A 72089-nucleotide genomic window follows, 5' to 3' on the forward strand; every position below is an offset into this window, starting at 1 on the left:
AGTGGAAGGTGCAGGGACAAGGTGCATTTTCCAGAACTATAAAGTTGTCTAGTACTTAAATTTATTTATTTATTTATTTGTTATTATTATTTTTTTTATCTAGAATAGTTGATGAATAACCTGTTTTTGTTTCTAATTGTCAAATTTTCAGGTATATAAGTTTGTAAGATTAGCAGAACTTTACTATGCGGGTAGCCATGGAATGGACATCAAGGGACCATCCAAAAGCAGAAAATGCAACAAAGTCAGTTCTGGTGTGCCATGTAAAAAATCAATCTTTTTAATCTTTGATCTTTTGGCCGTTTCTAATATATATTTTTTCCTGTTAATTTTTGGTTAATTTAGGGAAATCGGGCAGTAATCTTCCAAGCTGCTACTGAATTTCTACCCATGATTCATGAGGTTTGTTTTCTTTTACTTCTAAGTAAAAGATGATCAAATATAGATAAGATATGTGTATAAAGAACTAACTGTGAATGTTCTTTCAGGCGCACAAAGCCTTATTAGAGAAAACAAATTCCATCCCAGGTGCTAAGGTGGAAAATAATAAGTTTTGTCTATCCGTACACTTCCGCTGTGTTGATGAAAAGGTGACTGAAATCCCTTGTCCAATATTTTTTTTCCCTTTTATTTCTCATTTGGATCACAAAGACTAATATTTGTTTTTTGTTTTTTTCTTTTGGTCAGAGATGGGCTGTATTAGCAGAGCAAGTTAGGTTGGTGCTCAGTGCGTATCCAAAACTTAAACTGACTCAAGGGAGGAAGGTACCCACGTTGTTCTATTTAATTCTCAATTTGTATTTTAAAAAAGAAATTTGTATGCAACAAATTCTTTGTATTTTTGTAATGGTCAAAGTTGACATGTTGGTTCAAACAGGTGCTAGAGATTCGTCCAATTATCAAATGGGACAAAGGCAAAGCCCTTGAATTCTTGCTAGAGTCACTTGGTAAGCATTGAAGTACTTTCACTAAGCAACAGTATAGAAACCCCATGGTCATGACCATGAAAGGAATAAAAGAAAATAGTATATATTGTCCAATTCTTAACTTCTTCATTGATGTTCCTCTTTAGGATATGCCAGCTCAAGTGATGTTTTTCCTGTCTATATTGGAGATGATCAAACAGATGAGGATGCATTCAAGGTATCTCGTTTTCTTTTTACATTTGCGTGCATTTAATTAACATTTTGTTGAAAAGCTACTTTATTTATTGAAAATTTGGAAAAAAAAAAATACAATTATACATAAAAAATGTGAGACTTTAAGGAAAAAAAAAAACTAAAAAGTTACCATTTCTTGTATGAGTATTTGCTAATCCATTTATTACATATTATGATAAATAGGTTTTGCGCAATAGAGGACAAGGGTTTGGGATCCTAGTTTCTAGAATTGCAAAGGACACAAGTGCCACTTATTCTTTGCAAGAACCATCTGAGGCAGGTTTATTTAATCCAAACATACACTTGTGTTTGAACTATGATAAGACAAAATGTTATAATTCGAATTTGTACTACATGATTTCTCAATATATATAGACATTATAGCAAAAAATGTTTATTATAATGAAAAAAAATCATTGCAATAACATCAGAGTCATTGCAATAGTTTATGCAAAGTGTTGCAATAAAATCTGAGATAATATGTTGGTGCAAAAAAAAATTTCATTGCAATAAACCTTTAATATTTTAATAGCAATCTTTATTTAATAATATATTTGATATTGCAATAAACAATTTACTGCTTCGAATATCTTGTAGCAATATGCAATTATTTCACAAATCTTATTACAATAAATTGCAAAGAATTGACAAAAATAATTTGAGTTAAATTATTGCAACAGTATCTTCATTGTAATAAAAAATTGTTTCATATTTTTTATTACAATAAATTGTAAAATAATTGGAATTAGGTCATTGTAATAATATATTCATTGTAGTTTCATGTTTGTTATTGCAATAGATTATAAAATAATTTATATTTAGTTATTACAATGTTATATTTGTTACAATAATCTATCTCCTTGAAATTTCTATTATAATATATCGCAAAATAATCAGTATCAAGTTATTACAACGGTTTCCTCAATTTAAGTTATTGAAATTTTTTTTGATTTCTTAAATTTAAGTTATTGCAAAAAATTTTCTAAATTCAATTTAATATTAAAGCCTCTATTGTAAGTGAAAATTATAAACTATTGCAACTAATTATTATTAATGTAATAATTTATTACTTTTAAGTTACTATTGCGACGATTTTTAATTTTTAAATGTGATATTATGTCTTATAGACTTATTTTGGTGTGGTGATATATATATATATATATATATATATATATATATATATATATATATATATATATATATATATATATATTTGTACTGCATATTAGATTAAAAATTCCGTTTCTTTGCAGGTTAGGGAATTTTTGCGGCTATTGGTGGAATGGAAAAGATTATCACGGCATGCAAGGACAATAGGGGCTGTAAACATACAGCAATAATTGATCCCATGTTTTTTGGGGTGATATTAATATTTGCTGTATGTTTACGTTGCTTATTTTTTTGGAATAGAATTGCAAATGTATTTTCTTCCTTAGAGCCTGTAATTGATCAAAAGAGCGAAACAATTCCTCATAATTTATGAGTTGTTTATATATTATTTCTCTTTCCATCTCTGATACAGTACTTATGTGTTGGTTAATATGTGGTGTCAATTATTTTTATAAATAACAATAATAATAAAAAGTAGTGGTGAGAGAATTTGAACAAAAATAATCTCTAATTAAAAAATTGGGTAATGCTAGCGATTGAACCACAAAGTTTTTAGCCATAATTTGATGGCTTATGGTGCAAGCATGTATTTGCATACTCAGCTGCCTGTGTTTGGGAATTATCATATAATAACTGAATATATATTGCAACTTAATAGGTTGATCTTAGAAATAGGATTGAGAATTTTCTACAAAGCAACTTTAAAAAAAAAAGGGTAATAATTGGTTTCTCATGCTAGAAGCTTGAATTCATGATTTTGAGGGCGTTATCAAAGAAGTTAAATTGGCTTTTCTCTTTTAGAAGTAATAACTAATATTAAATAGTGATCAAGCCTGAATAAACATATTAATAAACAACTAGAGCCCATGTAGACTCATTTTTTTTCTCAATGATAGCCACCAACATGACAACTTAACGGTTACAACAACAATAAACAAAGCCTTAATCTTAAATTTTGTGATTGACTATAGATCCATAATAAATTAGTTTGAGTCGGGGTAATGTATTCTTTTTTTTTTTTTTTTTTTTTTTTTACATTATACATTATCCATAATTGTACTCTTTATTACTTTCTTAATTATTATTTCTTTTTTATTATTATTTATATTAATATTATTTTTGGTCTTCTTTCTCATTTTTTTCATTCTCTAAACTTAGATCAACTCTCTCTTTCTTATTAGTACTTCTCTCTCTCCCCTTTCTCCCAAGTGCGGGTGGTAGGATTTTGTTAATAACATGTTATCGTATATGTTTTTAACTGCGCACACACTCGCTTGGAGGAAAGCCACCATGCCCCAAATTAACCATCGAGCTAGGCATTGAGAAAATTTACGATTTTCGGTGAGTTTTTATCAGTTAATAGAATTTGTCTATTCTTTTGGTGGAAAATAGAGTCACAATCCTGAACGGGACGTTTGCATATAAACAGTGCTGCAGTGGGGCTTCCAAAAAAACCTGCTGTCATTTGCTAATGTGCATTTCTAAGGACCACCTTTTTTTTTTCTCTTCTTTTTTTTTTTTTTTTTTGGTTTTACCTGGTGCATTCCCTAGTATTTAATTTTAAGGTTGTTGCATTGGAATATGGTACGGGAAGCAGTACTGTTCACAGGTCATCTTTGATTTCTATAGGTCTATTATTTGTTAATTAGCTTTATTGCTGCTAAATAAGAGATCATAGACTGTTAGCAGTCAAAAGGACAGAATGCTAATTCTTGGATTGAGTAATTTCACTTTCACCAGCTTTTATTGTCCACACTCTAAACATCTCAATAATGCAAAGCATCTCTTAATAGCTGTAAAGAGACCTGGCATAAGACACAATGGCGCCAAATTAGAGAGGAATGCATGAATCAATGCTTTATTTAACTTGTTTTTAAATGAATAGGTTTTCCTATCTTTGGGAAAAATTATCATTGGCGTGTATAATCTGACTGTGAATGCAAAACTCAAAGTCTCTATTGCTATCTATGTACCCATCAAGCCTAATTAATTTTGACAATAACGCATACAATACCCATTAATTGAAAAAGTTTTACTTCAAACCGGTTTTCAACTTCCTCTAACCCGCTATGTGGTGATTAGAGCGACTATATATCCACATATTTTTAGTTATATAACTTTTTAAGTGAGTTACATAACTTGTTTAAATAAAATATGTGAATAGTCTGATAAATCGTCATGTAATAAGTTGATAGAGTATAAAGTATAATACAAAAAGTAGCATAAAGGATTTGTATTTTTGTTTGGGAAGAGAAGTTTGTAATTACCTGATTGTCAACTGGTGAAAATTTGAAACACTGAAAGATCCTTAGCAATTTAAGTTAAATTCTATTTCATGTTTTCAGATAATCAAACACATTTTGGTTTTGACTGTAAGAGATATAATTGCATAATGCATGGTATCCTTTATTGATGATCACAAATAATGTAAATGTTGTGATCATGATCATGTCCTACCAAATTTAGGTTAAAATTTGTATTATGTTTGTGATGGCTTTCCATTTGTTTACTAAATTGATACAGTTTGGACTTTTCTTTTTTTAAGTATGAAGAAAATAAATCAATGAAACCCATAAACACACAAACCTTCCATTTTTCTGCACACTTCGTTGTCAGACTAGAGGAATTTGACACCTAACTAGCACTCAAAATGATATCTCTCTTTTTCCACCATGGAGACCGAGAGAAAGACCTTTATTATTGGTGACATCCTATTCAATCAAGGTCTACATTTTGAAAACTTCTTCTTCTAGTGTAAGTTTGTATCTCTAATTTATTAGACTAAGAATTTGATTTATGCCCAGTGTTCTATCTAGTACACTGATGAGACAAGGACAAGGACAGAATACGAGTGCACTAAAGCACTAAATGAAGGCTTTCTTAGACTAAACATCTTATCCACATTTCTATCATAACCTCACTCACTTTATAGCATAGGTTCCAACTCAAATAATTAGTTCATCAAAAAAAAAAAAAAAACTCAAATAATTATTGAAAGAACATCTTAAAACTGATTGATGTGAATTGAGTAATCATATTCTCTTCTCATGACATGTACCTAACTTTTTAACTCTTAGCCCCATACAACGCCCTTCTTAATGCTAAGGGGATCCTATGTAATTGTTACATACAATATTGTACATACTTCATTCTTAATGCTAAGGGAATCCATGTATGTGCTAATATATACCACTTATCTTTAAGAGGTGTTGCATGCAACGGTTGTATGAAATAATTCCTACCATCCAAGTATATATGCCTTAATAATTGTCATGCTTCTTCACCCTAGTCTCAGACAATAAAGGGGGCACAGGCCATGCAGGCTGCTAATGAGAGAGAGAGAGAGAGAGAGAGAGAGAGAGAGAGATTTGGTACCAATGTAGGGCACAATCAACATGAATATATGCTACACTTTATTAATCTTAAAATGATATATTTAAGAAAGCTAAAGCAAAGAGAGCCTATGCTTTTGAATCACAAGTAGGTGAATTGATTGGATGCTGGATGATCGAAATATCCCTTAAAAAAAATACAAAGAAAGATCCACAAGTTTTAAGATATAGACCTGAACTGAGTGAAAACAAGGCCATTGTTCACAAACAGAGATACAAAGCTATACCATTGGGCACCTAGATTTGAGAGAGCCCACTTGAAAAGATTTGAAAAAAATCAAGTTGCTTTTTTTAATGGAACCAATTTCGAGATTAATGGGTTGTTTTCAGAGGGTTAGGTGGTGAAAGGGAAACCCACTAGTAGGTGAAAGAGGAATATATCCATGGTTGTGTAGGAGTTGGAATCCACTTAAGGTGCTTGATTTGAAGAAGACAAGGGATTTTTAATGGGAACACCCAACATGCTTCCAAGCCCTGGAAAAACTCTGCCCTGACGTGTAAAGAAATGTTCCACTAGATTCAACCCATCATTGGTGTCTTAAACAGAAATAAACTAAGCCCTAGAAGCTCCAATTATTGGTGGAAAAATGGGGCACTTACCTTAAGGCAGACAAATAAGTTTCATTCTCATCAGACTTCACAGATTTTCACTTAAAATCATTTTTAACTTAGAACTATGAAAATAAACAAATTGATATCGTATAAAGTGGGGCTTTTCTTTCTTGGGAAATTCTTAAATCTCTTTAGCACCCAATGAACCATACCTAAGAATGAAAGATGGGAAAAAAAGGTAATGTTTAAGATCAACTAGGGTGTTGATTGGAGGTGGACCTTGTCAACAACAAACAAACAAATAAATAAAAAATTTACGAAAAATTAATTATTATGAGTAAAGAAATTAAAGTGAATAATAAATTCATTTGATTATCAGTTGTAGTGTAATGGTTAAAGTCTTAGTAAAATGATTGTACTTTTTATTTCTAATGAAAGTAAAATGATTATTTATACAAGTTTGATCCAAGTTGTAGAATTTATAAAGCTTATATTTTTGTGTTAGTTTGTTTAAGAGAAATATGTAGATGGATATATAATTATATGTGCTACTTGACACAAAACATGAAGTTGGCTTATTGATAAAAGGGTCATCTGCCATTATTATTATTATTATTATTATTATTATTATTATTATTATTTTGATGCACATCTGCCATTATTTAATCCTAATATAATTGGTCTTAAATCATTTATTTATATTTATAGTTTTTCGGTACTTGAAAATAATCTCCTGGCTTATAATTAATAGGGTTATGTATCAAGGAAGCTTTTGTAGTAATATTTTAATCAATGAGAAACTTTAATAATGGGCCTGATACACGTGTAGCTATATGACAGTGGTCCCTCCTTAGCGAAAATGATATTGTGTACCCGGCATATATGCCGGGTCACTCACATAGAGGTGGGCCCCACGCGCTGCTTAGAAACCCAATAATACTACACTTGTTGCTCTAAGAACCAGTCTCCCAGTTGGAGGGTCCAAGCCGTGCAAATAATGTGCAATGCGAGAAGGCACCTTTTTATTTTTATTTTTTTTAATCATGAGAGAAGGTAATTTGTCAGTTTGTCAATTTGGTATATGCATCTTTTTTTCTTTTTTTTCTTTTTTTTTTAAATCGTAGAGATGCCTCCACATAGTTGTAACTTGTAAGATGATTAGAGCACTATCATTAAGGCATTTTTTTAAAAGAAAAATTGCTATTTTTACACATTACAATATTACTTTATCTATTTTAATATATTTTTTTATAATATATATCTTGTATAACATATTTTATTTTTTCACCATTTTATTTAAACATTCTTTTTTAAAAAATTATTTTTAATTAAGAAAAATATTTTGTATGGAAGAAAGAAAGATATTTTGTATGGAAGAGAGAAAAAATTAAAAAAAAAAATCAAATAGCATATATGCGGGTACAGTTCTATTGGTAGAACATTATGCAACAAATGTCAAACACGTCTCATGAATATAAGATAATTCGTAATATAACATTATGTTATCTTATATATTTGAGTCATTTTAAGAACACAGTAAAAATCCATAATAATTGAGTAACATTTTAAAATTTGACCATCACTTTACACTAATTGATGTAAACTAAAAGTAATGATTAATTATAATATGTAACTTCAACTACTGTGAAATATGTTATGTATTTAGAATTGTTACTTTAAATAAAATTGAGATTATATGATTCATCAGTTGTACACGTTATGATACGGACAAATGTCTACATGTGTCCACACAGTTCGTGTCACCTCAAATAATAATGCTACTAAAACTTCTATAAGTGTTTGACAATTTTCCACTTAACATTATTGTACGTGCTTATTATTATAATTTGATTCTTACTTTTGCTTTTGGCCCGATGAAATTTGGCTTAACGACAGAGTTGCTCCTGAACGTTACCATCACCTATGGTCAAAATCATATGGAAAACAAAATATCCAGATGACCCGAAGCTAAAATCCAAAAAAAAAATCAAAACAGTCCCAGCAAAAAAAAAAAAAAAAAAATCAAAACAAAATATCCCGTTAAGCATTTTTTTTTACTGGTGGTTAGATATATTAGTTCAATAGTATATATCCAAATTCAATATTATCTTGTGTACAAATCAAGTCTCTTACTTCAGTTACTTGTACTACAAACCTATCAATATTAGTTAGTGTATAGTTAGTCTAGAGTTTAACCTACAATATATACCTATGTTGGGTTCATTGTAATATATAGTTTGTACTATACTATACTCATATAATAAAGATCTAACTCTAAAGAGTTTCCTCCGCAAACATATGTCATCAAACTAAACTATGTAACCTTCCTGTGCTGATGTTGCTCTATATTTTATGCTTTCGCTTACATATTTATTTTAGCATGTTTAACCCTGAAAGAATACTTTTTAAGAAAAACAAAAAACAAACGCAACCTAGCCTAGTTAAGCATTCTTTCCTGATAAAATGCTTCAAAAACCATCACGCTTAAGCTCACCAGATTCCTATTTCCCAGTGTGACAACCCTCTAACTAGCTTGCAAAAAAAATATGTATATATATTTATAAAAGATATATATATATACACACACACACATAATTAATTTAAAACTAATCTATCTATTCTAAAAGAAAATATTGAACATCCTAATTTAAAAATCCTAAGAATTTGGATTCAACAAAATTAACTTTGTCCCCTTAAACATAATCCTTAACCCCTTAAACAAAAAATAAAAAATAAAAAGCCAAATAATAACAATAAAAATTAGATCAAATAACAACAAAAATAGTTCAAACAACAACAAGAACAAGTGAACAAAATGTTCAACAAAAAGTCTGTAGGGGCTCAAGAATTGATCCCCCGAGGAGTTCTCCTCGGCCAAACAATACAACACTTAACACAATTTTAGGAAAATTAAAAACTAGGGATAAACACTCCACAACTAGAAACACAAGTAGTTGATTTCTTTGATTTCATTCTAACGATAATACAATTCAACTATTACAATAGAAAATTTCCCTTTCCTCGTGGTGCCACCCTCTATTCTTTCTTTCTCTTTTTTTCTCTTCTTATCTTTTCTTGCCTCACTTTTTCTGTGTCCATTCTTGTCTCCTCTCCCCCTTTTTATAGCTTCAATCTCTTCACAACTAGCCTGCACTAGTCAGAGTCTCAGGGATTTTTTTTCTTACTTTATTGGTTTTCTCCCCTTCCTTATCCTTGAATTATGCCTTCTGTGAGATATTTTTCCTATTCAGGCTACCTCATATGCATTTAATGCAGCAACGGATAGGTGAGGGCTCCCAAATTGAGGCAAAGATAAAAATCTTCACTCCTCTTGCGTGTTGAAGTTTCCCGCGGCTATTAGTGCCACCTGGTTGTCATGTGTGGAACACCTGTTCACCTGACTAGAAATATGGTTAACTCTCCATCTTCTTCACGGGAACCACTTTACCGTGGTATTATCCTTCACAAGCGGGGCATTTAGCTACACTCCCTTTTTCTTATAGCCCATTGTCTCTTGGGACTCCTTTCAATCATACACGCCTTTCCCAATTTGTCCCTGTGGCCTAGTTTATAATTGGGCCATAGGCGTGCTCGGCCCCTAATCCCCACAAAGTCCATTTGAAAACAAAAAACAAAAGATAAAAATCACTAATTATTCAAATTTGTAACTCATTTAACCCATTCCATAATCCATAATTTTATTTTATCTCGGCTCAGAGTCACAACAGGTATAATATATTGCGCACTCTCTCTCTCTCTCCTTTTTATTTATTATTATCTCAAACTCTTTCTCACTTTATTACTCTTATTTCAGCATGCATTCTTAGTTTTCACTTGATCTCGCATCAATTTTTTTTTGCCTTTTCAGTAGAAAGAAATTGTAAAATTTATTGTATTTACAATTTTTTTTTTTTGTGAAGTCAATATACTCAAATTCTTTTTTATTATATTTTGTATAAATTAAGCTTCTGAATAACTACCTTGGAAAAATAAAATTCTTAGAGTTGCAATGTATGTATGAGTATTCCAAGTTGGAATTTTCGAAGACTAAAAGTATATTAATCTCTTCTATACAATATCAAAGGTCAAACACTGCAACTTAAGAGAGTTAAACTCGGACCCCTCATTCTCAAGTGTTTCAAAAAATATCTAAACCATGCTTTCCACCGTCAAAACTCATCAACTTTGGGCTTGGCCGAACATTTGTTTTATTTGGGTTTCAACTTTAAAGTGTCACATCTTATGAAAATACCAAATTCGTTTGGACGTGACACTAATGGCTCATTAATGGTGCGATGAAGCATTAATGACACTAACCCTTAAAGTGTCACATCTCATTAATAGCTCATTAATGGTATAATAATAATTCTACAAATATAAGTGTTTGTAGTGTGAGAATAAGAGCTAGGTTGAAGTCTCCAAAAAAAGATTCATATATATGTATATAGGGTCATGCTAACGAATGCCCTTAGGACATTGGTTAACAATCCATTTTAGAAAAGTTTTGATATTACTTTTATGAGAAATGAAAAAAACTGTTAAAAAATTAATTGTTTTTCTTCCATTTCTTATAAAAACTTTTTTTAAATGGATTATTAAATAATACCCAAGGGCATTCGTTAGCATTTCTCATATATATACACACTTAGATTAAGTTAGAGTAAAAATTTTATCTAGTATAAAAAAAAATTTAAATAGCAATATAGTTTTTTATTTTAAAATAATAAGATTTTAACATAAACATGAAAAAAAATGGAAAATATTTTTTTAAAAAAAACTGAGATCTCTTTGATGCATAACATATAACTTAAGGAACAAAAAATCAACATAAGGAGAAAAATAATTCATAGGGGAGGATCACTTATATATACAAAATCAAATAACGGTTAAACCATTCTTTTGTTTTCATGCTTTGAAAAAAAAAACCATTAAATTGAAATTATGATAAAATTTTATGCCTTTGCTTTCCTAGTCCATGTGCAATACATAATTGACCGACAATATATATGGAATCCAAACCAAACGAATTTGGTATTTTTATGAGACGTGATACTTTAAAGTTGAAACCCAAATAAAACAAATGTTCGGCCAAGCCCAAAGTAGATGAGTTTTGACGGTGGAAAGCATGGTTTAGATATTTTATGAAACACTAGAGAATGAGGGGTCTGAGTTTAACTCTCTTAATTTGCAGTGTTTGACCTTTGATATTTTATAGAAGAGATTAATATACTTTTAGTCTTCGAAAATTCCAACTTGGAATACTCATACATGCATGGCGACTCTAATAATTTAAAGCATTAATGAGCCATTGAATTTAGTTTAAGTGTTCAATTATGTGCGAGAAAAGTGTTAAGACCCTCCATAACACCCACCTAACAACATTGCCTTATTGCTATCATTTTAAGTTTTTAACTACTCTAATGAGCAAAGCAAAAAAAAAAAAAAACTACTCTAATAAGGGTTCTAGCCACACAAAAAAAAAAAAAAAAAAATTCTAATGAGGGGAGACGAGGCTATTTACAGCAGTTTTAGAGCCTTGCTAATTTAGGTTTTATCCCTATTAATTAATTAATTGTTGGTAGTTACAATTACACTATATCTGTGACAAGCTGTTAGGTACATTATTCATAACTGTGCATTAAATGTAGCTAGGTGAGAATAATAATTATGTCTCTCCCATGTGTTCTCAATACTTATGCTTTATGTTTTAATGAAAAAAAAATGCTTTATGTTAGTGATTTAACTTGGACAATAAGCAAAGGTCATCAAGCATAAACTGTATGCATGGTTAGGTTTACTTTTCCGTTTTTATTTAGCTTGTTTGTTGTTGACTTGCATTTCTCATTATAGCAAACATCTGAAAATGCAAAAACGTTTTCTTAAAACATTTTTTTGCCAAAAACAAACTGAAGTAAAATATATACCAAAATGATGACATTACAAATTTTAATTCACTTATTTGAAAATACATATAGATAGGATTTTAAAAATTCTTTGTTGGAGTACTTACTATAAAAGCTTTAAAGGATATTGAACTAAACTCAGTATAAAATGATTTTTTTTGTTCTGCATGTGACTTATAACTGAGCTTGTTAGAGAAAGCAAATATTTCAGGTCTCTGTTGGGATTAGTGTGAAGTACAGCAGTGCTCAGAGCAAGGAATTAACTAATATTTCTCTATGGGGACTATTAAATTCCTTAGCAATGATAATATGTGCTGGCATTAGGCAGAAAAAAGAAGCCTTTATTTAAAAAGGAGAGTTACTAAGTTAGGTTATTACTGGATATACTAATGTGTTATCCTCATAGAGGTTTCTCATACATTCATATCGACTTATCAAGATTCAAGATAAGGTATATTAAGTGAAAAGCCGAAAAGGCCTGTTCCTTATCATGTGTTCTCTCATTCTTCTAGATAAAAATTGACTCACTTTAAAAAGCTTACCTCCTTTTGATGCATTTGTTATTTGATACAGAAGGTAATCAAATCTAATTAATAATGTGGGGAAGAGTTGAAGGCCAACCACTCTCTTACTAAATAATACTTTTGTGTCTGATTGGTCATTTGATGTTATATGTAGTATAAATAATACTAATATAGGTAAGAAGGATGCGGGAAAAAACGAAATAGATTATCAAAAAAATAAATAAAGGAAATAAACTTATAAAGGACGATAATTTTCCACCAAACATCAGAGAGATTGAAATTTTAATATACAAAAATGAATATCTCATTTCTTTTTCTTTTTTAGTAAAGTATAAATAAAGAGATTTGACTATCAAAATTAAACTTCACAAAAAATAGATGCCATTGAGGTATATATAGGGTTGACGAATATCTCTTTCTTTTTTTTTTAATTTCTTTTCAAAACATCCTTTTTATTTTTATTTTTATTTTTAAGAAAAAAAACCTTAAATAAGAGGATGGTGGAGTAAATTTATAAAAGCACGTTATCTCTCGTCCTCTTTCTCAATTTAGTAAGTTACCCAATAAATGGAAGAAGACAGTTCACTCCTCAACCCTTTTATTGTTTGGTAAGAAAGATTGAAAAAAAAAAAAAAAAAACCCAAAAATGAACATGTCATTTTTTTTAGTTAGGTATAAATAAAGAAATTCAATTCTCAACCCCACAAAAAGTATATGCCATTAATGGGTAAGGTTGATAAAGATCTCATTCCTTATTCCTTATTTCATAGTAAAAGAGAAAGATGAGAAGAAGGGAGAAAATTTTGTGTTTATTTTATTTTTTCCCAAAACACCCTTTTTGATATACAGTATATTAAAGGACAACCTTAAATAAGAGGAGAGATAGTAAATTTATAAGAGAATATTATTCTTCATCCTATTTCTCAATTTAACTACAGAAATATGAAAGAACTTCTATTATTCACTATTCTTCTTTACTAAGCATGGAGTCTCTTATGTATCTAAAAAGAGATGCAATTAGACAACATACAAAATACAAAAAAAAAAAAAAAAAGAGAGAGAGAAAAGAAAAGAATGAGAATTTCTAGCAGAACCATACTTGCCACTAAGTGCAATGAATTATATGAAAGAATTTCTAATAGGACAATAAGTGTCCTCTGTAATGGATGATTAACTATACTGAGATAAGAAAGAATCCACCCCTCCCATTCTATTACCCAAATGAAACATATGGGCCACGAGAACATCTCTAATCTCATAGGCAAAAACCCAACTACGGTGAGCAGAAGATTGGGAATTTGGGGTGGGCCTAAAGGATTTACAATCAAAAAAAGCCCACTTGGGTAAATTATGCGCTTAAGAAATTTGCTGATTTAGGAACATGAACGAAAGACCAAGCAACTAATCCATTCTAATATTATTGTACTGTGTTTTCTTTCAATTCGAAACTACTTTTAAGTTTTAACCCGTTTAAAGTTTAAACCTCTTCTAACCCATTTGAAACTAATCCAAAGTATTTAAATATTTCAAGACATTTCTTTAATTATGAAAAACTTCATACACAGAGAGAAAACTCTATGGATAAATCAAAAACTTAATTACAATGAGTGATATATTACATTATATACTCTGAGAGAGAGAGATTAATGCTTAAAATATCTGGGTTTGTATCCCAAAATATCTGATCTGTTATAACAGACTTATCCTAATCAATAATTAACACTAGTGCGCGTATGACTAACTAACTGACTTAATGAAATCTCAAAAAAAAAAAAAAAAAAAACTGACTTTATGAAACTTTATGAAACGGCATCGTTCCAGTGCGTGCTTTTTGAGAACAATCTTCACCCTATTTTGGGAAAAAAAATTTTAGGAGAAAAAAACACTTGGGCCCATCACCTATTTTCTCTCTCCCCCCTCCCCCCAACTAAACAACCACTTAAAATGTCATCTCTCCATTTTTCTCTCCTAATTTTTTCATCCTCCCCAAACTCTCTCCAATAAAACACATCCTTAGATAACATCATTTTGGGTCTTACTACCAGAAATGTGTCTTCGTTTTTATTAAATAATCTGCTACCCAGTCTTTCAAATTAAACTACAAAATTTATATATATATGAAGATCATGTTCCAATAACTAGCTATATCTATGTAGTAAATTTTTATAGTGACTAAATTTAAATAAATTATTTGAAATTGAAATAAAAATTAACAAATTTATCTTAAAAATAAAAAAATAAGAGCAAGTTTAGTACACTAAATGAAAAGTACAATAAGAATAATGATCTTTATAATTAGCAATAAAATATATTATAATATAATAACCATTCCAATTCATAGGTTTGGTTGTAAAATTAGTTGTTACAAATTGAAAGTTAATAAATGATGCTCCATATGGAAACTTTGTATTTTTTTTTTTTTTGAAAATATATTATTTAAAAAAAGAGTATCACACTAACTAAGAAATAGATGTTTCTATAAGAATTTGTTGACTATTTGACAAGTCAAGCTAAACATAAGAATTTGTTTGAAAACAAGTTTTTGAGCATGAGGCTTTATTTGAAATATTTATAATATTATATGTATGTACAAATTTGTAATAAAATACCTATATAAACTAAGAGCCTTATAACTTAATTGGTTGACATCTCATAGTATTTTCAACGAAAACATTTACAACCCCCAATTATTGAATTATCAATATAGTTGACTCTACTCATTTTAATCCCTACGTGCTACTCCGTAATGCACAAATTACAAACTATAGTGTAGACAAATCTGACATTGCTTTTGTTTCTCCAAAAAAAAAAAAAAAAGGAAAATGCAGAAATTGCATAGTATGTGCGAATTTGAAAAAAGGCACAAATATGGAATTCTCAACAAAAATCTATGAACGGTTAAATATTAAGCACAATCCACAAATCCTTAACATACTAAATCTACTTATTTCTTAAGAGATCATCAAGTGTATGGGCCTTTGGATATCTGACCTGTACAATTACATTGGTTAGTAGAATTTGCCACTTCCTTTGTTTATGTACCACCACTTCTTCACGGTTAGCCACAAAATTGATCTCTGGAAACTTGAAACTGAAGTGAAAAATGCACCTTTTCAAGAGCGAGCCAATCCGCTAGAGAGAAGCAGCCACCAGGTGAAAAAATATTTCAAATGCACATGCACAAAAATGTTTAAATTGGCGAGAGAAGAAAACTCTACAGCACCTGGATATTGTGAAATGAGGAATAGGGAAGCCAAAAAAAAACCAAAGAGAATGCCTCTCCACCATTGTTTTTATCACACTGCTGTTACATGATACAATTTCGGGATAGGGACAGAAAAATTATAACAAGGTCACCAATTATTTCTTTACATCACCAGCCTATATATGATCAGGGAAATAATTAAAAAAAAAATTAAATTAAATCAATTCAAAAGCAAACAAAAATGTATAGATGACCAAAAAATTAATTCTTGAAAAGATCAGAAATACTTCTATGATCGCTGCGGCCTACTCATTCCTACCTATGTCCCCTCTAGAGTTGGCGTTAGGTATGACATTTCTGTGACAGGATACGAGAATTCTTAGCCAATGTATCCACCGTGAAATCACAAGCAGCAACGAATTTCATGCTCCCATAATGTAATGCCCCAACTCTAATTCTTGCACGTACATCCATCTTTAGAGACAAAGAAACTTTGATTTTTGGTTTTTGGCTTTTCATGCTTTTCTGAATCTCCTTGGGCAATACAATGTTTGAGCCATGAAAATCTACACGAAATGATGTTGACTTTTTGCTGTCTTGCTTGAAAGAAGGGTATTTGCCTTTAGCAATTCCTCGTTGCTTAAATGAAAGGGAAGCAACACCACCTGCCTTGTAATCAATGCCCACTATTTCATTCGAATTTTTGGCTCTAATCGTAATGCCATAATCTGGACGTGTACTATTCTTGACAACAACAACACGTTCAACGTGAAAAGTAGGATCCTTAGGCGTGAGCAAGACATAGACAACGGCAGCAATTAGAGCAAGAACAAGGACAAGAAGAACAACAGAGACACAAATACACAAGCAACAACGAGGACGACGGGGCTTCTTCCCTTTATTGCTGCGAAAAGGATTTCCATGGCGTTCAGCAAGAACGGCATTCTCAGGAGGCGGAACACAAAAGATTTGGTCTTTAGGGACCTGAACAACATAGGACGTCCCAGAACGATAGGCAGGTAGAGCTAGTTGATTATTATTTTCTGGTTGATCAGATGATGAGTTTGAGTCATTATTTTTATTTTCTGGCTTATCAGATGATGATTTAGCGTCATGATCGTTGACAGAAGGGTCGGCCCGCTCCGCCATGTGAAGATGGGGAGCGGTGGTGAGGAAAGGGAGGGTGATTGTTTATGTTGCAAAAAAATGCAGTATTATTGGAGGGAAACCGAGTAAGACAGAGAGATTGGTGGTAAGTTTGGTTTAGAGATTCTCCAATATTAGAGGAGGGTTTACTTGGTCAAATCAATTTACCTAGCGGTTCTCCGAGATTGATTTTTACATGCCAAATTGCTTTGGTTTTGGTTGCTTTTATACCTTCGGACCTGATTGTTTTTTCACTCTGATGAATTTCATCATCTTCACTGCTAGTACTTCTTTACTAAGAATGGAACTTAGTTGGCCATTTATGTAACTTGTAATGTACTATTTGATTTTGATGGTCCAAATATTGGGCTTCGATATGATAATCCAATCAGAGCATGTATCTTGGGTCTTGGCATAGTGGCCTCTTCACATTCTTTATAGGACTTTGTTAACAAGAGCCGGCCTCTTCATCTTCACTGCTAGTACTTCTTTACTAAGAATGGAACTTAGTTGGCCATTTATGTAACTTGTAATGTACTATTTGATTTTGATGGTCCAAATATTGGGCTTCGATATGATAATCCAATCAGAGCATGTATCTTGGGTCTTGGCATAGTGGCCTCTTCACATTCTTTATAGGACTTTGTTAACAAGAGCCGGCCAGCAGTGGTTAATGAACCAGCTTCTTGGGCCCCACTTGCATAGGGAATTGATAAAACTCCACCTTGCAGATGCATTTATTTTAGCCGTGAAGCTTGGTTTTTCTAATAAATATATGACAAAAATGCCCCCTTTAATACACCTTTAATACATTTCTTCTTATTTCACTTTTTATTTTTCACCCAATTTCACTTTATCAATATTTTACTCATCATCTCCTTTCACTTTACCAATATTAAACTCACTTTCTTTCACTTAACCATTTTCAAACCCACTTCAAAAAAAAAATAGAGATGAAGAAAAGTTCAAATGTTCAATGAAGGATTAAGCAATTATTTTGCAAGGTATAATAATTTTATTTTATTAAATTCATATTTATTTTTTAAAATATATTTGAATTTGAGGTTAATCTTTATGTTTAACACATGTTGTATATTATAATACCAATAGATGAGAATTTAGTTGTAAGTGATATCCATCAAGTTGTTAAAAGAAATTGTTGTGTACTCTTGAAAGTTGTATCTGTAAAAAAAAAAAAAGTTCTAGACCAATATAATAGGTACAACGTAACATGAAATCCCAAGTATTATATAACTCAAGTAACATATAAGAATATGTGCTCTGAAATTTAAAACATACATAGACTTACCTCCTGGCATGACTCTATCCACAAATAATATAAAAGACTCCACGAACAATATTAATATGCAAAATTGTTTAGCATGAAATTCATTGTGTCTGTAAAGTAGGAAAATGCATGAGACAAATAATTTCTTGAAATGCTTACTCAAATTAGGTAAAGCAGAGCACTTGTAATTCATATGCAAAAAAACAAAGGGGTCAGAGCTTTGGTAAAAGATATAATTGGAAAACTAAGAAAAGGTGAAAACTTTTTTGTTCTTTCATATTAACATGGAAAAACAAAGGCCATAAATAAATGTTGCAGGTGATAAAATCTAAGAAAAAATGGGAAGAATTGTAAATGCGGTGTTGTGAAATTATGCTCTTCTTCTTTTTTTTTTCTTTTTTTTTTAATGCTGGAGCACAGAGCATTTAGTCATTATCTTATTTTATTTGTATCATGTTTTTCTCATTTATCCTAAAATATGATGTGGATTGTTTTAATCTTGTTTTAATACAGCACCAATGGATGATAATTTAGTTATAAGTGAGACTCATCAAGTTGTTAAAAGGAATTGTTTTAACTTAGATGAATTACTTCAAGAATGAACTATTATTTTATTTTTTTTGTATCATTTTTTTTCATTTATACTAAAATATGATATTGAATATTGATTGTTTTAATCTTGTTTTAATGTAGCACAAATGGATGACAATTTAGTTGCAAGTGAGACTCATCAACTTGTTCCAATGAATTACTTTGACTTAAATGAACTACCTCAAGAAGGTACTATTATTATTTTTTTTTTTTGTAATCCATATTTCATTTAATGTATAATATGAAATTGATTTCTTTTTTTTTAATTCTTGTTTTTGTTATATAAGATATAATTTCTACTCTAACTTAAATTAAGTGTATATGTGTGTAAAGCTTCCTTCTAGAGACTTGAACCCCGGCCCTTGCCCCCCACACCCCACAAGCACTTATAGTTGTAAAGTGACCATTGCATCAAGGGTGTGCGGTGGTTTTCTAATTCTTGTTTTAATATAGCACAAATTGATGATGATTTAATTGCAAGTGAGGTTCATGGAAGTGTTTCAAGGAATTGTGTTGAGTTAAATGAGTTTCCGAATGATGGAAAAAATAATAACACAGGTGGAGGGGAAATAATTGATTGGAATGAATGTCCAATAGATGAAATGGAGGTTATTGAAGAATATGAGGATATAAATTCAATAGAAAATGAATTTGAGCCTTTTGTTGGTCAATGTTTTCTTAGTGAAGAAGAAGCTTTCATTTTCTATAAAAATTATGCAAATCAAAATGGTTTTACAATTCAAAAAGGCCGTTTGGAGAAAAAAAAAATGGAGAAATAGGAAGATGTAATTTTTTTTGTCATCGGAAAGGTAGACAACCACTAAAAATGGTGGATCCATCTAAGGAGCAAGGAAATAGGAAGTCTTTAAAATGTGGATGCAAAGCTCGTCTAACTATTGTATTGTGAAAGTCAATAGACATTTTTCCAAAAGAATGGCATGTCACTATTTTTGTTGTAGATCACAATCATGAATTGTTGTCCCCTTCGAGTGTACGATTTCTTCCGGCCAATCGAGTTATCACTGAAGATGATAAAAATTGCACTCTCTTATACAAAGAAGCTGGACTTTCAGTTAGAGAAATAATATCTGTTATGGAACTTAAGAAAAATGTGAAACATGGACATCTTCCATTTTTTTCAACGGGATATTCGTAATCTTTATGTGAAAATGAGAAATATGCATGCTATAAATAATGATATGGATTTCTTACAATTTTGTAAAGTTGCTAAAGAAATGAATTCTAAGTTTCAATATGCATTCACAACCGATGAAGAGAAAATGTTAGAGCATATTTTTTGGTCACACCCTCATAATTTTGATTGGTATAAAAAATATAAAGATGTGGTTGTTTTTTATACTACTTACAAGGTAAATGCTTATGATATGCTTTTTAATATTTTTGTTGGTGTTAATAATCATGGAAAGAAGATTCTCTTTGGTTGTACACTTCTTTGAAATGAAACAACTAGTACTTTTCGATGGGTAATGAAGGTACTCTATTTATCTTACAACTGTTTTTCCATTTTATTTAATTAATTAGTGGAATAATATTAATACATATCATTTGAAATGTTTACATATTCTAATAAAAAAAATTGATTAGTAGAATTTTGCATGTTTAATGAAGAAACAACCCAAGGCTATTTTGAAAGATCAAGATCCATGAATTACAGAGGCAATATCTAAAGAATTACCACTCACAAAACATGCCTTTTGTATATGGCATATTACCGCTAAGTTTAGTGGTTGCTTTACATCTATTATTTGAAATCAATATTCAAATTGGTGCATAGAGTTCTTCAAGTTATACAAGTTAGACTCATGTGAACAATTTGAGGGTCAATGGACTCAAGTTATGGAAAAGTATGACATGCTTACTAACAAGCATGTAATTGGTTTACATCAAATCAAGCATTTTTGGGTACCATGTTACCCTCGTGGACATTTTTTTGGTGGAATGACAACAACCGGAAGATCGGAAAGTATAAATGCATTTATTAAACGGTTTGTTAATTTATTTTATTATTTATAATCTTAGGTTGATCTTGCCATTGAAGATATTGAGCAAACACAATCACATGATACAATGTTAGAGACATTTAGAGGTTCTTCTTTAAGAACATTGTCACCATTAGAAGACCAAGCACACAATATTTTGACACCTTATGCTTTCAAAAATTTTCAAAAGGAGTTTGAGAGAGCAACACAATATTCAGTTCATCAAGAAAACCGTATTGAATTTGTGCTACAATATTATAAAGATGAAACTAGTCAAAAGCACAGGATCTTATGGGATGGTGAGATGACTAATTGTAGTTGCAAACATTTTGAATTTTGGGGCATACTTTGTCGTCACATTCTTAGTGTATTCCTTCACAAAGATTGTTACCATATTCCACCATTGTATTTACCATCACGTTGGTGTTGTGAAGCCTCATTAAGAGAAAAAGAATTGCTAGTGTTGGATGATGAAAATTTAGTAGGCAAGGAAAATGTGGTTGATGCCAATGTTAATGGTGTGATTGATGGAGATTGTTTCATTAATTGTCCTCCACTATCAAAGACAAAAGGTCGTCCAAAGCAAAAACGAATGAAAGGCAGAAGAGAATTAGGAAAGAAAAAGAAGACTTGTGGGCTTTGCAAGCATGTTGGTCATAACATCTTCACGTGTTTGGAGAAAGAGACTTGTACTTCCTCAAATGGTGCAAAAAAAGAAGAAGGAAAACATGTACTTCAAGTGAAATGGGATTGAATCCAATATTTTGTTTAAAATGTTAGGTAGAAGCTCTTGAACTTGTATTTTTGAATTGGGATTGAATCCAACATTTTGTTATTTTTGACAATCTTATGCCATTGCTTCTTCCCACACTATGACAATATTATGTCATTGTTAATTGATGCTTCTCTTGTCTTCTTCTTCTTCTTCTTTTTTTTTTTTTCCTTTTTTGGGTGTTATATTTTCAATTTGAGAATATTATGGCATTGTACTTAAATGTTTTGGTTAGCTAAGTACTCTTATTGATTTTGACCAGTTGTGATCATGGTTAAGTGAAAGAAAGTGAGTTTGATATTGGTAAAGTAAAAGGAGATGATGAGTAAAATATGATAAAGTGAAATTAGGTGGGAAATAAAAAGTGAAATGAAGAGAAATGTGTTAAAGGGGGCATTTTTGTCATATATTTATTAGGGAAACCAAGCTTCATGCTAAAATAAATGCATCTGAAAAGTGAAGTTTTATCAATTTCCTATGCAAGTGGGGCACAAGAAGCTTGTTCATTAACCACCGCTGGCCGAGTTTTTATCACATTAACGGGTGCTGTACAACACCCATTAACAACACCCTTCTTTATAGTAGGTTTTTGTTAATATAATGAAATTATGTCCTAACCTTTAATTAGACTACTTTATCTGTATCTTAAAAAACTTATAAGCCAATAATGTGGTAGATAAAACTTTGAAATTCCAAGTTTATGTCATATTCTTCAAATTTATTGAACCCATCACTCAAGTGTCCTCAAGGGTTAATTATTAACTCACTTTTTTGGAGAGTTTCAATCTATAGCGTCTGCTCCTGATGATATCTTCTTATCATCATACCAAGAAATCAATTAGTTTTTGGTGTAAGCGGAGATTGAACCACAGATCTCTTATACAACCATCAAAGACTTCACTAGTTTTTTTTTTTGAGAAAAAAAAATCATCCAAGGGTTTTATATATGGTGCTGGTAAATCAACACGAACAAAATTTACTATATCTAGGGGGATAGACTCCAGCCAGATAGAAAGCAAATCTGAAAATTTTGCTCTCCTAGCTAAAGCATTTGCCACGACATTACCTAGCCTAGTTGTGTAAGAGAGCGACCAACTCTACAAAGAGTTTAAAGAAGATAACGTGTCTATTAAAAAGTGACCCATTGCTGAATTGAGCATATCGCCATTCTTTAAAGCATTGATGACGATCTCAAAGTCTCCTTCATGTATTGAGCAATCCAGACGGACCTCTTTGAGCAAATTAGAACCCACAATTATTAACTCACTTGAATGATGATATAATTGATTTAGTATTATAATCTCTTCTCTTTTTTTTTTGGTATTACGTATGAATAATTTCTTAATACACTAATCATGATCAATATCTTTTTAAGATGAATTATGATCAATATTTAAATCTACTAACAATCGTGATGCCGTATTAGAACACACCATTATTGTAGAAAAAAAAAAACATTTTATAGTATTATTACCAAATGCAAATTCATTTAACATAATTACTTATGAATAAGAGTTTCATCATAATACCAAATGATATTTTCAGAATAGATTATATTCTGCGTGAATCAACTATAAGAGATTGCATTTTAGCATAATGCATTTTGCCTTATCACATTCTACCACCAAAGTTACCAAACTCTAGACCAATAACATTTTTTGTTGAGTGATCCAAATTAACAAAACAAAGGACGACACTTATTAATCACATAAAAAGAAAATGGACACTTATTAAATTAAAGAAGATCACAATGATAATATGGGATTTTTTCTATTCTTATCACAACCATCCTTTTCTTAGATAATATTTTGACAATTAATTGTTTGGCTTGGGTTTTACAAATTTTTTGGTTTACTTCTTGATATACATCTTTTAAAGTCTCTCTTTCTTTTTTTAAATAAATACATCTACACATTTGCTCAGCTCATTTTGTTTGAGCAAAATAAATCTTTTTTTAAGAATAATAAATCAATGAAAAAAATATATTATATGAATGCACCTCTAAAATGTAAGTTGTAATTTTCCTCAAAAAATTGCAACTTGGTTGATTTATAAGAAACAAACACTTGGTCATTCTTTTCCTCTCAAAAAGAAGAAAGGAAGAGTTTTAAATTGAGTCAAACTTGCTATTGCCCACGAGATAATTTAAAAAGAAAAAAGAAGAATACTAAAATCAAATTTGGCAAAAAAGAGAATTTGACATACTTGCTATTGCTTACAATATAGTATTAGTTGTAGGGGGGTTAGATGTAATGCCTCACATGCATACCCCCATGTAAGAGGCATTACATCTATCCTCGTTACACATTGAATTTTCTTAAGTAAACATGATTATTCTTTAAGTAATTGTTCCTCTCAAAAAGAGGGAAAGAAGAATTTTAAATTAAATCATACTTGCTATTGCATACGAGAAGTTGTCGTAGGGCAGCTTGGTTAAAAAGAGGAATACTAAAATCAAACTTGGTTAAAAAGAGAAGCTGCCGTACTTTCTATTACTTACGATATAGTGTTAGGTGTAGTGGGATTAGATGTAACGCCTCACATGTGGCACCCACCCCTCCAGTAAGAGGCATTACAGTATTACATATTGAGTTTTCTTATTATGTAAACATAGTTATTGTTTAAGTAAGTTTTCCTCTTAAAGAAATAGGGAAAAAAGAATTTCAAATTGAATCGTACTTGCTATTGTCTACGAGATAATTTAAAAAAGAAAGAAAAAAGAAGAATATTAAAATTTGTCGAGGACATTTTTGTGATAAGGGCAAAAAATGCAAGATTAGCCCAAATCTCCTCTTGGGTTTTTAAGAAGTAGCCCAAATGTATAATGAAAAAAGGCTAATGGTGCTTTAACAGGAGAGAAATAAAAATGCTATAAGTAAAATACAAGAAAATGCAGAAAAAGTACACATGTTTGAAACTTCGACCCACAGTGAGTGACAAGAGAAAATTGAGAGAGGTTGTGAGGAAGAGAGAGAAGATTCCCCTGTACCCATATTTCCACCCCTTGACTTTAGAATTGTGAGAATGTCTCCAGATTGAGTGGGCTTTTACTCTAAAGTTTTAGATCTATGAAGAAAATGTAGTTGGTTCATTTTGAATCTGATTGGGGCCTTTTGTATTGAGTTTGGGGTGCTTTGAGTGACTGTTTTTTAGTCAATAGAAGAGGCTTTGAACCCCAAGGTATCAATCAAAGAGATTATGGTCAGATTTGATTTAATTGGGTAAAAGGGATGCCTTGCTTTTTGCATAAGGGAAATGAAGTGGCCTAAATTTATGGGCTGATGTTTCCTAGACATGACAGGTCCTTGTAAGTTGCATTTGGTTGATGCAGTAGACAGGGCCATCTACTCAGGGTCAGCTATATGTTTTAGGCAACAAATAGTAGAGTAGAAAAGTTGTGTACAAGACCTCCTCCATATGTCAGAGATGCTACCAGTGTCCCTTACCCACTTGGTAGCACGTATGGGCTGGGCTCATGCAAAAGGTCTGGAAGCAATCGACTCATACCTTCCAAATACTATTTCCTCAATTTCCCCTATATGTTGCATGGGCTTGGGCAATACTTAAAAGAATTATATATATATATATATATATAATATGAATTGGGCCTTTAATGAGGCCGGACTCAATTGAGTCAGGCTTATAGAGAATGTGTCGTGAAAATGAGTATCAACAAAATCAAACTCAGCTAAAAAGAGAAGCCATCGTATTTCCTATTATTTACGATAAGTACTAGGTGTAGTGGGGTTACTTAGATGTAACGCCTCACATGTGGCATTGACCCCCACGTAAGAGGCGTTACATCTATCCCCTTTACACATTGAATTTTCTCATTAAGTAAACATGGTTATTGTTTGAATAAGTTGTTCTCTCAAAAAGAAGGAAATAAGAGTTTCAAAATGAATAATACTTACTATTGCCTACGAGATAATTTTTTTTTTTTTTTTAAAGAAGAATACTAAAATTTGTGTTATTGTTCAAGACACACTTAGATCTCAATTCATATGATTTTTTTTTTAATTCTGTTTTTAATTTTTTTTTAATTTAGTTAAAATTTAATAAATTAATTATTTTTTTAATTTAGATGCTAACGTGGCATTTTTTAATGTCAAAATAAGTTTTTTATTGTTGTTTTAATAACTCCGTCTGCCATGTAAGACTTTGCCGTTAGGGCACTAATGAAAAGGGCTAAAACGAGACACATTTTCCAAGATAGAGAGTAAAAGCGGTGGAAAAAAAAAGTTAGGAACCAAAATAGAAATCGCATGAAAATGTAGGGACGAGAATGAGTTTTTTGCCAAAATTTAATTTGGCTAAAAGAGAACCACCGTACTTGCTATTGCTTACAATAGAGTATTAGATGTAGTGGGGTTAGATGTAACGCTTCACATGTGGCATCCACCCCCTGTTAAGAGGTGTTGTATCTATCCTTGTTACACATTGAATTTTTTTATTAAGTAAACATGGTTTTTCTCTCAAAAAGAGGGAAAGAAAAGTTTCAAATTGAATCATATTTGCTATTGCCTACAAGATATTTTAAAAGGAAAGAAAAAAAAGAAGAATGCTAAAATCAAACTTGGCTAAAAAGTGAACATGTTGTACTTGTTATTGCTCACAAGATAATATTAAGTGCAGTAGAGTTTGATGTAACGCCTCACATGTGGCACCCATCTCCCCAGTAAGAGGTGTTACATTGAATTTACTCTTCTTCTTTTTTTTTTTGAATTTACATTGAATTTGCTCATTAAGTAAACATGATTATTGTTTAAATAAGTTTTCCCTCTATAAAAAAAAATTAAAAAAAAAAAAAGAGAAAAAGAGTTTCAATTTGAATCATACTTGGTATTGTCTACAAGATAATTGAAAAATAACAAGAAGAAGAACACAAAATTAAACTTGGCCAAAAAGAGAAACCATCGTATTTTCTATTGCTTACAGTATAGAATCAGGTGCAGTGGTGTTAATATATGACACCCACCCTCATGTAAGAGGCATTATACCTATCCGGCTATCCCCCGGTATACATTGAATTTTCTCGCTAACTAAACATGGTCATTCTTTTAAGTAATTTTTGACCTCAAAACGAAAAGGGAAAAAGAAGAGTTTCACATTGAAATGCAACACAGGCAACAAAAACGACGGGGCTTCCTTCTATTGCTGCGAAAGGGTTTCCCATGGCGTTCAGCTAGAATGGCATTCTCAGGAGGTGGAACACGATAGATTTGGTCTTTAGGGACCTGAACAACATAGATCCCAGCAGATTGAGTATTTTCTGCAGGTAGGACTAGTAATTGAGAATTATGTTCTGGTTGATCAGATGATGAGTTAGGATCATTATCATCCACCGATGAAGGGGTGGCCCGCTCTGTCATGGGAGGATGAGATTTGTTTATGTTGCAAAAAATGCAATATTATTGGTGGAAAACCGAGGACGGCTGAGAAAGACAGAGAGATGGGTGGTAAAGTTTGGTTCAGAGATTCTCCTATATTAGAGGAGGGTTTAGTGGTTTACTTGGTCAAATGGTCAAATCAATTCACCTTTTTTTTTGAGAGGTTCTGCGAGATTGATTTTTTACTTTGGGTTTTTTCATTTATTTACTTTGGACCTGATTGCTTTTTATGAATTTCATCTTCACTGTTAAGAATGGAACATTGGTTTTGGTTTGCTATGTATGTAACTTCTTGTAATGTATTTGATTTGATGATCCAAATATTGGGCTTGGACCCAAAAATGGACTTTTTTTTTGGGTGTAGGCTTAATGGCCTGTTGACATTCTTTATAAGAAGGTTTTTGGTTCAGCTGTGGGCTTACATGCTACGAGGCCTTGAGGTCTAAGAGAATTCTTTTATAACCAAATTGGCCAGCAGGTCCAGCACTAAACTAAAGATTACCCAAAAGAAAAAAAAAGCCTCCACCTACCCAGTGCACGCCATTATTCAAAAATTTGCAAAATGTTATCGTATTGGGTAACAATACATAGAATTGTAGCTTTTAAAAATGAGTAAACGCCCATTATTTATTCCATCTCTCTCTCTCTCTCTCTCTGTAACACCCGCCTCACTTATATTGAATTTAATTGCTTCTAGAGTGAAATTGATAAATTATTTAATTTATTTGAAAGGTGATATTATTTTATATTGTGGTCACTACAAAGAAATTAAATAAAAGAAGATGTAACGTTAGAGTTATTTTGTGGATTATTCATATTTAACTTTTGGTCTCCTTATTAGTTAAGGAAAATGATAAGAGATTAAAACCTATTTGGATTAGGAGTAGTCTCCTTATTAGTTAAGGAAAAGGATAAGAGATTTCCTATTTGGATTAGGAGTTTAAGTGTTATTGGAATTCTTTAGAGTTTTAGCCTATCTAAACAACCTCAACATGAGTTTTAGTGGGAGTTAAAGTGTTGGAAGCTTATTTAAGTTTTTAGTGGGTTTTAAATTTCAGCCCAAGTGAAAACAGTTTTAACATGTAAAGCTGAAAGGTAAAATAGTGTTTAATTTGTGAAACATAGAGAGAGAGACTGCAAAATTACAAGAAACAAATTCTGCATCCGTGTGGTCAAGTATATCTCTCTCTCAAACCCTCATCGAAATAACCTACGTTGCTAGAGTAGTTTAATAGATTTGCTTTAATATCCCATAAGAACTATTGAATTAGGTGATAAGCTTTTGAGTAATAGTTGCTAGAGTTTACGCATGGTAGTGGGGCTGGACTTTTGAATCTTGTAATCTATATCATGGTCAAGTTTCTAAACTTTTATCAATACATGCTTTAGGTCACTAGGTCCTACGGGTAGGAATTACTTGGTAAACCTATTGTATTCTTTCTATGGCTTACGGGTAGGAAAATCCTTGGATATTATGTATATATGTTAGATTAAATTTCTAATAGTCAATACATGCTATAGGTGGCTATGTCCCATGGGTAGAGATTTCTATGGATGCTATATATACATTTGGATCTTATAGAGTATTTCATGGTGGCTTTGAAGTGTTATATGAAATCCTAAAGAAAATATGAATCTGACACTTAACTAGACAATGATTGTATTGATATTAACCTATTAGTACTTGATGTAAATCTTGGTGAACCGCTAGCATGCATATTCTCATTAGATGGTATCCTTACGAGTTCTAATACCTCTATTAGCCTCAAAGACATAATAGTAGTAAGAAGAAGTAATATATTATGGAGGATTGTAGAGATCTTTAAATTGAAGACTAGTAAATTATTAGGAAGTGTCCCTTACATCCTTATGGTATACGTCAAGATGGATTAATTATATAATTGTGTTACTCCTTTACTTTTAGGTGTGGAGGAAGAGCCCATTTGATTTTGGATTTAAACTACGAGTATTAGCAATTAGACGTAAGTGGACTTCAGAATATGATGTCTTTCAAGACGTGTATATTTATATATACTTTTGGTAAAAGAGAAATATATATAAAATTGCAAAAGTGAAATTTTCAAAAACTTATACCATTGTCAATGTTTTATACACATACTTGAATTTTATTATTTCTTGTATATTGTTTTGAAACTGTATAAGTTAAGAATGATTGAAAACTATATTTTTGAGAAAGTATTTTTTTTATATGGTATGTGATTCGTATTGACAATATTGTAATAAAGTAAGAATGTTTTTAAACGGTCAGCTAATCAATCTGCAACCTTTGCCAACACAGGGTTAAGTGTTGGTCTTCAGCCGATGTAGTGCTATTGTGGTGTGGTGCAGTGTTATCGTTTGCTCTTCGGAGCCAGTGTTATCGTTTGCTCTTTGGAGCCAGTGTTGCCTCTTTGAGGTTAGTGTTATTGTTCCCTATGGGAATCACCCGCCGAGTGTTTAGCAGCTTATTTCTTTGTCTGATTAATGTTTAATGTTTTCCATATCGAAAAACTGTTTTATTGTTATTGACCTTCATAAGTGGAAAATTTGTTTATTACTATAATATATTGTTTCTACCTATTTAGTGTATTTTGGCTAACTAAAGTAGTTATTATTTTATTTAATGATTACAACGTTATAGTTAAATGTTTATTCTTGACAATTTTATCAAATATATTGTATTACTGTTAAAACTATTTGTAAATGTATTATAAAGACTATATTTTGTCAATGATACTAATGTTTTGTTTTGAAAGACATCCTTATGTTATGTAGTCTCTTATTGAGCTTCTAGATTACCCCTCATTTCTCCACCCTTTCAGATTAGAGCAATGGAATATCTTTTAGTGGTAGATCATTGGAGCCATAGATTGAAGACTACTTTTGGAGCTATGTTAGTTGATGGACTATTTTAGCATATTTTCTTAGGATAGTTACTTTGACATTTGTGGAACTCTTTCAGATTGTATTTGGAGACTTTATTATTAAAGTTTTTTTTTAATGGATTTCATAGGAAAGATTTTGATGGTTAGAAGTTTATTTGTGGATATTTAATTACGCTCTATTCTATTATATCATTGTTGATTATTTATAAGACAAGTTATGCATCTAAATCCTTGGTATGGGTTTGGGGCGTTACACTCTCCTCTAATTAGTAATATTCACAGTCTCTCAAGGTGGATCGACTTAGAAAAACCATGGGTGGTCGTGGGGTACGGGTGAGCATGGGCGTGGGCACTGGGTGTGGGTTACCAAATTAGTGAAGAGAATTCATTGTCATCTTTAGAGTTGGGCGACCAATTTAAATATAAACTATCGGCAAGGTAGTATCTTATGGTGTTGTTATTACCATTGTTTGAGTAATTAACTGGAATAGCATGCTCTTTTACAAACTTAGTATTTATACAAGATTGTTTTATAGCACATAAATGTCATTATAAGATCTAGGTAACTCAAAACTTGTGTGTCATATCTGATGATCATATGATATCATTACTTACAAAATAATAATTGATTCATGAATATGACCAGATTACATATCTTTTCATAACACTAGACAGTTCTTTCATTTCCAATGCATACAATCAATATGGCTTAACATCCCTATAAATCTGTAGCGTGGGTGACCAATCGGTGAAGAGCGTTGATAATCATCTTTAAAGTTTGGCAACCACTTTGGATATAAATTATTGACAAGGTATAACTATTGATTAAGTAATTAACTGTAGAAGTGCGTACTTATATGAACTTAGTAAATATAAAAGATTGTTCTAGCACATTAATGTCACCATGAGACCAAGTAACCCAAAACTTGTATCTCATATCCAAAGATCGCATAATATCATTACTTACAAAATAATAGTTGGTTTACAAATATGACCAAGGTACATATTTTTTCATACCACTAGACACTTCTTTCATTTCTGATGCATATAATAAAGACTACCTAACATCCTTAAAAATAGCGTGGGTGGCCAATCGGTGAAGAGCGTTGATCACCATCTGTGAAGTTTGTCAACCAATTGGATATAAACTATTGGCTAGGTAGTATCTCATTGTGTACTTATTACCATTGATGGAGTGATTAACAGTAGAAGAGCCTCTTTCGTTTTTTTTTTTGGATGAAAGTATAAGAACCTCTTATATGAACTTAGTAAACATAAAAGATTGTTCTAGAACATTAATGCCATTATGAGACCAAGTAACCCAAAATTGGTGTTTCATATCCGAAGATCATATAATGTCATTGCTTACAAAATAATAGTTGGTTCACGATTATAACCGGAGTACATATCTTTTTATAGCACTGGACACTTCTTTCATTTCCGATGCATATAATCAATGTTGCCTAACAGCTTTGTAGATTGGTGAGGAGCATTGATCATCATCTTCGAAGTTTGGCGACCACTTCAAATATAAACCACCAGCAAGGTAGTATCCCATTGTATAATTATTACCATTAATTGAGTAATTAATTGTAGAAAGCATGCTCTTGTATGAACTTGGTAAATATAGAAGATCCTTCTAGTATATTAATACCATTATGAAACCTAGACAACTCATAATTGGTGAGCCATATCCAACGATCATTTGATGTCATTGCTTACAAAATAGCAGTTAGTTCACGAATATGACTAGTGGACATCTTTTCAAGTCACTAGATAACTCATTCATTTCCAATGCATTCAATCAATGCACCTAACATCCCTAAAAATCAGCACTTTAGCCAAACAAAAATAAAAACACCCCGGTTAACATTTTTTTAGACCATTCATAATGGTGCTTTCTCAAATCCTCATATATGCATCCATCATACAATTGGAATGCAGTGATCATCTTCTGAAAGGAAGATAAACCTTCCCATTACAAAGACACCTTTAAAAACCTCTTTCTAGACTGAATATAAGTTCTTGATGGAGATTTTACATATCAATCCTGATAAATGCTAATAAGAGTGCATGATGGCAATGCATATTTTCCTTAAATTATGTCAAAGGTTAATTTGGAAATATAATTTAAGGCCTACGTGAGAAAAAGACTATTGAGGACATGATGGCCATGTTTTATTGCAAGACAAGTGAGCATGGGGCTGGAAATATATTAATATAAAAATAAAATAAAATAAAAACGTTTCAACGTTAATGGTAACGGTTACAAGACAATTTGACCATGTGACCATTGACATAATTAACCCACTAGACATGGGTTTAATGACATTTCTCACCTTTGTTTGCACCAATGGCGATTTCCAGACCTACCTTCAAGTTTGCATTTGAAAAAGATATTACTGACACAATTATATCAATGATGGGAGTTTAGTGTTGTTTGTTGCCAAATATATTTACTTTACTCATTTTGTCTTCATAATAATATAAGTATTTTTTTTTTTTGGATGAACAATAATATAAGTATTATTTGGTGAAAGCGGGATATATCGGTACATGAAGGGATATTAATGTGGGCTATGCAAACATGAATGGTACAACGTAGCAGACATTTGTCGGAGAAGACCATGGAGCATGCACATTCAGTACATACTGAGATTTTTCTTGAGGAAACATTCACTACTGAGATGACAGAACATCTAAGCATTTGGAAAAATATATGGAAAATTTTGCAATAGAAGCCAAACTATAATTATATATCTTAACAAGTGAAAATTTTTGTGGCTAATATGGCAATTCATAACTTCACTAAGGAGCATACAGTTAAGGATATTCAATTCTAACTAATTTGAGATTTTGCAAAACCATCAACCATGAGAGTGAGTTTTCCTCTCAAAAAGAGGGGAAAAAAGCTTGTATGAACTTAGAAAATATATAAGATTGTTCTAGCACATTAATGTCATTATGAGACCAAGTAACCCAAAACTTGTATCTCACATCCAAAGATTATATGATTATTTACAAAATAATAGTTGGTTCACGAATATGACTAGAGTGCATATCTTTTCATGTCACTAGACACTTCTTTCATTTCCGATGCATATAATCAAGACTGCCTAACATCCCTAAAAATAGCATGGGTGGCCACTCGGTGAAGAGTGTAGATCATCATCTTTGAAGTTCGGCAACCACTTTGGATATAAACTGTTGGCTAGGTAGTATCCCATTGTTACTTATTACCATTGATGGAGTAATTAATTGTAGAAACAACCTCTTATATGAACTTAGTAAACAAAAAAAATAGTTCTAGAACATTAATACCATTATGAGACCAAGCAACCCAAAACGTGTCTCATATCCAAAGATCATATGATATCATTACTTACAAAATAATAGTTGGTTCATGAATATGACCAAAGTGCATATCTTTTCATACCACTAGAAACTTTTTCATTTCTGATGCATATAATCAAGACTACCTAACATCCCTAAAAATAGCGTGGATGGCCAATCGGTGAAGAGTGTAGATAATCATCTTTGAAGTTCGGCAACCACTTTGGATATAAACTATTAGCTAGGTAGTATCCCATTGTGTACTTATTACCATTGATGGAGTAATTAACTGTAGAAACAACCTCTTATATGAACTTAGTAAACATAAAAGAATGTTCTAGAACATTAATACCATTATGGGCCCAAGTAACCCAAAACTGGTGTTTCATATCCAAAGATCATATGATGTCATTGCTTAGAAAATAATATTTGGTTCACGATTATGACCAAAGTACATATCTTTTCATACCACTGGACATTTCTTTCATTTTCAATGCATATAATCAATACTACCTAACATCCTTAAAAATCATGGTGGGACCTACAATTTATGTGAGAGGGGAAAGTACACATTTATTGTACTCCCAAAATATTCAATAATTTTCCCTTTCTATTATATAAAAGATAATTTTTTTAAAAATAAATATAAAAGAAAAGTACTAAAATCAAACTTGGCTAAAAAGAGAAACCATCATACTTGCTATTGCTTACGATATAGTATTAGGTGTAGTGGGTTAGATGTAACGCCTCACATGTGGCACTCACCCCCATATAAGAGGCGTTACATCTATCCCTATTACACATTGAATTTTCTCATTAAGTAAACATGATTACTTTGAGTCTTCCTCTAAAAAAAATATGGATAAAAGAGTTCAAATTGAATCATACTTGCTATTGCCTATGAGATAATTTAAAAAGAAAAAAAAAAGAATATTAAAATCAAACTTGGCTAAAAGGAGAAATTGTCGTGCCTGCTATTACATACGAGATAGTATTAAGTGTTGTGGGGATAGATGTAATGCCTCACGTGTGCCATCCACCCCCATGTAAGAAACGTTACATCTATCCCTATTACACTTCAAATCTTCTCATTAAATTAACACGGTTATTCTTTAAGTAAGTTTTTTCTCAAAAAGAGTGAAAATAATATTTTAAAATTGAATCATAATTGCTATCAGTTACGAGATAATTTAAAAAGAAAAAAAAAATTAAAATCAAACTTCGCTAAAATGAGAAACCATCGGACTTGTTATTATTTACGAGACAGTATTAGGTGTAGTGGAGTTAGGTGTAACACTTCACGGGTTGCACTCACTCTCTTGTAAGAGGCATTACTTCTAATTCCCATTACACGTTAAATTTTCTCGTTGTTTTTTATTATTATTATTATTATTATTATTATTATTATTATTATTATTATTATTATTATTATTATTATCAATTTTTACACTATTTTTATAAATAAAAGTAAAAAAACAAAAACAGAGGATAAGTGATTAGAATTTGACCAAAATTATCTATATTTTTTGACCGCTTCCTGCTTATCTTGTGGATTTTCTCCTGTCTCCAGCTTATGTTGGCCTTTGGTCTGAGTAGGAGTGTCTCTAAATTTTCTCACAAAAATAATTGGAAAAAATCTAAGAGAAAAAGAAGAACTTGCTGTTGAATATAACCCCGACCAGCAATCCTAAAAAAGGGAAAAACATAGAAACAACAGCAACAACAATTGGGCCGTGACCGCTTCCTTGTGATAGCCATATGGCTGTGTGTGAGCATCAGCCCGTATCTCGCGTCACATAAAGCCAATAACCGATGCGGGCTTTCCGTGTGGGTCCCAGCTCACCATCTGATGATAATGCCTTTTATTGGAAATCACAAATCCTTTATGTGGGCTGTGACCACGATGTTGATAGTAATACCTCACTGGGTTGCCATACAATTACGAACATCTCCGAATTATGAAAAATAATTGAAACGACGAAGCTATTACAATGCATATCCTAAATTTTGCTATCTATAATTCTTTGTCCGACACACCCTTCTCAAATAATATCATAATGATTATCAGATTATAAATCCAAAGCAGGCATTTGGCATTGCCCCCAAGAAAATGTCTCAACTAAAAATATTTATTTTGCCATTAAATAAAAGTAGAAGATTTTGAGTTTAAATTTTTTTGACACTAAACATTAATTGATATATTAATCTAATAATAATAATAAAATTTTATTAATTTAATTTATAAAATATTTTATCATCTAATAAAAGATTTAAATATTTAATTTTTATTTACATAAAAAATTAATTAATATTTTAATCTAATAATAAAAAATAATCATTAAAAGTGAACACAGTCAATTAACAAAAAAAATTATCTCTAAGAAAATTATGTAATTTTCACCAAATTTTATCTACATTTATGTTATAAATCGATCGATGTTTTACCTTTTACGATGACGAAAAAGTAATGTGAAAGGAAAACACCTTCAAATTCTATCCTATCTATATAATTTTATATAAAAAAGTACTGGTAGGTCCCATCTGATCAGCTCACCATTCAAAGTTCAATCGCTCTCATCCTTCCTCATTCCTCATCCATATATATAGGTCCATTCACTAGTTAATTTAAATCCAATCATACAACACAAAGAAAGAAACTTTTCCAAAGACAAAAGTCGAGGAAAAAAGAAAAAAGAAAAAAGAAAAAAAGAAATGGATGGCTTCGATCGAATCCCTGACCCGCTCATACTTTTCATCTTCAACTCAATCTCCGACGTGAAGACTCTGATTCGGTGCCGAGCCGTGTCCAAGCGATTCAACTCGCTGGTCCCTCAGACCGAGTCACTCCTCCTGAAAGTGGACTGTGTCATCACCCCCGAGTCAGACGAGTCCATCACGCCCTTCCTCAACTTCTTCAAAACCATCGTCAAGTCGGTCCACAACCTGGTTTCTCTCTCCGCCAAGACCCACCCGGAGCTCCAAAACCCACCCGCCCGGTCCCAGAACTGCCCGGCCCACATCCTCCGCGGGTTCGAGAGGATCCGGGAGCTCGTCATCGAGCTCCCCGCCGGCGACCTCAAGCTCGACAGAAACGCCGTCGTGAAGTGGAAGGCCGAGTTCGGCAAAACCCTGAAAAACTGCGTAATCTTGGCATTCCGCGACATCAGGGCCTCCACCTCGACTCAAATCCCAGCGGAATTCGCGGACTTTGACTTCGCGGGTGGGCTGAAACTGAGAGTGGTGTGGACCATAAGCGCTCTGATCGCGGCCTCGGCTCGACACTACTTGCTGAGAGAGCTGGTGGAGGAGCACGAGGAGATAGAGAAGCTGGTGCTGAGAGACAAGGAAGGCGAGGGCATGCTGGTGATGAACAAGGAAGGGCTGGCGGAGCTGAGAGCCGCGGGGGTGGCGCAGGTTAGCGAGCACAAGGAGTGGGCGGCGCACTATAGGAGGTGGGACCAGGAGAGCAACGGGAGTAGGACCATGGTGCCGAGCGTGAGGATGAGGATGAGACACGTGGCGAAGACGGAGCTGAAGAGTGGGGAGTGGCTCGATGGGGCGACACTTGTGGTGGTGAGGCCCACAACAATCGTGTGTAAAGATGGGGTCGCCGAGGTCGAGGTTGATGAGGAGGGACAGCCTATTGATGACGTGGAGGAAGACGTGGCTGGAGATGTTAACTTAGCCTTGCTGGCTTTTCAGGGTGATGGGGTTTGCGGTGAGGCTGTTCAGGCTTTGGTTAAGACTCGTAGCTATCATTTGGAAATGAACTCCTTTTAACTTTTAACTTTTAACTTAGCTTTGCATTGCACCCCCAATGTTAGACTTGGTTGCATAGGTTTACTTGCTCTAATGCTTTATTTTAATGTCTGTTTAATGCTTTTGTTTTCTTGTTCTTGGAATGTAAATGGCTCTTTTCTTTTCTTTTTGTTGTTTGAAATAAAGACGTAGTATTTCAAACAATGACCATCTTTATTTATTGTTCAAGGGTTTTTAATTCTAGTGTTATTATAATTTTTCTAAATTTTGACCACTATGATTCAAGGTAGTAGCGATCTTCAAATTTTTTTAATTGGACCAAGAAGTGATGGCTGATGTGATGTTTGCCACCATATTTTTCTAACTTTTTAATCAGGTCATATTGTTTGAATTGCCGTTTCTGGACAAGGTTGGTTAACGCTGAGAGAAAGAGCGAGGGATTGCCAATAGAGAATGTGGTGGACAGGAAAAAACTCAGAAATGGATTTAAGAACAAGCGTTGGGAGTCAAAAATCTTCTAGATTGTGGAAAAGTATCCACGAGGTTGGATTTTTTGAAGTTAATCTCGAGCAATTGCTGAAATATCTCGCAATGGATTTAAGAACAAGTGTCTTCTAGATGGTATAGAAAACCACTGGGTTTACTTTTTTCTTTTTTAGTCTATCTGGTTAACAGGTATTCTTAGAGCATTTGTTAATAAATTATTTTAAGAAAATTTTGACATAATTTTTTATGAGAGTCAAAATCTTCTAGATTGTATAGAAAACTCACTGAATTTGCTTTCCTTTTCTTAATACGTAACAGATATCTTTAGGGCATTTGTTAATAAATTATTTTAAGAAAATTTTGACATTACTTTTATAAAATATATAAAAAAAAATTGGCAGAAAAAATCAATTTTAGAAAAAAAAAAAATTTCCTAACAAGTTTCTAGAAATTTAAAATTTTCTTTTCCATTAATTTTTTTTCCTTACAAATTGGGAAAAATTAATAGTTAACTAAGAGCATAGATTTCGAAACTTTTTTTTTTATGAAATAAGAATAAATAAATAAAAACCAACTTTTTAAACACTTTTTTATATTTCTCATTAAAGTAGTATTAAAAATTTTCTAAAATTTTCTATCAACAAATTCCTGGCACTGTTAATGCCAATAATTCTTTGTGTAACCGCTTCTTCACCCGACTCTTGTGCGCAAATCTAGTTCTTACATTGCAGTAGTGCTGTAGTGGCTAGAGATTGGAGATATAATTTGGTATAAATACCAACATCCATGTCCAAGCCAAAGCAAAAGCAATCCTTTGGGCGGTTAGTTTGGCTAGACAATTGAATGTAGATCAGATGGTGTTTGAAGGGAATTCTAAGGCCTGCATTGAAGCTTTGAGAAGTCAAAGCCTGTCTCACAGTGGCGGCTTGTCACTTTTGCAAAGGAGGCCCTTCGGACCTTTCGGAGCAATCTAGCTGGAATTTCAATGCCTAGAGCTGGAAATTTGGCTGCCATAACTTAGCAAGATGGTCCTTCTTTTGTAAATGTTGTTCAGAATGAGGCTGGACTCTCTTAGTTTAGGAGCCTCGCCTTTTTTTTGTGCCCTTTTATCCTTTGTTTCCTCATTTTTTCTGTTTTCCTCTCCCTTGTTGGGGCTGTTGGTGTCTAATAAAATATTCTCTTTCATATATATATATATATATAAGCAACTAACCTGTTTGGCATTGAATTTAAGTTGTCCACTTTGCCATATTGGACATCAACAACGAATTGTAGAGAAGACTGGATTGTGTTGACTGTATTTTAAGGGCAATTATTAAGTACTCTCAGAGTACCTAATAATTTTCTGTATTGTAATTAGTTTGGTAAGTTTTTTTTTTTTACGTTTTCCTCTAATTTTCTAATTAATCAAAAACAAAACAAAGAAAATCAAAATCTCAATTTCTCACATTTTATGATTTTATCAACCACCCAAATGCCCATACAAAGAATCTACTACAGTAACATCAAGCAAACACAACAATGATTTTATTTATTTATTAAAAAAAAAATTAAGACTAGTCTAGAGCCATGTGCATTTGATGATGATTTCCAGAAGGCCCGCCCAACAAAATCAACCAAACCAAAGATGAGTCTATTTCTCAGTTAGCTTGCATGACATCCTTTATTTGGTTTCAGGTGCGAGAAAAGAGCCTCCTAGATCCTATTGGTGATCAAATCTATTAACTATGACAATTTTTCTCTGAATTGGGCGGGAGGAATCTACTCTAATCCATCATTACATGAAAATTTATAAAACCGTCAACATGTATTAAAACACATAATTCATTAAATCATTTAAACAAGGAAAAAGTTTAGTTTTGAACTAATTTGGAGTCATCTTTCTCCAACTCATTATGTGACAATTGAAAATACCATCCATGTGCATTATTAGACATATGACTTTTTTAATGAGTCATATGACTTAATTAAATAATACAGAGATAGTTTTATAAAATCGCCACGTAGAGGATTGGGGCTCCAAATTGGTGTGGAGCTAAACAGGTATTAATATACTTATCATGTCCTTTTTAGCTTATACATGCTAGTCTGCCAAGTTGCCAAGTTGGTAAGAAATATACTTATGCATACTAACCTGCCAAGCTGATAAGAAATACTATTTGTTACCTAAGTAGCAATAATGATTTGATAGTATGCATCAACCGAAGGAAACTAATGATTTGACAGTACGCATCAACTGAAGGAAACTACGTTGTGGGGATTCTGTTCAGGTCCCTACTCTCAAGGACGTTGTGGGGCTTCTGTTCAGGTCCCTACCCTCAAGGATGTTGTGGGGCTTCTGTTCAGGTCCCTACTCTGAAGGATGTGAATATAGCACGGCAAGTTCTGGTGCTATTCCTTTTCTTCTTCTTTTTTCCTGTGGGGTGGGGGCTAGGGTTGATTCCTGTGTTCCTGCAATGTTACAGACCACAACATTAGATATTTTATCATAGTCACGAACTCAGAGTGAGATTGAAAAGCTAAGCAGCATAACAGCAGAAGTTTTGACAACCTGGTGTGCTTCCTCATTCTCTTCATTTAACTATAGAGGCAACAAGTTAGCTATAGCCTATACATGCCCGATCTTTTTCAACCTGGAGAGAGAGAGAGAGAGCCAACAGGGGATAAAGCCAGGAAAAGTTCAAGTTAGAAGGTTATCATAGCCACAATTGAAGACTTCTCCAAATGTAAGAATAGACCAATACCAACATAAATTGAAGACTTCTCCAATTTCCAGTTGCAAACTACTAGGTGATCACTGCCAAAATTTAAGAATTCTTTAACTGTAAGAATGGAACACATGCAAAACATCAATAATGTGCTACTTCAAGGGCAATACTGCAAGCTACGTCAATGACTTATAAGCTTTAACTCAATTGATACCTCCTTTTCCCATAAGAAATAAGGCAGTGAGTGAGATTTTGATCACATGACCCATTAAAACTCATCCTGCAAATGAAGAAGGGATTTCACATTCAATTAAATCATCAAACAAGCAACAAAAAAAAAAAAAAAAGAAGTGAAGAGCTCTGGACATCCCAATAGCAAAAAGATAATTAAAAAAAAAAAAAAAAGCATCAGAGAAGCAAAGATATTGCCGTGAATCTATGTGCAATGTGAAACAGTGAAAGTTTTGGAGCGGGGAAGAGCACACTTGAATCCACACAGAATATTGGAAGAGTTTTGAATTGAAGGAAACAAAGTGATGAGTCGTTAACTAACTTGCCTCTGAAAATATTTCCCCACTTTTAATGCATTTACCTACTACCTTAATAACCCAAATGCACATTTTGAAATGCATGAGTTTTAAACTGAAGATGACAAATTATCATGAATCAAGAAGAGATAATAATGATGAGCTGCTTTGGACATGAGATAAATACACACTTGGACTAATTCCATGAGCTGAATGCAGCCATCCATCATATTCTAACAGTGAAGCTTACGAATGACAACCAGAAGATACCATACCAAAGGCAGCAAATATTTGTCAGATTAGATCAGGAAACAAATAGCAAATGTAGTTATAAATGTTAGAAGTTGGAACAAGTACTGGTTCTGATACTGAACTCAATATCAAAATCAACTGAGCTTGTGCTCATGGGGATGGCCTATATAAGATGTTTCTTTCCAGATGCATTATCACTTCTATTTACCCCTTTAGCAGAGCAGTCACTGACTCTAATTTGGTGGTGCACATGATCTAAGGTCCATATGAACTCAAGGTTGTAACAGTGAATACCAGACAACTCACTTAACAAGTCTTCACTTAACAAGTCTTCAAGCTTATAGAGAATGGCAAACTCATGCTGAAGACGGATCTCCTTTGTAATAGAAATCCAAGTACATCAGGAATAAGAGCTTATAGAGAATAGTAAACTTAAGTAACAGCTTCAAAAGAAGCATCCTACTTTACATCATCATGGTCTTATCAACATTATTATTTTGTATATCAAGCAACAACATAGATCCCATCTAAACTCATGTAGTTGCCACATAATACCCTTCAGTATCTAAACACAACCCACCCAACTATAGGGAATTGTACCCTAACTTTATCCTCCATCCCTTGTATATTATGGGCTGGAGTTGTCATTTGGTCCAAACAAAACCCGGCATAATAGCCACATCAAATATCAATTAAAATCGATACTGCACAAAAGAACCCAAATAACAGTTGAAATTTCAGGACATGTGACTTTCATTGCTTCTTGGCTGTTTTCTTACTGTAAAGCCAACCTCATTCAACATCAATCATCAACATCTTATTCATACATCAAACCAGCAGATCATAGTTAAATTAACGCCTTTTTTTTTCTTTTCAACATGCATACATACTCTTCTATTCAATAATTTCTTCTTTTTTTGATAAGTCAATAGTAACTTTCTTTTTAATGGTAAGTTATACATGCACCTAACGGGTTTTGAACCTATGTCATCACTCTCCATCTTATTCTTATAAGAAGAGGAAGTGTCATCTGAGTTATAAGCCATTGTCAAAAGAAGAAATTAAAACAGTAAGCTTTAACAATATTTTTCTGCTTCCAGGAAAAAGGAAACAGCGCAACAATTCTATAATCAATGAAACCGCTTGTATTCTGACAGGAATGACATTGTACAATACTACAAACACAGAAAATTATGCATGCTTTATAATAATTTACTTCATTGGAAATTTTTTTTTTATATAAATCATAAAGACAACTGCAAAAATCTTAAAACTAAAGCCACCAACTAAATAGGTACCCTTCTTTAAAGTGCCAAACATATAGCAGATGATACTGGCTATGTAGGATACTTGATGCCCAAAATACACCGTACCTATAATTTTGAGTGGCAAACATGCTTCTTTTACACAGTAATTATTTATAGCATTCTTTGAACATATGACTTATATTGAAGAAGTTTTGGAAAATTAAACACGCATTTATAAATTATAATTCAATTGACAAAAACAGTAATGTGAAAGTTATCTCATTTTTTTTTTCAGATCAATATAAAAATACTTAAAAAACAGAGGTGAGAAATGGTTACAAGAAAATTTACCCTAAATGACAATTGTAATTTCCATTTTGATTATGGCTCTTCCAAAACTGAACTCTTAAGGCATTCCACTTACAAGCATTAATTGATGAATCTTCCATGGCTAAGATATTATCACAAACTGATCTGCACGACGCCATCCTTCAAATGCTCAAGAATTTCCAACAAATTGTAAATATCTAAATTTCTAAGAAGCCCAACTAGCCACATTTAGCTCCACGATTTCTTTTGAATAAGGAAGTACAAATTTTTCGAAGAACTTCTTATCAGTTATTTTGCAGACTGTAGTCAAACCAGGTTTCTTCTTAAGTGCATTTTCCTTTTCTAGAATCTTCAAAACTCGTAGGCGTGGCTTTAACCTGTGCTCAATGCTGCAAATAAGCAATTCTGGATGGCAAACTATATAAGAGATGTCTATGTTCCAAGCACTAAGCAGCAGCTCAGTTACCTCCTTAATTTTTCTCTCAGATATAGAAAAAACCTGAGGCACCCTCCTAAACACACTCAGAATATCATTTTCTGAAAACCCCAGACTTCGAAAAAGCTCCAACTTCAGCTCCCAATTCTCATGTGTCATCGAACTCACTGTCCGAAGAGCAGCAAGAAACATCTTAGACTTCCTATCAAAACCCATTTCTTCAACCGTTTTAACGAAATCCTGAATGCTCTCCGGCTTATGCAAAAAAAACCTTGGAAAATTAAGCATATATTTAACAATCTGAGACGAACTAACTCCACAACCCTTCATAAATTCTATATTGGGCTTCATAGTTTTCTCCAAATCATGCTTCAAAAACCACCCAGAAACCTTCAAGGCCCTAATGACCTCAGCATTTGAACCCAGAATAGTCTTCAACATCAAAATTGAGGGTCCAAGCCGATTATCTGCACTCCGTTTGAGAATCCACGGGTCAGAAGATACAATCTCAGCAATGTCATCGGGCGAAAAACCCAAGTTTTGGAAAATCTGGATTTTGGGTTTAATGTTACTGGCAAGATTGGCAGTAAGAACTTCAGGGACTCTCTTAACCACTTCCTCGATGTGGGTTTTGGAGAAACCGCTCTCCTTGAGGAATGAAAGCATGGAATCCACTTCTATAGGTCTTTTCAGACAAGCTATCACTGATGAGGCTTTAAGAGCTACCTCATGGGAAAACTGGTGCTTATTGATCAAGTAATCCAACACTGTTACAGTGGGCTTTGATTCTTTGGGTTTGGAGGAGAAAAAAAAGAGAGATATTGAGTAGGGGATTGGGATTTTGTGGAGACGTGAAGGGGTTTGTAGAGAGAGTGAGATGAGGGTTTTGCAAAATCCAAGTCTCATTTCTACTCCTGCAAAATTTACTTCTAAGTTCTAAGCTACAATCAGAATTCTCCTATCAAAAACATATAGAGCAAACAGAGTACAAACGATAAAACTTGCACATGTTATTGTGAAACATGAAGAACTTAAGCTTGCCTTACAATTACAGTGGTGCCACTGCCAACCAGAACTTCTTGCTGAGAATTAGGGTTTTGGAATTTGGAGTCACCATTATTTATAGATAGTTGGAGCCTACAATGTTACTTGTTCAACATTAGGCCCAGTTATATTTCGTCACGGAGATTAGGCCCAAAAAATATATATATATATATATATTTTTTTTTTTGAGAATCACTTAGGCCCAAACTCAAACCATCAAAATTAGAGCGGAATTGAGAATTGTCTGGCTTCCTCCTTTCATTGTTCTGATAGATTTTTTTTAAAAAAAATTTTAAATTGCAATTGTTTTGTTCATGAAACTGTTATTGAAGTTTACAGTAAAAATTTAATGGATAAATTTTTAAGAAATAAATGGAGTGAATGAGATTAAAAATAATAATATAAAAAATAGGTTTGGTTATGACTATAAAAGAGAAAAGAAAGAGAGAAAAATATTTTACTATAATACCAATAATGTTTAATGGAAGAAATTATAATTAGGCTGTGCTCTATCAAAGTTGATGAGATTACAAATTTACAATCTCTTTAATGTATAATAATTATATGATTTATAAATTTAAAACATGGTCTGGTTAACGAGTACTCTTAGGACATTTATTAATAGACTATGCAAGGTCACAGTTTGGTTCCCAAGCCCAAAAGATAGATGAACTTCGGCTCAAAGAGCTCGATACAATGAATTTCTAGAGAATGGGTTCAAAAGCTGGACTTTAGTGAGTTAGACAACATGTAAAGTGGATTTAGATGACAAGAAAATAGAGATGGACTGATTTAAACTAAAGAAAAATTACCCTCGGCACAATCTGAGGACGTCAGTTCATATATATATATGTTCCTTCTCAAATTTGATTACAAGTTCAAATCTAGATTGCAATAGTATTTTCCTCTTAATTTCCTGATCCCCCTTTCTTAGGGACCTTCCTCAGTTTTATGCCCCTTTCTCCTCCTTGTTTCCACCTTCCACGTGTAGATCTAGATTGCTAGTGCTGATACTTGTCCCATCAACCCCTTCCTGAAATCTTTGGGCGGTAGCTGTAAGGCTGAAAATTATTATTTAGACATCACTTCTTCATTAATGCGGTCAAAGAGTTAAATACAAAGTATTTAATGCTGTGGTAATAGCTTTCTCTTAGATATTTTATAGTCGTTCCTTTGCTCTGTGCTCCCATGAAACATATCCTCATCAATAGAACCTCCTGAAAGATCATTCTGGACAATAGGACGTATCATATGACCTTTGCTTCGCTTAATTGAGGAGACACCCCTCTTCAGCCTACCACCCTTAGCCTCCTCGGTCACAACTTGCTCGTGGACCCCTAGGTTTGACATCTTCATTACCGTTAGTTTGTCCTCGGACCAATGAACATCTTCGGACAAAACCTATGGCCCAATATGCATTTTTGAGCCTTTTATCCCTACATACTATTTTTTAAAAAATTTAATATTATTTTTATTGAAAATATAAAAAGTTGTAAAATTAATTACATTTTTCCCATAAAAAATTTATAAAAATATTTCCTAAGCCAATAACTTTAGAGTATCCATTAAATTTTTTTAAAAAAATATTAAGAAAAGTCTATTAAGTACAAGGGGGTACAATTTTCAGATTTTGCTTGAATTATTCAAGTAAAGTGACATGTATCATCAAGGGATTATATTTGCATTTATAAAAAGGATAATCTGTTTTTCAGTGAAATATAAGTATCGAATCAACTAGTTATCTAATGTACAAGAAATGCTTCATCTAATTTTTTACGAGAAAAATATGCTTCATCTATTGAATAGTCTAAAGTACAACAAAACTTTTCCAATTATAAAAACAAACAAACAAAAAACGAGTAGCCTGATCAAGATCAACATCAATTGGATACTACCTTATCATAGTTTCTTCATAGTTACAAATAAAAATAAAAATATACCTTAATTAACGAGGAAACTTGATTATTTTTACGATGGCTATTGTATTTTATGAGTTTGAGATTTATATTTTTTAATAAATTCATATTTAAAATAGGTACTCTCAACTCAAACTTGTATTTTTTTTTTTCATTTATAAGTATGTGCATCGAAATGGGCCGAAGTGAATCGAAATGAATTAAAAATGACTGAAATAAACAAAACTAGACCGAATGGATCATAGTAGACTAAAACGGACCGAATAAGCTCGAATAGATTGAAGTGAATCGAATAGACCGATATCGACCAAAGTAGACTGAACTATCTTGAATACACTGAAGTGGACCGAATAAACCTAAGTGGACCAAAATAGACTGAATGAACAAAAATGGACCATGAAGGACCGAACAAGCCCGAATAGACTAATGGACTGAAATGGACCAAAATAGACTGAACATGCTGTATAGATTGAAATAGACCGAACAAGCCAAATAGAATGAAGTGGCTGAAATGGACGAAAATAGACCGAAAAAGTTGAATAGACTAAAGTGGACCGAAATGGACCGAAAAAACCCAAATAGACTGAAATGGACTAAATAAACCGAAGTGGACCAAAATAAACCGAATGGATCGAAGCATAATTAAGAATTTTTGTTTCTCCAAACAACCAAAATTTTTCATTCTAATTAGTTAATCGATACAAATCACCCATCTATTTCATCTCATTCTAAATTCTGATCCATTCCTCTCCATTTCACTAAATTCCACCTGCCTAGTATTATGATTTCAGCTGGTATGTATACGAATCATTATTCTTAAATCATTTTTTTATATTACTTCACTCACATGTGACATTTTATTACTATTTTCCTTTAACAAGGTATTTTTCTTGTTTACTTTCCATTTTGTCCAAGCGGCAGCAGTGGAAATTGCAACCATGGTTCGCCTGCTTTCGTTAAAACCATTCCACACCATTGCTCTTAAATGGCTGAATCGACAAACGGGCTAGCACAAGCTTCTCACAGACAACTCTGCTATGGATAACCCTCTCAGAGATGATCAGGATTCAAGAGATGGCTAAACTAAAGGGCTTCACATGGTCGGTTGGACTTGTATTTGGCTATTTTTTTGGGGCTCCACCTACTTGAAAGTGGAGGTGGGTGCTGCTATAGCAGTTCAGCCTTATCATTAATTAATCTAAAAAAACCACTAGTTTTTGCTGAGTTCAATTGTTAATGAGTGCAAATCATTGCTGAGAAGCTGTGAGCAAGCTGAAGTTCCCTGGTCCGTGACAAGTGAGTCAGTAACAAACCCTCCTGTTGAAGTTGAAATCCAAGCTCTGTTGAACTCTCATCTTTCTGATGTGTACTATATTTAGAACTGATTGGCATTTGGGAAAAAACACATGTAATTAATACTAGTTGAAAACAAAGATATTGTAATTCGTCAAAAGTTTGAACGAGTTATTATGGCTACTAATTGCATTGCACAGTGTTTGCAATAATGAATTTTCAACTTTTATGGTTCCAAACTTCCAATTTGAATTTGGTTCAAAGCAAAGCATAATAATAATGAGAACAATTATAGCACATCAACTGTGGGCTCACAAACCGGTGGCTATTGTTCATTGATTCTGTGTTCCCAACTAAATTTCCTTCTTCTTATGCTCTCCTAATTCTTGAACTCCTTCTTCTTATGCTCTCCTAATTCTTGAACTCTGACTATTGATTTGGCAACATCTTTCAAATTGATTTAAATAAGTCACCAGCCAAAATGACTATTTAATCATACAAATGAATCACACTACATATAAATTCCCCAGAACATGCGTGCGCGCACACATATATATATGGCAGGGTTTTCTTTCATGAATTAATGAGTATATGGCAATTCTTAAGTTAATTTCCTCAATACAATTTCACCTCCAGAATCCAGATTATATATAATTCCATAAGCTCCTTGTGGTGTGGTTTCAGCCTAGTAGTTGCTACTAGCTTTAGCCTACTTGAAAGAATACAAACATTATTAGGAGTTATTATCATCATTTTATTAAATAAGACACTTAATAATAAAATAATCATAGGAAGCCGTACTATTTTAAAGATAAAAAATGATTGAGTTTATCTAGCATCTAGGATAGGAAATCATCTGTCAACGTACAATGTTTTTGCATTATGAAGGGCCATCCTTGTTATCAATCTTTCCGTCATTGGTATCTTTGATAAATTTAGTTCGAAAGGTCTGCGAGGAATAAAGATTAGTGCATATTTAGATTGAGAAGAATCGAACCTTGCACTCAAAGGATTCCATCTTATTATCCTACATTATTCCTACTAGATATTACAATGATTCTAAGATGAATTTGGCTGTTTTTTTATTGTGACAACAATGCTTAAAATATTCTGAAGAGAGCCTTCTATAATTTCCAATTGAATCCACAAACACATACTAAAATTAATCAATGGGTGAATAGTGTTTCTTGTGATGTCATCATGATGTGTGCATCCCAATTTTAGAGATCGAAAGCGGTTTTGTTGTGTGTGAGTAGGCCCTCATGGCTGCTCCTTGAAGCTACAATTAATAAAAGTTTTTTGTCTCACTTTTATTAGGTATTTTACTTTAATTTATATTCTATCAATCAATTATAGTGTGTCATATATTTTTTTTTCCCTCTAAAATTATCAAAGTTTTTATTTTTTATTTTTTATAATTCGATGGTTATAATGGGGTGAAGGAATTTGAACTTCTCAGATGCAATGGAAAAAATTAAATTATACTTATTAGTTAAATTACAAAGTTGTACAAAGTGCTTGGGGCCTAGAGGGGAAAGAGTTCGAGCTGTGGGGTTAGTAGTATGTTGTAATTATTTCTCAAAAAAAAAAAAAACATATTCGCAATTTGTAGGGTATAACTAATATGGATTAATTATTTGTTTATTTATTTATTTATTGAAAGTGGATAAAAGTAAATTTATACTTTTAAAAAGATTTACTTAAAAAAATAAACTAAACAAAAATCTTTAATGCATGTTTTGCATTTGAGATATTTCATTTTGTTGACCAACTGCTTCAATTAACATCATTACATCATTTATTTTTTTTGTGGTTGTTGAGGATCAGTACATCAGTGTTAATACATCTTGAATTCCGAATATTAGATGCACCTCACCTTTGCCCACTAATTCTTGGTGAACCCCCTACTTTTTTTCGACCCTAGTCATTTCCTCAACTTTAATTGTTCTAGGTTTTGCTAATTTTGATACCTTTTACTTTAGATTTGAGTGAAAGTCAACATTTACCCAACCTAGTAAGCCTTTTTATTCCAATTACCCACTAATCGCTAGAGAAGATAGACAAACTTGCTTTTGACAAATTGGTCCTAGGAATAGGGGGTGCTGCCCCTCGTGATAGGAAGGAATCCTTTTGTCTTTGACACACCATCTAATTCTATTCACGTCCCATAGGAGATGATGAAACACTTTATTTAAAACTCAACTTCCCCATTCCATCATTCATCCATGGCATCTTCTCCCAACCCTACATGTCTCAATGATAAGAAGGGTTGGACACACACACCACTACATTACGCTAATTTACAATAATATTATATTGTAATAACCTAAGCTTTACTCATGTCAGCTGACTAATCAAGCTCTAACAAATTACTTTTTGGCAATTGTCATGTTAAAGGAAGGTTGGTGCAACTTAACACCAAACCATTTGGTTCGATATATGGTACTTTCGCCTCTTCCTAGCGAGGTGGTATATATTTCATGCATTAGCTACATACTTCATCTCTCTTATTGTAGGTTTCACTGGTGGATGGAGTCCACACAATGTGATAAAAAAGTTATATATAGTTAATACATAAAACGATATTTTTTCTTTTCAAATAGAAGAATATATGGGTTCAAACTGCTCAGAGCATGATTTGCATAACTTTTTTGTAAGAAAAAAAGAGAAAGGTTGATATAATAGACTTTGGCTAATGTAGAAAAAGCCTATTATCCTCTATGCCTAGCTCGGATAAGTGATGCAGTTAGCAGAAACTTATTATTTTTTTGATGAATAAAATATTTATTATTGAAATAGAAAATAAAACAAGCTTAACAGAAGACATGGGAAAAACTCCATCTCTCTTATGATTCCCGTGGCAAATTTAGTTAAGGATGAATAAAAGTCCAATGATTAATTGAGGATTTTAGAATAAATTTTCTCGTATCAGTAATACTTTCAATAGCATAATGGGCATTAGGGCAAAAGGCTCCTTTCTAATCAGTAAGATTCATTTGATAACTTGGGCCTGGAAAAAGAGCTCAACTGGTGGATTTAATTTGGACATTAATGAAGGGAGCTGCAGCTAGGAGGGAGATGTTGCATTCAGTCATATATGATAGCTCAATTTTTTTTTTTTTTTTTGGGTGTTTTTAACATAAACATGCAGAGTTTAAATCCCCTCACCTAACTATTAAATTATTAAAACAATATTGAATTTAAAACTCATGTATGGTTTTTTTTGGTAACAAATTTGTTTTTTATTATTGCAAAAGGAGATATGTACAGGACCTCAAAAAATGTCATTCTGATCGAAAGTTTGGCAATGCCAATGACCTGTTTGGATCTCTTTTAAACAGAATAGTATATTCTTTCGCCTAAGTGGACAAATAAAATGGTTTGGCCAAAAAAAGAGAATTTTGATATTATTTTTTTTAGCATTTGAAAGCACCGTAGAAGCGTTTTATGTAATTTTCTTTCTATAATAACTATGGTTGACAAAAGTGACATATATATAATTTTTTAGAGAACTTTAACTTATCATAGAGTTGCTGCATCTATTGATTCACTACATAGATACCGGAATAAGTAGAAGAAGATTTAGTACTGCCTATAAAAGCGACCAATCGAATTTTAGTATAGTGGCTCCAGCTTGACATGAGCATAATTGATTTAATATGTTTTTAAACAAATTTATCAGTACTCTTTCTTAATATTTACTGCTTAAATAGTTAAATGGCAAAGATCAGCACGTCTTTCCATCATTCCAAGTTTCAGATGACATAAATTTTAAATTAATTCCCCGTCTTAAAGTTTTAACAAAAGAAAGCAATTTTTAAAGTATCAAACTCTTCATCCCACCTATGTAGCATATTGATCTCTGATTGCAGGTTTCTGTCCAGCTTTTTAAGAAAATGCACATTCACCACACTTACCACAAAGGAAATGGATGCGCGGACCTTTTGGCTAAAGAAAGAGCTTCTATTAGTGATAAACTTATTGTGTATTCAAATCCTCCTTTTATTTTGTACCAATTATATGCTGATACTTAGGGTATTTCCTAGCATAGACTTTGTAATGTTTAGTTTGTTTGAATTAAATTTTCTTTTCACCAAAAAAAAAAAAAAAAAAAAAATTAAACAAGGAAAAATCAGCAACAAAAATAACTAAAAATCAAACAAGTATAAGAAGAAAATTGGTTCCTAAGTTCCCCCCAAAACCATATCTGATATCTCTTTCTTTCTCACTCACTCATCATGATAACCATGGATTTATATAATTCATAGAGAGAGAGAGAGAGGGAGAGAGAGAGAGAGGGAGAGAGAGAGAGATGGAGTAAAACTTTTTCATGGAAGGTCCCAAACAAAAGGCAAAGTATAATTCTAACGCAATGTGTAGTGGTTAGCGGGGGCCATATCCTTCCTTGCTCTCAAGTGCATAACGCCCTTCATTATTGCATCCTCACCTTGGTTTTAGTTCTGTTTTCCCACCTTAGGACTTTCGGTGTGCCTTTTTTTTTTTTTTCCTCCTTTTATATTATAAAAATAAACCATACATATATTGTATCTAACTTCTACTCATTTTAATTCCAACCATACATATAATATATTATTATGCTTTCACTATGCCAATCTTATAGTTAAACAGAGTTAAGGGTAACCTATTATACGCCAATGGCCTATGTGGTCTAAATCTAATAGCATTCTATCTCTTTATGTGAGGTTAGATCTAGGTATCAAGAGTAATGTTAGGTGATAGAAAAATTTTCCACAACATATCAAAATTATAGACATTTATTGAATAACATTTTTTTCTCATAAATCTACTACTGATACTATTTTTATTATTTGCTAATCATTAAAAAAAAAAAAAAAAAACTTGTCCCTAAACTTATTGCTATGCCTATACTAACATGGAGGGCAGATGGATCATAAAAGTCTTAATTTGGACAAATCACCCAGCAATAAGCCCCTTTCTCAACCACATCCCAATTTTCTTTAATATATATATATATATATTTCTTTTTTTAAAACCACATCCCAATTTTCTTTAATATATATATATATATATTTCTTTTTTTAATTTTCTATAAATTCCATAAGAGAGGCGGTTTGGTTTGGTAGTTGCATACACATTTGCGGGCACAAGCAATAGGGCATTTTTTTGAGTAATACTGGCATGGGCTCACAAGTTGCAATTTTTATATCTTGTACCCGGCATATATGCCGGGTGTGAGACACAGGGGCGGGCCCCACACCACAAGTTGAGGGTATGATTGGATCATGAAACAAGGCTCGTGGGCTAAAACTTTCCCATTCACCTTTCTTTATATCTTTTTATTAATATGTTTAGCCAAGCATTAAAAAAAGAAGTTAAAGGCTATCAAAGAAGCTGTCTTGTGACCCCATTCTAAAGCAGAGCTAAAAGGAGTACTGCTGCACAACATAAACAAACCAAACAGATGGTAAAGATTAAAGAGAGACACACAAAATAAAGGCAAAGGCAAAAAAGAAAGCTGTCAGTCCCTCCCTCCCTCCCTCACTCTCTTCTCTCTTTTAAAAACCATCCAAGAACTTAGCTCAAAACCCAAAACCAGCAAATCTAACAAAGGAAAGGAAAGCTAGCTATGAAGGGAAGAGAAGCCAAAGCAGCTCCTTCTGCGGATTTGTTAGTATGTTTTCCTTCTCGAGCCCATTTAACTCTTATGCCTAAGCCCATATGCAGCCCAGCAAGGCCTTCAGAGCAGAACAAGCGCCATCACAATCACAATCACAATCACAACCAGCACCACCACCGTCACCACAGCCTTAAGAAATCAAGCACTATTAGAGGTGGTGGCCAAGCCAGTCCTTTGCTATGGTCCAAAACCAAGCCAATGGGCTCGGAGATCTCTGAACCAACCTCTCCAAAAGTCACATGTGCAGGGCAGATCAAAGTGAGGCACAAGACCAATACTTCATGCAAGAACTGGCAATCAGTGATGGAAGAGATTGAAAGAATTCACAACAACAGGAATAAACATAAAAAGAAACCCAGTTGGGTTGAAGCTTTTGGGTTCAAAAAAGAAGTAATGCAATTCTTGACGTGTTTAAGAAGCATACGTTTTGATTTTCGTTGCTTTGGAACTTTTCCTGAACAGTCAGATAACACTACCGATGATGAAGATATTGAGGTAGAAGAAGATGAAGAAGAAGAAAACCGAGAAAACCATACTGAGGGAAGTGATGAGAATTCAAGAACCGTCTTTTCCAAATGGTTTATGGTCCTACAGGAAAATCAAAATAATACACTTTGCAAAGAGAGAGATAGGCCATGTCAGGATGATGGTGATGATTCTATTGCTGCAGTACCTGCTGTTCCTCCATCAAATGCTTTGTTACTTATGCGTTGTAGATCTGCTCCTGCCAAAACCTGGTTGGAAGAGAAAGAACAAGAAGAACGAGAACAAGAAGAAGAGGAAGAAGAGAAGGAAGATGAAGGTGAAATAGGTAGAGTAAAAGAAGAGATAAAAGCAAAGAGTTTAAAGAGCTTAATGGAGGAAGAGAAGAGAAAGAAGAAAGAGAACATGGTTGTGATGAAATATGACAGTGATTTCTACAAAATTTCATCTGATATTGCAAAAGAGACCTGGATTGTTGGTGGCATGAAAGATCCATTTTCGAGGAGTCGAAGTTGGAAAAGATAATGATCTTGGTGACTTTTTTTTTCTTTTTTTCTTTGAAGTATTTCAAGTTTTATCTCAAGCCTTTTTTCTTTTCTTTTTTTTTTTTATAAATATTTTCATAGTTTGTTTTTCTATATTTCCCCCCTCTGAGATCTTGTGTGGGAACTGGAAAATCCAACAGCAACTGGCTCCCATATATAGTAACCTATGTTGTCTTATTACTGCTGTGATCTGAAAGTTGTATTAGTTTTGTACAGCTTTTCTTTCCCTTTTCCTGGACAAGATTTTGCTGCCACCCATGTACATTTTCCGATTTTCGTGATGTATATGTCCACCTTGTTTTAGTTTTGTTGATTAAATCAAAATCTTTTTATATGTAAACCAAAAATTATATAGTGGAATTTTAGACTTACGGTTATGATAAATGATTTTGTTAGCTTCATTGAGATGAATATTATTTTATCCGACTTCACCCTATTGAGAATCTATTTTCTGATGAATGATTTTGTTAGTTTCTTTATGAGATTGTACATATGTTCATCTTTCTTGCTATTCTCCGAACAGTTTAGACAAGTAGTAAGTTGCCCATACAATGGGTTGATAATATTGTAATATTTTATGTAATAAGATGGTTATGAAGAATGTTTTACATATAAAGTAAATTGCAAATTATACCATGAAGTTTTAAAATTTGGATTTTACCCCCTGAAATTTGGTGATATTTGTATTTTATATCTCAACGTTTCGGAATTTGAATTTACTCCTTATATTTTAGGAGTGTTTGGATTTTACTCATAAAGTTTTGAGGTATTTAGATTTTACACCCTAAAATTTCAAAATTTGGGAATATAAAATCCAAATAACCCTAAAGTACTTTAGCAGATAAAATATAAGTTCTGAAACGCTAGGATGTAAAATCCAAACACCATAAATTTCAGAGGGTAAAATCCAAATTATGAAATTTCAGGGTATAAAATCCAATCACCCCCAAATTTTAGGGGTGTAATTTGCAATTTACCTCTAAATTTAATATATAATGTGTTTTACATATATTATAACGTAATTGTTATAGAACTTTGTTAGTTTTGAGTTCATTATAAAAAATAAAATAAAAAACAACAACAACAATTGTAAATTGCATACATACATCCATTGTAATTATTTAGTTCAAGTAATAGGCAATAAAAAAAAAGGTAAATTGCAAATTATACCCTTAAAGTTTGTGGGTGATTGGATTTTATGCTATGAAGTTTTAGAATTAGGATTTTATCCCTTGAAGTTTGGGGTATTTAGATTTTACACCTTAACGTTTCAGAACTTGAATTTTACCCCCTAAAGTTTAGAATTGTTTGAATTTTATAACCCTAAATTCTGAAACTTTAGGAAGTAAAATCCAAACACTTCCAAAATATAGAGGGTAAAATTCAAATTCTAAAATCCCAGGGTGTAAACTCCAAACATCACCAAACTTCAGGGGGTAAAATTCAACTTCTGAAACTTCAAGGTGTAAAATCAAATTACCTTCAAACTTTAGGGGTATAATTTACAATTTACCAAAAAAAAATTTTGGGGGAATATTGTAGAATAAAAGTTGATATAAAATGTATTTTTCTCTTTCTCTTTAATTATAAAACAAAATATATTTATGACTTTCCCACATCAACATCCCAAACTTTAAAACACCCACAGCCACGGCCTTAAAAAAACCACGAGTCCACAACATTCGATCTAACATCATAATCGTACCACTATCACTCAATATATAATGCCAGCCCCCTTTCTTGGTAGCCAATTCATATGGGTTAGTATTGGATGGAACGATAATGTTGGAGTTAGATATATGTTATTGAAAGATTGAAGGTAAATGACATTATTTTTTGTCTATGTGTATTTAACATAGAATGGTATTAAGGCTATAAATAGGCGTGTATATAAAGAAGTAGAAGTGCAGGCGGTGGAAGTGCAAGCGGTGAAAATAGTGAATTGAAATGTAAAAGTTTTGTGTGTATGTGTGAGGGAGGAAAAATCTTAAAACATTAAACTGAAGGAAATAAAGAATATTTATTTTTTAATTAAAAAAGTCTTAAGACATTGAACCAATAAAACAAAAAGTTTTTTTTTTTATTACCTCTAATGTGCCACTTGAAAGTATTTCAATTCTTTTTGTAAAGAATGCGCTAGATGACAAAACCTAATACTCTTTCATATGAGATCTCTTTTTTATTATTATTATTATTATTATTATTATTATTATTATTATATACACACACACAAAGGTAAGCGAACATGCCATCGAATTTAGTAAGTGATTAATAATATTATTATATACACACACAAAGATATGTGTACATGCCATGGAATTTAGTAAGTGATATACAAGGTAAATCTTACAAACTAATGAATCAATGAATCTCGAAAGTAAAAGATTAAAGTTAATATCAATTTTATTATAAAATTTTATAAATTAGCGTAATAATAAATGTAATTGGTACTTTCCAGTATTCTTAAGGTTATTAGTTTAAAATATTAGTAGATATATAGAGTTGTTCCCATCTTATGAATGACCTATTGGTTTAAAAGACTAAAGTTTTCCTCAAAATCTCCTTCAATCCATGGACAAAACTTTCTTCCAAACCGATTTAAAGAAATCTTATCAAATCTATTATGTGGTGGGCGGTGACCCGTTACATGGTCTATGGAATAAGCCCAAATAAAAATTTATTTAAAATGAGTGAATTTATTATTACTTATAGGTGTTAATAATAACACCAGCTTCAACTTCAACATGACATGGGTCATGGGGCTTTGGAGGAATAGGTAAAACCCTCCAGCGGCATTCACGCTGCTCGTCTTTACCGTGGTCACAAAAGCAAAACAACAAATTGTGTCTTTTAAATTTTTTTACAAAAATGATGTGACTTTGGTTTGGGACAGCTTAACTCTATCCAATCATGACTAAATTTAGTCATGACTTTTAAATTAGAGCATCCAAAAGAAGAATGACACTTCAAAAAACCGTATATAAGTTGACACTGACAATAAAAAATAAATTGAATTTTAAATTTATTCAAATGTACACATTATTCAAATGCAAATTAATAATAGAATTCAGTATCATTTTATATGACAGGTTTATAATATAAAAAAACTTCTCAATAAAGTTTTTTTTTTTTTTTTCCTGAAGTTTTAATTCGCGCCTCACCTGGCTTATCAGATCATGGGGCTCTAGACCTTCACCTTATAGCCATGTTTAATACGATATGGTAATTGACCTGTGGTGCGTTTTGATTTGTTGATTCTTTTTTCTTTTTTTTTTTTGGTTTGGTTTTTTTTTTATAGGTACAATAAGAATTAAAAAATAATTGAAACTTTTTATTTATTTAATAATTTAATAATTGGGAAATGAGCTTTAAACCCTTGTTGTTTATGGCTAGAAACGTCATGAGATTAAATAACAAATTTCTTGACACCATTGTTTTTATTTATTTTTTAGATAAAATAGAATCTAAAGTTATAGTATCGGTTCCGTGATGATTGTTTTCTATTATCAACTCAATACATTAATAATTTATATACTTAGAATTTAAACTTCAGATTTCTTATTTGAAAACAACATACTTTATCAATTGAATTGAGTAGAACCCACCTTGACACCATTGTTATTCATTGTTATAATTATAACAATTAAATTATCAATCATGTTTTCTCAAGAAAAAAAAAAAAAAATATATATATATATATATATATATATATATATATATATATATATATATATATATATATATATATCAATCATGACTAAATTTTACCTGTCTTTGTGCTTTTCATTTTATTTGAATGAATAGAGAAGGAAAACTGTCCGCGAACAGAATCCTGCTAATGATCCATAATTATGTCTCTGTCAAGCTTTGCTTAATTTATTAAATATATATGCTTTATTCATGTGGCTTCATTAATTATGTAATTGCTCTCATCTCCTTTACCGGTTGAAATTAAAATGTGATACGGTTCGGAAGTTCAAACCACATGCGCGGCTTGATGTATTTAGGATCTTTAGATGAAAACAAAATTGAAGTTTTTTATATATTTAAATATAAATATTTTTTAAAAATTTAAATATTACTAAAACTTTATTATTTTGTTTTAAATGCAAAATTATTAATTAACGACGAAGATTTTGTTTTATAGTTACAAAAAATTGGACAAAACTTTTCATACCCATTGATGTGGCAAATGAATAGTGATAAGTAAAAATTTGATGTTAGTGATGAACTTAGATGAAAACGAGTAACAGTTTGTTAACTTAATTATTGTGAAAAGTGTTGTGAATTTTTTTTGTATTGCTCTTTTTTATTTATTTTAGAAGTGCTACATTTACAATATTTTCACAACAAATCCTAAGTGTTAAGTTATTATTAGTTCTAATTTAAACCCATATGAAAATTATTTTTTTATTTATCAATAACAATCAATAACAACTTATCACTTAGGATTTGTATATTGTTATTTTTTTTTAAAAGTACTACATTCACAATATTGTTAAAACAAATTCTAGGTGTTAAGTTGTTACTAGTTCTAATTTGAACCCATCACTGAAATTACTTTTTTAGCTACCAATAACAGCTAGTAACAACTTACTATTTAAAATTTGTTTGTGAATAATTTGTGAACGTAGCATTTCTCTTACTTTTTCTTATTTTTCATTTGATAAAAAAAATATTCTTTTATTTATTGGCTAATGTGGGGGGATGACTGCAAGCTCGGCTCGAGAATTGAGGTCCAGGAGACCAACCTAAGAGATGGGCTAGAGTATGGCGGCAAGTAAAATAGCCTACTAAGTAGAAAAAATCCATCCAAGCCTACCACCCTGGAATTCCGTAGCAACTTCCTTCTTGGAGATCAATTACTGAGGTGATATGCAAAACCCTCTTCCGGAAGTAATGAAGGTGCCATGGCTAACCAATTCCCTTCTAAACTGAGGTGTCCTCTCTATTCAAACTAACCCAAGAAACATGGCAAAGAGGACACAAGAACCAATGTAACAATCACCTTCATATTAATGAGGCCCCTCACTTAATGTCAGTCACATTCAATATTGAGTGACTGGCTTGAACAGTAAAAGCATTCCTAGAAGTCCTCCTTCATGATCAAAAGATGGCAGAGCGGAAGAAGGATGGGACAAGTATCTCCCAAATAAAACTGGGAGCAAGCCAGTTTGAAAAAGGGGGAAGAGGGGAAGATGACTATAAAAGGAGGAGGGGAGCAAGAGAGAAGGGGTTGGAAAAATTAAAGAGAAGAAGTGTAGACAAGAACAAGAGAGAGAAAAAGAATAGAAAGAGATAGTTCTGAGGGTTTTTAGTTATAGAATCTACCCCATGTATCCCGGGAATTTCATTCCCATGCATTTATATATGTTTGATTTTGTCACCTTTCATCTATAATTTGTTGTTTAGACTTCCGAATGTAGATCTTTTCCCTCCCTTTAGAAATCAGTTGTGCAAATCTTATTACAACCTCAATGAAAAGCCGTTGATTGTTTTTGATTCCCAAAACTAATATTTGAACTTAATTAATACTATTACAATAAAATAAATAACTCTATTGATTAAAATTGAGAGTCTTAGGCGACTGCATCATTTGCCTTTACTATTAAACTGCTCATATCAAACCATAAAATGGTCCTCGAGCGAATGGCTAGTTTTTTGGCGTACCATCCACAATCTGAATATGTTTGAATGAGCTTAAGGTATTTCAGGAACTTGGACAATATTTTGGATTTCGGAACACATGTTCGAGGTTTTGAATGAACGTTGCTTCTTGATGGCTTGCTGCCACAACACACACACACACGCATATATATATATATATATATATATATATATATATATATATATATATATGGTGCGCCAATAACAAACATGTCCATGGACTGCTTTAGCCAATGGACAATGCATTTTGGAATTGGCCGGTCTAACATTTACATTTGGAACTGATGAGATATCTGCCCATTTGAGCCCAACACAGTTTACGATAAAAAAAAATAAAATAGACAGTCGCTAATGGGCCTTTAAGCCTGCAGTATCGATGCGTAAATTTTTCTTATGGCAGATTTGGGTGTGTCCCAAATATTATTCGTATGGAAAATTATTGTTGCCTTAAGCCTGCAAGCTTGATGATGTGACCAACTTTTGCCTTGATGATAAGGTAGGCATTCGACAATGACAAGCCATGTGGACAAATTATACTTCTAAGCAAAGCTATTATTTAGAACATGTTTAAGTATTTTAGGTTTGTGTTTAATTGATTTTAGTATGTGATGAATGCTAGATTAGCTTAATTTGAGATTTTTCTAGTACGTGACCAATTCATGTACACATGTACTTAGGAATTAGTTAGTTGTGATGTCCTCATAACCAACTCTTTATTGTATAATAAATATTCACATATTCATGGTGTGACCTTCTAAAGGGAAGGTTTTTTTTTTTTAATTATTATTATTATTATTAAATAATTGAATTAAAATTTAGTTTTGTGACGTGATAGAGGATAAGGAATAGCTCTCTCAGGGTTGAGGATTGCCTTCCTCCCCACCTGCTAATCAATGAGTCTCTCTCTCTCTCTTGAATGCACCTTTTTTTTATTGCATTATTTGCACCTTTTATAACTCTCAAGGAGTATTCTTGATCCTCCAACTGATTTGGGAATTGATCAAACCAAAAAATTATTGACTTTGGACTAGATTGGGCCAAGCCTAAAACAAGTTGTATTGAACGTTTTTTTTTTTTTTTTTTTTTAATCTTATTCTTTTTCTGGTATCTCTAATTTTTTTATTTGGGAATTGGTCTTGGAGATTCCAAGTTTCCAACTTGGGTGTTATTGGAGTGGATTTTCAAAGTTCAAACAATTTGAAGTATCGCTTGTTGATGTGATCCAAGTAATGATTTATTGGAATAAGGGATAAGGAATGAAGCTAATTTCAATTCCAATCAAGATGTAGAGATTCTCTCATTGCATGGACCCAATTGATGCTCATCAATTTTGGCTTCAAAAAATTGAGATTAAACAACTGAGAAAGCAAGTTGTTGCTGAGTTCCAGATGGTGCAAAGCTTGTATCATCCTCAATCATGAACTCATGATTGATGCTCGCTATTTTGATACTACCATTGACTTTTATTTAGGTAATGAGTAGTGGTTTGGCTATTAGGTATATGAAATAAGGAAAATTTTGGGTCCAGTGTCCACTTTTAAGGTACATTAGAGATCCAGTTATTTTGCTGAAACTAAAAGTTTTTGCTGAAAATACCGTAAATAAAAGTAAAAGTTAGCTGAAATAATAAAATGGGACCCATGAATAGTACCAAAAATAAGCTAAATAGTAAAATAAGTTGCAAAATTAATTTTTTCCAAAACGAACACTTAGTTAAGTCTTATGAAATATGCAAAATGTTTTCAAATTATGGATTATCGAATCTATATTGTAGTTTCAATAAAGGGTATCATTGGGCTTCCGACCCCTTCTTTTCAACTTTATACTAAATTAAATAAAAAATCTCATTTACTAGTGTGTAAAACATATGGGGTAGGAAGAATAAAGGAGTTCATAAACATTCAAAAAGAAAGAAAATAAAAGCAATTAACCCCATACAAAGAACACACTAAACTTATCTTCATAATCTTTTCTACCACCACAAATGTTCCCTCTCTACTTTTCCCACTAATAATGCCGGCAAAGAAATTGAACACATCCAAATTAGCCAGTCACAGAACATTCTAATCATCATTAACATTCAAAAGCAAGAAAATAAATATCATAAAGCCATTCAAAGAACACTAAAATCTCACTTCATATTCTAATCTACCACCACACGTATTCCCTCAACTTTTTTCTACTTTATGTGCAATGCCAGCATATAAATAATATATATAGCTTCCCACCTAGCCCAATTTGTGTAATTTGGTGCGTTGTGCTCCCTTCTTTGTAAAACGTTGCTTTCTGTGATCCTGTCCAACGCTATGCACGAATTACCTGTTTTGCTTTTGTACAATTATACATGTATCTTCAACTGCTGTACAATTTGACCGAACTCTCTAACATTTCACGGTCGTTGCCTGGAATTTCTTTGACCCTTGATCCATTTTTGTATATCTTGAAGGATGGAATGGACCTCACATGCTCTGAGTTTGCTAAGTAGGGGTGGTCTTCGATCTCGACCTGAATTTATTGACAAATACATAAACGAGTTAATTCTTTCTCAATTTAGGATCAAGTCACACTTGGTATAACTCTTAATAATATTACTAATAGTTGTGAACATTTTGTTGGATTAAAAATTAAAACTTTTGAAAAATTCTGTTGTAACAAGAAATATAACCCAAATCTTCTTTATGGTATACAAACCTTGAGGAAGTTAATAGATGGGAATATCTTGCAAACGTGCTCCAGGACTTGCAACACTTGCTTGTGGTTCGATTTGTTACAAAAGAGCACCACGGACATTCCTGTTATTTAACACAACATTATTAATTTTTGCCGTATTAAGTCCTAATCTCTGCATAATCAAATAAAACTAGTGGATGTTGCAAATGAACAAGATGTGATGAGTTACCCGGTGAGGTAATGAAGTGTCTGAAGCGTTCATTGCTAGTGATGAAAATCAAATTTGAACCAAATTTTAGGTCTTTAATGTCTTCACCACGTTGCTTCTTAAGTTGGACCTGTGCTTCAAACAAAGCCCTGCCTACCTCCTCATCCCCAGGAGTCTCTCTTATCAACATCTCGTAGTCTTGAACTGAAGCTTCCCACCTTTCCATCTAAGTTACCAAAACAAGAAAAAAGCAGAAAATAAGTACTAGTAAACAAGCATCACAAGCTAGAAAACAGCATTTAACTCTCAAGCCACGATGATTCACCTTGGCATTGCAATCTGCCCTTCGTAGCCTAGCCTTGCTGTAAGAAGGCCGCACTTTAAGAGCCGTGGTGCAATCTTCGACAGCTTTCTCATATTGGCCTAATTTGGACCGACAGGCTGCCCGGTTGCATAACAAAACTGCATTGTATGGATCATTTTCTAGTCCTTCATTATATGTGACAAATGCTTCTGAGAATTTCGATGCCTTGAAGAGCAAGTTACCACTCAACCGGGCTGATTTCACTGCCCTAGCCCTCTTTACCACTATATTCACCTCCTTGTTGCTTGGATCAAGTTTAGCAGCATGTTGAGAGGCTGCCACAGCATCTTCAAACCTGTCAAAAACCTTAGCACATTGGCATTTTTTCTAACACAAACCTAAGATGATTTAATTAGTACAGGGATTGAGCTACAGAAAGTTGCAAAAACCTTCTTTTCGGCCTTGTTTGGTTAGGGTGAAAATAGAGAGGATGGAAAAGAATGAGAGGAAAACATAGAGAGGATGGAAAAGAATGAGAGGAAAACAGGGTAAAAAATGGAATTTTCTCTTGTTTGGTTCAGGAGAGAAAACAAGAGAGAAAGAAAATGGTGTGGAAAATAATCCCTCTAGACTCACATAATTTTGTCCTACCAATTTGGGAGGAAAACTAAAGAGAAAAGATGATGTGGGTAATAAATTATACAAATATCCTTACCTTTATTCCACTCACCTACCCTTCACTTTCCCATCTCTTCACATAATAATTAATTCATATAAACTACATTTTTTATTCTTCCACTTTTCTCTCCAACCAAATAAAAGAGTTTTCCACCTTCCCACTTTTTCATCCCTCCAACCAAACACATATGAGGGAAAACCAAAACTTTTATAACCTCCTAATTTTCCATCCTCTCACTTTTTCACTTTTTCAACCAAACAAAGCCTTAAGGTGCCGAAAGCAACAAGCACTTGAAAAGGCCAAAAATGTTCACATTAGATCAATATAAATTCATTTCTTGTGCAATGTTATACAAGCTTGAAGTCCACGCAAATAGCTTAGATGTGGCTCCTTACTTCTTCAATTTAAATATTTTAAAACCAAAGTATTGCCATTCTTTCCTAATCTGAAAAGTGTCTCTGCCACATCTCTTTGTACTACTACTAACATTAAAGCAAGTAAGTCAACAAAAACAAAACTTCCTTTTGTGAGCATTTCCATTAAATAATCAGCCAAGTCCCTAAAGAAAGCAATTTACAGAAAGGCAGCAAGAAAAAAAAAAAAAAATCTTATTAGACTAATTTACCCCAGAATTCTTATGGTAGAATGTAGTTGCATGCAAAACTTGCAAAAATTCCCAGCTAAAACGTAAAAAAACTTGATTTTATCCCCTTTACATTTAAAAAAAAAAAAAAAAAAAGTATTACTGAAATTTACAAGTGTGAAGATGAAAATCTTTGGTGCCCCTGATCCGGTAAAAACCACTTATCATACTTAGGCCGACAAATTTACTAATTGCAGATGAAATTTACTATGCACAGGGAAAAAGTAAAAATGTGACATCAAACATCCAGATTCCATTAAACCTATATTAGCGCAAATTGATCTAACTAACCTGCCAGCTGCCAAGTAAACCCGTGCCTCAATCATCATTATGTAAGCACTAGCAGCCGGGCCAATTAACCTTGTACAAGAATCAATACTTATGTTGGGTCCTTTCTGGTAGGTAGCATGGGCCTCTTCATGCCTATAAAGATTCAATAAGGCCTCCACATGTAGAGCGTAGACCTTCATGTATTATAATCAGAAAAATACCAATGTGAGAATAGTACAATGTTAAGAATTATAATCAAAGGTGGCAAATAATTAAAAACTCCTGCAGCATATGAAATTGAAAAGAGAAAACTAACCTGTGGTGCTGAGTCAGCGCCGGAAGATATTGCATACTTGGTTTCCTTTAGCAAGGTATTCCATTCTTTTAACCTACGGGCCTCGGTGCAAATGCTGAGGTGGTTTTGAAGAGCTTGAGCTTTGGCTATGTCGTCTGAATTAGCATAGGTGCCTGAGTGTTTGTAGTGATGCAATGCTTTCTCTGCTTCTCCCACTCTGCATGACAAAATATACACTTTTTAAGGAAAAATTTCAACAGGACAGGACAATGAGCGCGCGCGCACATATACACAGTTACACACACAATGTTGTCCCACTTTATTCAATACCTGAGATACAGATTTGCCAGGCGATGATGTGCTCTGTGATATGATGGCTCAATTAGAATAGCTTCTTCGCACTCGAAAACGGCCTCCATAATCCGGCCTAGACCTATCAAAGCAGCACTCTTATTGCAACGGTAGGTGGCCTTATTTGAATCAAGCCCAATTGCTCGGTCATATAGAGCCAAGGCTTCATCAAATCTACCCTGCTTATATGCCTCATTTCCCTTGGACTTAAAAGCCTCTGGATCTAATCTGTTTACTAGACCTCGAAGCTGTCCAAATTCATCACTATTCTTCCTAACAATGTTGCCCATGACAACATTGCCACCAAGCTTTCCAAAGCCATTTTTGGGGTTATTAGGCATGAAACTTTTCTCTCTAAGATTCCTAGACAGGTAATCCACTGTCCTAACAGTGGAATTGGGACTGTTATTTCCAAACAATTTTCCAGGCCCTGTCTGTTTCAAGTTACCCAAGTGGCCTAAAAGCATTGCATTGCTTGGAGTGGAACGAACGAGAGCTTTGCTTTCATTTAATAGCTGGGGATCAGTGATCATCTTAGTAAGCTCTGAAGAGTTACTAGTGGGCTCTCTTTTTAGCTTTCTTTCACGACCCAAGTCAGGAGATTGATGCACCTTTGTTTGGACTGAACTAGTGGAGGATGATGTTGAGCTTCTTGCAGCATCAGAAGGTCTTCGACCGTGAACTCTTTTATGAGAAGTTGTTGAAGAAACCTTGGGATGAACCAAAGTTGAATTCTTTGCGGATTGCTCATTGAGTTTTGGTGGAGATTTGTTGGCTAAATTGGAGGCTTTGCAAGCAGACTCAACAGAGCTGCTTCTTTGCCTCTTGGAATGTTCAGTGCTTGGCAGTGAACGCACAGAAGTTTTTCTTGGCCAGTAGCTCCGGCGTTGGAAGATTCCTCCCAAAAATCCACAGCCAAATTCACTATCCACTGCCATTTCTGCCATGGCTCCTCTTTTATGTATGTAATGACTATCAAACAAGACAACCTATATAAGACCAAGTAGTGGAGGGTGAATTGTATTTGAATTAAACAATGATTTTGTAAGCACAAGGTGGCATCAAGATCATCTTCAAATCGTTAATTTAACATGAAGGATATGTACCAGGAACAAAAAAAAAAAAATTAATTAAAGAAATGGAAAGACTGGCTAAGCATAAACAATTGAAGGAATTTCAAAAGATTGATAAAGGAAGGAAATTATCAAAAGAAGGCTTGAATGAGAAGGATTCTATGTAGCAAGCATAGTTTGAATAACGTCTAATAGATATATATATGAACTCAACAGCCCCCTAGAGTGGCTTCCAAGAAACCAACTTTATCTCTTTTGTAATTTTTTAGAGGGAGATATGAGAGGGAGGGGTCAAGACTTTATAGAAGAATAACATATAAGAAATTCTAAAATAAACCCAACCCTGTTTAAAAATAGAGATGCCTATATTATCATTTCATGATTTTGATAATGACCCCATGATTCATAACATAAAAAAAAGAAAAAGAAGGAATACTAGCTAGACATTTTTCAACTAATTAAGAGTGGTTGATCTAAAGGAATAAAATATTATATATATAGTTACTAATACAAATATACAATACCCTTTGAGTTTTGACCAATTTTCTTGGTTTCATGTAAATTGTAACTCAAAAGGGTTTTTTTTTTTTGAGAATCAACTCAAAGGTTAGATAGACTCTGTTAACGAGGCATATACAGTTAAATTGTCCATTCATTTCAATACATTATACTTCAACTGTTCAACAATTGAGATGACATGGACTGGAACAAATTTAATTGCCTTATTTTGCCGGATGTGGTTTCTTATTAGAATCTTTTATCTGAAAAAACAAAAAAACCTTGTGTTAGTCATTCTATAAAAAAAATTAACAAATTGTTGTTCGCATACCGCATACGGCATACCTAACCCGTCTATACACACTATATACACGTGCTAATTTTTTTTTTTTTCCTAGTAAAGCTCAACACAATTTGCTTAATAATGGAAAAATAATCAGTTGTTGTTAGGTTCCGAAGGTGTGAGCCTCTTTCAATTTAATTGCGATAAATGACCATGAAAACTTGTACAGTCAGAGATGGGAGAAATTATAAGGTCCTTATAGTGGACCACGTCATTTGTCCACCATTCTAGTAAAAAACTCCCACCTATTTAAAATTGCTGAGTTAGTATTCAGTTTTTATTTAAAACTCCACAATTTTAAACAAGTGGGAGTCTTTTTCTAGAATGGTTAACCACATCACTTGTCCACCATAAGGACCTTATAATTTCTCCAGAAATGGGGATGAGAAATGTTAATCGAGTGCTTTTTAAAGATGAGTTATTGTAAGGTTCAATTAATAAAAAATTGGCATGAATTAATAGGAGTGCTGAAAATTTGGTTAAAGTGATAAGTAAAACTCAAAAAATTGGCTCTATTAGCTTCATACTATATAAAACCATTAAAAATCTGATAAATAAATAAAATAAGTAAATAATAATGGTAGACGAGATGTATAATCTATTGCCCGAAACAGAAAAAATTTAAAACATTAATTAGTCTTTTCCCCCAAAAGGGAAAATTTTGATGAGCACACTTTTTTCCTGATTGATGGTAACAACTGTCGTGTCCCTAATTAAGTGAATCAATTGAAAAAGTAAAAGGTAAAATTAACAATTAATACAAACAAACTCCGGATAATTAGCCAATTAGCAATTAGGAAAACCAAGGCACCGCCAAGGGACTGTTTGGCCTGGACCCCAATTGAACAACGAACACAGCTGTATGCTATTATGGAATGGACTCTAGTTTTCATTCTTCACTTTGCCAAACATCCTTACCTTCCATTCATTCCTCTCTTTTTTTTCTCATGGGTTGGTAGTTGGTAGCAGTGTTTTTTTATTTATTATTCTTTTGGGAATAATAGAGCAAGAACCAATGAAATCCATGGGTTGGTAGCAGTTTTTTTTTGGTGTCGTTTTGTGTGATAGGATTGTGTATCACTTTGTAGTTTTGTGAATGTTATGTAGCACATTATAGATACGACGTTTTAGGACCATTTGGTGAAAACTGCAAAAGCGTTTAAAGGGTTTTGTAGACTATTTGTCTATGGATTTCCCTACACCATGCCTGCTTCAATAGTAGTCGGTGCTGGCTTGTAACCCACAACGACAAACTTCAAATTCTCAAAAAACTATTCAGCTCCCGACTGCACCACCAAAATTTTATGTCCTCACAATTTGTAGTTTCAAATTTCAAGGTAACAAAACATTCTGATCAAATCCATAGCTATGGATTTGTGGTTTACCATGTGTTTTGCACATTTTATTAATGTCTTTGATTTTCAAGCTGACAAGAATCCCTATAGTTCTATTTCATTCCATGCGCAATTGGGCCCTACTAATAATATTAGTGTTCTGTCTTGTGGTCATACCCTAAAAATAATTTTGTTTAAAAGCAGTGTCGTACGAACAATTTACTGTATTATAAATTAATCCCAAACTCTTGAACCCTGTAAGAATAAAGATTTCTGATTCCGATTGACTAATCTTGAACTCGTAATTATTGATGTTTAGGAAGAAACTGTTGCTTGGAACAAGAGGGGGGTATTTCACAAGAATTCATAGGAACATTGAAATATTAGCCAACAAAGGTTTAGGATTACATATAGTTATGCTCATTTATGCATATAATTAATTTTTTTAAAACTAATAAAATATTTTCAATGATTGAGTTGCTTGCATTACTACTTAATAAGGCAAAAGAAGTCGAATAAAGTTCTTCTTATAAAAATAATTGGACAATAAAGTTCTTATTGCGTCATGTGAATAAAATGACGTAATTTTAATTTATTAAAATTACATTGTTTTGAAATAAGTTATCGTTTAACGGTTACTTCATTAACATAATTGGATGGAAAAACTTATTTTTTCATCCCCCAAATGTTGTATAATATTAGGGGTATGGATTCAAATTTTAAAAATAAAATAAAAAATTTCTCAAAATTTGAGGTTATAAATTAGAATTTAGTCTACTAGATAAATTAATTTTCCATGAATTATAGCCCTATATGTAAATCCACAAATATATTAGATGAGAAAATATTACTTTGTAATCCTCCCAACAAAATCTCAATTGCTGCAAAAGAAGATTCTAACAGATGGTGTATGTCTATGTTTAGTAGAGAAGTGGAGACCAATTTACATGCCCTGTGGAAGTACAGGTTTTGCTAAAGATGTTTTCAAAGTAAAATGGAAACACAACAATGTTTGATATTGTTCAAACTTCAATGAAAGAATTCCAGAATCAAACAGATTTTTGAAATATATACTCTCATAGAAGTATTCAAAGTTAGGTTGATAAAACCAATTTAGAATAATACATATTTATAAGAGCTCATATTAGAGTTCTAATGGCATTTTTTAAATCAAAGTTTACAAAAATAGCTTTAAATTTTCTACAGATTCGGTAAATTTAGACCAATTTACCAAAGCAAACTTTTTTTGAGCAAAAGATAAGCGATTTACCAAAGCAAACTATCTAAATAAAATAACTAAATGTAGGCCTAAATATAAGCATCTATAGACAAAAATCTTGAATTACGTGCCCATCTGCCTTTAACTTATGATTATTCAACTTACCAAGAAATTTCAAGGACTCTTGTTCTACTTTAATTCCTCCACTTGTGAAGAACTCATAGGATGCTTTATGGTTGTAATTTGTTTGAATTTTGTTAATGTAAAATTGTAAATCATTGCTTTCTTTTATTAAAAGGAAAAAAAAAAAAAAAAAGGAATGAAAAATTTAATCAATACTTTAGGACCAACACTTCATACCCTCACATAAACAATAATAGTGGTTAGAAAATTTGGAAATTCCTTGTTTGTATAACTTTAAAAAGAATTCATTCATAAAAAAATATATATATATATATATATATATATATATAAAATAAAATAAAAAGTTTGATAGTAGATGAAGCCGCGTTGAACAATGTGTTCCTCATTCTTTTCATCCGTGTTTATTTCATCCTTTACTTGCCAATGCCGACAAAAGAGAAAGGGGCTCTCATTCTCCCCCAATCCTGATTTATGTTGTGTGGAGAAAGATAGGAATAGGCACGAGCTGAGACTGAGACCGAGACCGAGTCTGAGTAGCACATAAACTAGTCCCTGGAGAGAATCATATGTTTTCTGACTTCACCAAAAGCCTAAAAAGTAGTCAAAATTAACAACTCGCAAAAAGTATTTCTATCTTATTTTTTTAGCTTTCTTTTTCGTTGTCTTCGTTTTTCTAAAACAATTTGACAAAACGGTGGCAGATTGATGTACTCGAACACCAAAATAGAAAAGTGCTAAAAGCTTTTTCAGTCCTCTTAAAACAAGAGGTGTTAGATAAATTAATTACCCAAAAACACAAAAGGAAGCCAATAGAAATGGTGACATTTGGACCTTGATTTGGTAGAAGTGGTATCCCTCATTATTGTCGGTTGCTTGCTAATTTAGAAAACAGGCCTCCCATTTAGGCTAATAAGAATTATAATGCAATGATTTAGGAGACCCAACTGTAATTCAAGCAGAAAATAAAATTTGATTGGGTCCAATTTTTCTGAACCAAAGTGGTTGCATATTTATATATGAATAAAAAAAAAAAAGCCATTATTTCATTCCACTCCAATTGATTAAACAAACATATATATGTTGACCCCTATCCAAGTAAGAGAGTCACCGGATATATAAGGGGTGGAATCGCATCCGTGTGTTATGATTGTTGACCACAATCATAGATACCTTCTCCATTGCACTATCTATATATGATTTTATGTAGAAATTAATTCACGTGAATATTGACACGTCAAGCAAGGGCCACCTGATCAGACATGTTTAAATCACAAGCAGTCTTAAAATTCCTCATATTTTATTTAATAAAGATCTTCACAAGCTTTGTTATCACGCAAGTCTCCTATGTTTAATTAATCGTGTTATGTAAAAAGAGTTAGAATCATATAGCATGCACAAATTGGCGACTACATATACATTACATATATTCGTGCATACAACTTTCACACGAGACCATACATAACTATCCTTGCGGGCCTTGTATAGCATACAATGAGTCTCGAATAATGTGAAGATTAGGTAAATCTAAGCATGGACCAAACATAAACTATCCTCTCAGAAAAAGCACGAAAGTTTGATTAGATAATATAAGCTAACCAAAGGATGGGACTCGGACCAATACTTTGTCATAGTCTTCGAACTTTCAGGCAGCACATCAAGGTATAATATTGAGCTAGCAGCATGGTCATTAGCACCCATTCATATATCAATTACTCTAGGAACACAAAAGCTTTTACAATTGTTTTCACAATTAATCCTACGATAATTGATGTATAATAAAAATGGTATTAACGGTGGACACCAAATATAAATAATGTTACTTTTTGTAAGAAATATACCCGAATTTCCAAATTTGTGAGAAGCAAAAACAAATAGAAATATGACACAAACACAAGGCAATTACACGACACGAGAAATTATGCAGTTTGGCAATTTGCGAAAGTATATGGAATTGCATTGATTTCACTATTTTTAGAAAAAAAAAATACAAAATGCAACAATACAGTTTTCAATTCATCTCTAAAAAAAATAACAAACCTTAGTATGAAACAATGATATTTATATCTCACTCAGTAAATTCACAATGGGCTAAAAATAGGCCAATCCTAAATCAAACCGTAACACTTTTATATCAAATTAAGTTATAATCTGAATCAAACACAAACTAAGCTCCACATAACCCAACAACTTCAACCACAATAATTTATATTGATGTGTAAAAAAAAAGTATAAAAAATATTGTGACTATAACATTATTTTTTGATATTTCATACCAAGTAGGAAAATTTTCTCCTTTTAGTTTTTAGGTTAAAACTCTTGAAATTTTTCTTCAATGAGCTTCATATCTACGTTGGAATCTTGAAAAAAGGATGTGAAAGATTGTCGCAATGTGGGCAGGCTTGGGATTCAAGGCTGAAAGAGTGGAAAGTGGTGTGGAAAGTGAGGCACATGAAAT

The 72089-nt window shown here is 32.6% G+C and overlaps 6 protein-coding genes and 1 pseudogene across 9 annotated transcripts in view; 4 read left to right on the forward strand and 3 right to left on the reverse strand.

The window, feature by feature from the left end:
* The window catches only part of LOC142613612 (putative trehalose-phosphate phosphatase D), a 3698-nt gene extending 1017 nt beyond the window's left edge, over positions 1-2681 (forward strand). The window contains exons 4-12 of the mRNA XM_075786038.1: positions 1-21; positions 152-244; positions 346-402; positions 489-590; positions 688-765; positions 878-947; positions 1073-1143; positions 1344-1436; positions 2414-2681. The exon at positions 1-21 is cut by the window's left edge and continues 51 nt beyond it. Coding sequence (XP_075642153.1) covers positions 1-21; positions 152-244; positions 346-402; positions 489-590; positions 688-765; positions 878-947; positions 1073-1143; positions 1344-1436; positions 2414-2500 — 672 coding nt within the window. The 3' untranslated portion in view covers positions 2501-2681. The remainder of the gene's footprint in view (positions 22-151; positions 245-345; positions 403-488; positions 591-687; positions 766-877; positions 948-1072; positions 1144-1343; positions 1437-2413) is intronic.
* A 13507-nt stretch (positions 2682-16188) lies between these two features.
* LOC142612835 (NDR1/HIN1-like protein 13) lies at positions 16189-16995 on the reverse strand. Its single transcript, XM_075785000.1, has one exon. It carries the CDS (start codon positions 16993-16995, stop codon positions 16189-16191), a length of 807 nt encoding a protein of 268 aa, XP_075641115.1.
* A 1983-nt stretch (positions 16996-18978) lies between these two features.
* On the forward strand, positions 18979-21625 carry LOC142612417 (protein FAR1-RELATED SEQUENCE 11-like; annotated as a pseudogene).
* Positions 21626-35876: 14251 nt separating this feature from the next.
* On the forward strand, positions 35877-37214 carry LOC142612536 (F-box protein AUF1-like). Its single transcript, XM_075784614.1, has one exon. It carries the CDS (start codon positions 35964-35966, stop codon positions 37029-37031), a length of 1068 nt encoding a protein of 355 aa, XP_075640729.1. The 5' UTR covers positions 35877-35963; the 3' UTR covers positions 37032-37214.
* A 2204-nt stretch (positions 37215-39418) lies between these two features.
* LOC142611790 (uncharacterized) lies at positions 39419-44073 on the reverse strand. 4 transcript variants are annotated; one of them, XM_075783935.1, is made up of 5 exons: positions 42582-44073; positions 40419-40484; positions 40245-40293; positions 40048-40129; positions 39419-39947 (listed from the first exon to the last, which is right to left on the reverse strand). In XM_075783935.1, the coding sequence occupies exon 1, from the start codon at positions 43900-43902 to the stop codon at positions 42766-42768; it is 1137 nt and encodes a 378-aa protein (XP_075640050.1). In that variant the 5' UTR covers positions 43903-44073; the 3' UTR covers positions 39419-39947; positions 40048-40129; positions 40245-40293; positions 40419-40484; positions 42582-42765. The 4 variants fall into 4 exon arrangements, with proteins under 4 accessions (XP_075640050.1, XP_075640047.1, XP_075640049.1 ...); XM_075783932.1 differs by having other exon boundaries at positions 40245-40318; XM_075783934.1 differs by lacking the exons at positions 39419-39947; positions 40048-40129 and having other exon boundaries at positions 40241-40293; positions 42655-44073.
* Positions 44074-52629: 8556 nt separating this feature from the next.
* Positions 52630-54320, forward strand: LOC142612785 (uncharacterized). The gene has a single exon (XM_075784940.1). It carries the CDS (start codon positions 52858-52860, stop codon positions 53914-53916), a length of 1059 nt encoding a protein of 352 aa, XP_075641055.1. The 5' UTR covers positions 52630-52857; the 3' UTR covers positions 53917-54320.
* A 7215-nt stretch (positions 54321-61535) lies between these two features.
* Positions 61536-66270, reverse strand: LOC142612613 (TPR repeat-containing thioredoxin TTL1-like). Its single transcript, XM_075784723.1, has 7 exons — positions 65003-66270; positions 64694-64889; positions 64399-64571; positions 62807-63140; positions 62503-62707; positions 62295-62395; positions 61536-62108 (listed from the first exon to the last, which is right to left on the reverse strand). The coding sequence occupies exons 1-7, from the start codon at positions 65968-65970 to the stop codon at positions 61956-61958; spliced, it is 2130 nt and encodes a 709-aa protein (XP_075640838.1). The 5' UTR covers positions 65971-66270; the 3' UTR covers positions 61536-61955.
* Between the last annotated feature and the right edge of the window lie 5819 nt (positions 66271-72089).

This window comes from Castanea sativa, chromosome 10, assembly GCF_040712315.1.
Source record: "Castanea sativa cultivar Marrone di Chiusa Pesio chromosome 10, ASM4071231v1".
In the NCBI taxonomy this organism is placed as follows: Eukaryota; Viridiplantae; Streptophyta; class Magnoliopsida; order Fagales; family Fagaceae; genus Castanea; species Castanea sativa.

Excerpts from the sequence above, each read along its gene's own strand:
- LOC142612536 (XM_075784614.1), top strand. The coding sequence starts at position 35,964 with ATGGATGGCTTCGATCGAATCCCTGACCCGCTCATACTTTTCATCTTC.
- LOC142612835 (XM_075785000.1), bottom strand. The coding sequence starts at position 16,995 with ATGGCGGAGCGGGCCGACCCTTCTGTCAACGATCATGACGCTAAATCA.
- LOC142611790 (XM_075783935.1), bottom strand. The coding sequence starts at position 43,902 with ATGAGACTTGGATTTTGCAAAACCCTCATCTCACTCTCTCTACAAACC.
- LOC142612785 (XM_075784940.1), top strand. The coding sequence starts at position 52,858 with ATGAAGGGAAGAGAAGCCAAAGCAGCTCCTTCTGCGGATTTGTTAGTA.
- LOC142612613 (XM_075784723.1), bottom strand. The coding sequence starts at position 65,970 with ATGGCAGAAATGGCAGTGGATAGTGAATTTGGCTGTGGATTTTTGGGA. Across the intron at positions 64,572-64,693 it reads GCGCTGACTCAGCACCACAG|GTCTACGCTCTACATGTGGA; the intron begins GTTAGTTTTCTC and ends TAATACATGAAG. Across the intron at positions 63,141-64,398 it reads GTTTACTTGGCAGCTGGCAG|GTTTGAAGATGCTGTGGCAG; the intron begins GTTAGTTAGATC and ends GGTTTTTGACAG.